Source organism: Engraulis encrasicolus, chromosome 8, assembly GCF_034702125.1.
Source record: "Engraulis encrasicolus isolate BLACKSEA-1 chromosome 8, IST_EnEncr_1.0, whole genome shotgun sequence".
In the NCBI taxonomy this organism is placed as follows: Eukaryota; Metazoa; Chordata; class Actinopteri; order Clupeiformes; family Engraulidae; genus Engraulis; species Engraulis encrasicolus.
In genome coordinates, this window is record NC_085864.1 from 22,305,486 (window position 1) to 22,377,574 (window position 72,089).

The 72,089-nt window shown below is 42.5% G+C and overlaps 3 protein-coding genes and 1 long non-coding RNA gene across 6 annotated transcripts; 2 read left to right on the top strand and 2 right to left on the bottom strand.

Moving 5' to 3' along the window:
- Positions 1–2,297: 2,297 nt before the first annotated feature.
- LOC134454274 (uncharacterized) lies at positions 2,298–9,855 on the bottom strand. Its single transcript, XM_063205187.1, has 4 exons — positions 9,571–9,855; positions 8,802–9,125; positions 8,442–8,579; positions 2,298–2,918 (listed from the first exon to the last, which is right to left on the bottom strand). The coding sequence occupies exons 1-4, from the start codon at positions 9,794–9,796 to the stop codon at positions 2,698–2,700; spliced, it is 909 nt and encodes a 302-aa protein (XP_063061257.1). The 5' UTR covers positions 9,797–9,855; the 3' UTR covers positions 2,298–2,697.
- A 4,840-nt stretch (positions 9,856–14,695) lies between these two features.
- On the top strand, positions 14,696–19,055 carry LOC134454276 (uncharacterized). Of its 3 annotated transcripts, XR_010035819.1 has the most exons (6): positions 14,696–14,783; positions 15,701–15,741; positions 15,867–15,937; positions 16,636–16,701; positions 16,845–16,911; positions 18,250–19,055. It is a non-coding gene; the product is annotated as an uncharacterized LOC134454276 (long non-coding RNA). The 3 variants fall into 3 exon arrangements; XR_010035818.1 differs by lacking the exon at positions 18,250–19,055 and having other exon boundaries at positions 16,845–17,402; XR_010035817.1 differs by lacking the exon at positions 18,250–19,055 and having other exon boundaries at positions 16,636–17,402.
- A 2,457-nt stretch (positions 19,056–21,512) lies between these two features.
- On the top strand, positions 21,513–24,179 carry LOC134454275 (uncharacterized). Its single transcript, XM_063205189.1, has 3 exons — positions 21,513–21,985; positions 22,779–22,857; positions 23,561–24,179. The coding sequence occupies exons 1-3, from the start codon at positions 21,910–21,912 to the stop codon at positions 24,156–24,158; spliced, it is 753 nt and encodes a 250-aa protein (XP_063061259.1). The 5' UTR covers positions 21,513–21,909; the 3' UTR covers positions 24,159–24,179.
- Positions 24,180–25,934: 1,755 nt separating this feature from the next.
- On the bottom strand, positions 25,935–32,602 carry LOC134453801 (leukocyte immunoglobulin-like receptor subfamily A member 2). Its single transcript, XM_063204548.1, has 6 exons — positions 32,581–32,602; positions 30,009–30,233; positions 29,046–29,339; positions 27,593–27,886; positions 26,903–27,196; positions 25,935–26,269 (listed from the first exon to the last, which is right to left on the bottom strand). The coding sequence occupies exons 1-6, from the start codon at positions 32,600–32,602 to the stop codon at positions 25,935–25,937; spliced, it is 1,464 nt and encodes a 487-aa protein (XP_063060618.1).
- Between the last annotated feature and the right edge of the window lie 39,487 nt (positions 32,603–72,089).

Sequence of the window (72,089 nt, forward strand, 5' to 3'; positions counted from 1 at the left end):
TTTTTTGGGCTTTAAATATAGCCTATAACATATGACACAACCCTTGTGTCCGGCTCATTTTTTAAAATGTCCTAGTAGCTCTAAAAAGGAATATACTATATTAAATACAAAAATCCCAAAAACTGGTTTTAAAACCAGTGATTGACTAGTTTTGTCAATTTGGAACCGATGTCTCCACTAGCTGACACTAGTTTCTCCTCATTATCAGTAAGCGTGAAAGCCCATTGGGAAACTCCCAATTGTCATTGTGACACAGCACTCCACAGCACACAAGTGAACACTGCACACTGCACACAACGAAATTGCATTTATGCCTCACCCGGGCAAGGGGGCAGCCCTCAGTGGCACCCAATGGGGAGCAGTGCGGTGGGACGGTACCATGCTCAGGGTACCTCAGTCATGGAGGAGGATGGGGGAGAGCACTGGTTGATTACTCCCCCCACCAACCTGGCGGGTCGAGAGTCGAACCGGCAACCTCTGGGATGCAAGTCTGACGCCCTAACCGCTCATGACTGCCCATAGTAGTACAACGTTATAACATTACAGCATTTCGGGAAAAAAAGCTAATTTCACAACTCCGCTTAAAGGACAAGTGTGCTATTTTTAACATTAAACCCCTTTTCTGAGTTGCCTGCAATGCTTTAGAGCCCCCCTCACCAATTCTTGATGTTTGCTGCTGTCTCCATTATTGGTTAATTTGGGCAGTGGCCGCCTATGGGCTTGTCCAAATATGTTCTTAAGAACACCCTAAACATTCATTTTTGAAAGTATGCATTTTTTATTTGCCATTTTGTGAATGAAGTAATATACTGTATATATATTTGCAAAAAACGGATAGTAAGGGTTTTTTTAAGGCACTCGATGACGGGCGCAGAACATCTGCGGCGGGGGCGTGGTTGCGCACAGACACAGGAAGGAGCATGAATCTAGCTTAACAGAGACAGAAGCAAGTCAACGATGAGTGGGACTCTAAAGCACTGCAGACAACTAAGAAAAGGAGTTCAAAATAGTGCACTTATCCTGTAAGTTCCTCCAGCCACTCTCCTTGTCTGGCAATGCAAAGTCTTTGGTAGCATATGTAATTGAATTGTATGCCTTTAACCCATTGACGCCGGTTGTTGCGTTACGCAACATTGGCCCTGACGCCGGTTGTTGCAAAACGCAACATTATTGATTTGTCAATATTTTCAAGACGCATGAGAGATGCAATGCACAATGTTTTGTTCAAATACACAAGAGGTGGGTGTTCTCGATTTTTTTTAAAGATCATGTAGCCAAAAAAAGTTTGATTCGTCGACAAAAATGTCAAACGCAATCAACCACGCTTGCTTCAGCAGACGTGGGTTGTAGCCATTTCACACAGGTAAAAAAAAAAAAAAGAAGAAGGCTGTGGTTCGCAAGACACGCTGTTACAGCGAACGTGATGTTCAGTTGAAAGGTAATGAAGAAATTTTAATCGAGGAGAGGAAATATGATTGAAGACCCTTTAGCAGGAGTGTGATTTGCCGCGGCCGCATGAAGATGTGGGCGAGTGGCTTCCAAATAGACAGTCTGCTAGATTTCGCCCCCGACGTTACCAAAACTTCACTCCGACACTCGGGGCAATTGGCGAAGGTGCCAATATCTGAGGAAGCACGTCCTTCAGATATATTTCAGAATATTTTCACTGAGGAACTTTAGGATATGGTGATAACCTATTGGTGAGGCAGACAACGGTAGACATGCGAATTGTAGACGCGCGGCCACACATCCAGCTCAAAGTGGAGCCCCGTCTCAAAATAGGATATGAAATTGCTCATCGGTCTCTCTGCATAACGTTTGGAGGAATAAAACGGCCATACTCGCCGGTGGGAGAGCAAGTGGCTGTATCAGACAAATGTCCCCCGATTTATGGCAGAAATGACTGCCTAATAATTATAGGCCTAATAATAATTATTATTATGATTCAGCCTAGTTATAGTCGGCTATTGTAACAGTAGCAATAGTAGCCTAATAGCTTATAATAAATAGCATCAAGCATTATCCTGAAAGCACATGAAACGTTTTTCAATCATTAGACTATGAGATATTTTTTTTTTTAAAGGAATAAGTGTTAGTGTTAATGCTGAATGAACATAATCCCGTGAAAGCAGAGGATTTTACCTTTTAAATGCAATTTGTCCCATGTCCATATGTGTTCCAGAGGCTGAGATATTGAATTTTTCATAGGAGTTTTCAACCAATTTTTCTTATCTCAAAAAACCCTCAGGCATTGGGGACCTTTTCTAAAAACTGGCTCAGGCGCCAATGGGTTAAATGTACTGTACAAACACTCATGCTGCATGTGCACTCATGCTGCATGTGCAGCCATGGCTAGAAGTACAGGACAAACGTAAAACTTAATCATTTAACTCAGGGGTGGGGAACCTTTTTCATTCAAGAGGCCACTTCAAATTCCTCCTAGGGCCGTAAAAGTCCTCCAAGGGCCGTACTTTCAACACAAATCAGGATTTCCTCCCGCACTTTGAGCCTAAATGGAAGGCATACACCTTTAAAACAGACCACACCTTCTCTGGGTCCCCTGAGTATTGTAAAACTTAATTGACTGAAAAAGGTTCCCCACCTCTAGTATAAGTACACTACATCCATATTGCAGAAACAGCCTAAGCAGGAAGCACAAAATTAAGTAAAACAAAATTCACAGATCCCGCCAAGCTCTCAGTTATGGTTCTGATAGATGTCATCCTCCTCATGGTCATTGTCTATGCCAGTTGAAATCTTGAATTTTTCGCTATTTTCATAGTCGTCATCTTCCAAGTCATCTTCTGCGCCTCCGCAATGGCCGCTGTCAGCAAGCTCCATTGTGTTCATGTAGATGTTGTCATCTGCAGGTGTGGCATCTGGCCCGTGCTCAGAGCTATTTCCAGTGCCAGATACGGCTGTGTTGGGGGAAAAAACACAATAGCATTACATTATACTTGGTGAATGCTTTCATCCAAAGTGACTGAGTCTACATGTACTTGAGGTTAGGGTAGAGTCCCAGGATCTACTGTAGGCTGTATAATGGTAGACGACAACTTCAGCCATGAATTAGAGCGCAGGATGCCACCCACATGCAACTGCCTAATTGATGTGAGGAGCACAAGTTCTTACGAGTAAACAGGTATATCCGTGATCTGTGTGTCTCATACTCATGAATGGTGTGACATTTTCCATGTGCGTTACACCCCTTTATGGGGGAAAATAGCCAATGCAAGTCAATTGGTGGTGTTGGGAAAGAATAAACTAAATACAAGGACCTGTAGACAAGCATTGTTCACGCGTAAAATGTGGAAAACGTGTTGTGTTGCCGGCTGTTCAAATAATATGGATGTGGTTTAAGCATGGACTGTATTCATTTAGGCCAGCCGATGTAGCATGTAAGTTAATGAGATATTTAGGGCTGTCCCTAACGATTATTTTTCTATCAACTATTTATTTTTGAATAGTCGATTATCAAACGATTATTTATTTATTTGGAAGGGAAAAACTGTGATATGCCACTTAACTTTGACCTGAAAAATAATAGACAAATAAAGCACAGTTCACCTAGGGCCTATTAGGGCAATGATTTCGAAAAAATATTTTATAAATTAGTCACAGACTATAATAAATACAGGCCTAATATAATATCTATTTGTTTTAGTTCAAATCAAGTAAGCTTATTAGCCTACATTTACTGATATATGAAGAGGCCTAAGTTATACAGTATTAGGAAAGTGGAAAAAAATACGGGCCACTATAGGTTAGGGTAAAGGCTAGCCTACCAGAGATTTTATGAGTAGCCTACGAGGAAAGAACTTTGAGGCTACTCTGTCCACGTCATTCTGTTGACACATCAAAACCCAGCTGGTCCCTATCCCCCTTCTGTTGCTAATATAGACCCAGTTCGTAATTGTACGACATAATTATGAGTATTATTATATTATTAGAATAGTATTACTATTTATTTAGACCTGCAGTCGGCACAAACAGTATTGAATAGTGCGAGGTGCACTTCGTGCACCGGGGAGAAGGGACCTTTCTGAATCAGGCCCATGCATTCCTCTCACTCCACTCCTCCCGCTGTTGGCAGTAATATGCACACTTCTTTTGTCTTCATTTACTTTTTTACTTTACTTTACTTTGTATACAGGCTCTTCTACAAACACCCCGACCACTGTCACCCTAAAGGTGTTGAATATTGGCGTCTATAACAGGCACATTACGATTCATTGCTTTATCTCCCTGTCGTTGCTATGCACGCCGCCAGCATAGCGACAGTATACAAAGCAACATGAAATATTTACCCCGTGTCTCGATCTGATAAACTTCCACTTCCTCAATATATAAGGGCGGAATTCTCCCACCCGCTTAAGTCAAAAAAAGCGCGCAACAGCGCCTCCGAGCTTACTCAAGCCCGTGAGTAAACGGGGCTTACGCGCGATTTCATCACTTGCGCACTTTGGGTGGGGCCAGGCCAAAATCAGGGAGTTCCCCATGTTAATCAATCCTAAGCGGATTCTCCCGTCCACTTAAGCGTGTTTGCCTTTACGCGCATCAAAGGGCTGTCGTAAGGTCGAGCGCCACTATGAGGTAAAATGTAATATTGCATTTGATGCTCGCTTGGCTCGCATTTTGAACATGTTACACGGTATGCTTTGTTGATGTTCCTTACCGTCAGCGTGAGTCCAAATCGTAATTCATTCACAGTTCCACATTTCATCCTACATTAATTGTGACAAAATATGACCAGCTGCTCAAAGCATGTTCTCATATCGATGAACTTACAAACAAAAGCAGGTAATTAATTAATCAGTATGAGGATCATCATGTTGTCTTGACGGTAACCAAAACCAAAAACACCTCGTTGCAGGTTGCACCATGCGCACAAGTAGGCTAAATTGACAAGGCACGTCAGACTAAAGACCGTTGCTCCAGTCGTCCTCACAGCCACCTAAAGTATGCCTATTCAAAAACAACCTTCACCATTTTTACTATGTTGTAGCCACGACGTTAAGTAAAGGGTTTTTATTTCAACTCCTCCACTTTTGTGATTTATTGGAACTCGTGCATATGTGCATGTAACCTATTAAACTTTCTGAACTGATGCCCGACATACAAAACCACCACATACTGAGGTATTTTACAGGTTGTCCTATCTGTTTTTGTAAGGCAAAAAATATTTCCTGAATGTCATTACAGCTAAACGTAAAAGGTAGGCCTACTTATCAGAGCATGTCTTTGGCATTTCGCTTCTGGTCTCGATTACACCCCATCAGCTGCGCGTTTAAGTCCTGGCGTGGCATTGCATGCCCATGTCCAATTAATTCCCATGTCTGCGACAGAATATAAAGTCTCCGTTTTTTCATGACGATCGATTTCCTTGTTTATTCTTCAGCATGCATGTAGCCTAAGTGTAATATGCTGACGGACAGCTGAGATCCACATATTTCCAATTATTTTAATGCCACGTTGCTGTACAGAGAAGCGGAGAAACACTTTTAAAAGTCAGCAAATAGGCCTACTATGTGTTTGTTTAACTGTGGGAATGATCAGCATTTTAAATCACTTTTTGATTTCCGGAATTGTCCAGGCAACACGCAAACTCCATTTTTAACAAAACGTTTAATCATGTTTATTATTTCAATCAACCTGTTGCGCACCAAAACGCTCAGCTGAGTTCCCGCCAAAGGGACACATCGCGTTTCCATCTCATTATCCCACCTCCAATACTTGCCTTATGTGTTTGTGAAAAGGAGCGGAGGTTAGGTTTTGGAACGCTTTTGCAAGAGGACTTTTGGCACGTGGTTTTAAATTCAAAGTTAAAGTTCAGTGTTGGATCTCAATGGACTGCCGAGGTTTTCACATGGTTGATCAGAAAATCCATGCTCCATAGTTTCTTTGTAGCCACAACTGATGAACTTGGCAGAGACTCATCCCCCCATTTAGCATACAGTTGAGGACGATATTATTAGCCCCCCTCCTGAAATTAGACATTTCTCTTGATTTCTCAGTAAGAATGACCATTATTAACCGTTTATGTTATTCTGGAAACAAATACACTGATGGAGATAATGTCCAATGAGTTGAATTTGGATTTTTCTATTGTTACGATGAGTTTAAACAAAAAAGGGCAAAAATGACAAGGACACAATTATTAGCCCCCTGATCATTAATAGTCAATATGGCGGCATTTATGAACCAAAACTGACAACAGGCTCTGATAAGTTGCTACCTAGGTTGGCACATGCCCCACTATGGATTTTGGCCCATTTCTTCACTGCAAAGTGTTCTAGCTGGTCCAAATCGCATGGATGCTGAGCATAGACATTAACCACAGACTCTCAGTGGGATTGAGGACTGGACTATGAGCGGGTGATTCCAATATCATGGTTTTAGTGTCCTTGAAGAACCTCTGAACTAATCTAAATGTATGCTTTGGGTTACAATGTTGTTGGAAGACCCAGCAATCCAGATTCAGACCCAGACTCCCTGTGTCTGAGGCTGAATAACAGACTAAACTTGATGCCCCACCACTGTGTGTAACTGTAGAAACTGCTTGGCCTCATTAGACCAAAGAAGCATTGGACACCTGCCTAGATGATTGTTATTGACCTGGCCTCACCTGGAGTTTTTTCCCCCACCAAGAAAGACAGTTGTTAGGGCTTGTCATCATATTGGGCTTTGGGGCCATCATCACAGAAGAACCCCTTTACTAAAGGCAGTGCATATCAGAGTGTTACTGAGCTTTGCCTGTGAACATTTGAAAGTCAAAAATGAGTTTTGAACATCTCTGCTTTCATCTGATGATATTCAATTGCACCTGCTTTGATGCATGAATTCTGCTTCTGTCAGGTGAAGAAAGGGATAGGCCTTGAATCGTAATAAGATGGTTTCCACAATTAAACATGGTGGCGGATGCATCATTCTGTGGCAGCCTCAGCCACAGGAAACCTTGTTTGGGTGTACGGCACCATAAAAACTGAAAATTATGATAGAATGTGGAAAGTGACCTTGCAAAAATATGCTCATAGAGGGAGCTAAGATCTTCACTGGATCTTTCAATAAGATAATAACCCAAAACTTGCATCCAAAATAGTTCAAATGTTCCTCAAGGATACTAAAACCATGGTCATGGAGTGGTTCAGACCTCAATCCTTTAGATAGTATTTGAAGAGTGCTGAAAATGAATGTCCATCCTCAACATCCATGCCATTTGGACCAGCTTAACTATTTGCCATGAAAAAAATGGGCCAAAATCCCTGGTAGGACATGTGCCAACATAGTTAACAACTAATCAAAGTGCCTGGTGTCAATTTTTGTTCATAAATGGCACTGTATTAACTATTAATGATAAGGGGGCTAATAATTTTGTCCTTGCTATTTTTACACTTTTTTGCTTAAACTCATTGTGAAAATGGAAAAGTCCAAATGTAACTTATTGGATACTATCTCCATGGTGTATTTGTTTCCAGAATAACACACATTTATTAATAATGATCATTCTCAATGATCAATGAAGAGATATGTCTAATTTCAGGAGGGGGGCTAGTAATATCGTCCTCAACTGTATATCACGCCCATGTTGGGCTACGCGCTGTTTTTCGGAGTTAAGCGCGAGGGGTGTGGCGACGTTCCAGAGGGGAGAATACGCGCAAGATAAGACCGCGTAAAAAATGCGTGCGTAAAACCGACTTAAGTGGAGACGGGAGAATTCTGCCCCAAGTCTCCAACAGAAACACGACCAAGTCTTGTGCCTTGTCTTTAAAATATCGCCACACTTTAGATGTCTTTGTCCATTTATTGGGTTGATTAGTGGTGCCACTGCTACCTTCATCTTCGTCTGACACTGACACCATCGGATGTTCAGCCTCTGCCATTTTCTCCGCTTCTGTTTAGCACGTCTCCCTCGCGACTCGCGCAAATCACTTTTTTTTGCGCAAATCACGTAATCGACGGTATGTTGAACACTTCGACTTATTTACGCAATCGACATAATCGATTACGTTGAATAGTCGGGACAGCCCTAGAGATATTCGGTTTGATTTCCCCCATAAAGGGGCGTAACGCACATTTACGTGCAAAAATCTCAATTTTGATTTGATTGATCACGATCCTCCATCCAAAAAATAAAAACAACAAAAATCAATTTTGATATGCTTGCAATTTGTAATTTGCAGTTAATAAAATCCTAACACAATGATGACACTCTCATAAAGTGCACAATTAGAATACAATAATGTAAAGAATAAAAGTGAAGACAACAATACAAGTAAGTAAACATTACTTTGATACTCATAGTTAACATCCTCACTACAAAACCATCTGCACCATTTCTCCACTTTGACAGATTCGAGACGATCTTGTACTCGATATCACGATTCATGATTTATATCGTCATATCGCCCACCCCTACACTGAGGGGATCATTTCTGACTCACCAGGAGCAAACGTTGCCATAGGCAGGCTCTCCTCATTGGCCTCGTCCTTCCTCTTGGCCAGGTAGATGACAGCAGAGGTCGTGATGAGTAGGAATAATCCACAGACTAATACAGAGGAAATGATTGGGGCCAGGAAAACTGAAATCATAAGCAAGTTGGAGAGGTTTTTTAACAAAACTGTTCTATACTCTTATCTATATCCTTATATTCTTATTCTGTGTTTCATTCTCTATTCTATGTAGACTTAACTGTCTTAATCATGGGCAATTGGAACAAGGTAGGAGAACAGTTTCTTTAACTAACGTCCACAGCTACTGAACAAAACAATATATTCTCCATAAAGTAAGATCTTCCACCCACCTCTTACAGTGAGAGTTAGTGGTTCGGACTGTGTTGAGTTGAAGGTGCGGCTGGACACTGTGACCTGGTAGACACAGCTGTAGTTGCCCTGGTGGGAGTGCTCTATCTCAGGGATGTGGAAGGAGGCTGAGTGGTTGAGGGCGCTCTGAGTCCTGGTGCTGTTGGAGGCGTCCAAGAGGAGGTGGAAGGAGCCTCCTGGGTATTGGGCTTCAGTAGAGCAGAGGATGGAGAGGCTGTGGCCCCTGGTCACCTCTGGCCCCTGAGGCCCCCAGAACAGCCCTCCATCTGGGGCAACTACAGAGATGTTGGGCTGCACCAGAGACACTGAGGGGGGAATGGGGGGCAGGATAATAATGGCTCATCAACTCATCAAAAAAGTCCAAACTCAAGATGGCCACATGGACATCAGAATCAAAACTCACTTAGCACAGAATTTTCATTTTTGGAAATAAGCTTATTTTACACCTTCCCTTGAGTTAAATAGTAGGGCTTTACCATTCTCCTGTCCTTTCAACCGTTCTCTGAGTACGGCAGTACAAATTTTACCTCCAAATAGCAGTTAACATGGACTCCTATGAGACCAGTTAGGTGTCATGGGACTCAATGTTAACTGCTAGCATGGATGTAAAATGTGCTATTTAACTCATGGGAAGGTGTAAAATAAGCTTATTTCCAAAAATGGGACAGTATCACTTTAAACTTCAAGTAAATGTGTAAGTTGTGTGTGAAGTTGTCCTACATATGACACCATATTTTTCCATCATCTCACCTGTCACCGCAAAGCTGACGGTATTACTCTGAGGGGATGTGAAGTCTCTGCTAGACACTTGTGTTTGATACTGGCAGTAGTAGGCTCCTTCATGGATGAAGTCCACCTGAGGAATGGAGAAGATGGCCGAGCGTGTCGAGGATCTCTTTGTGTCTCTGACTGAGCCAGAGCGCTGCTGCAGGGTGAACGTCCCACCCAGGTGCTGTGTGGAGATGGAGCAGCTCATCTGGACAGACTGACCCCAGATCAGAGATGCACCAGACTCCAGTGAGAGACTGGGAGTTGGCAGACTCTCTAGGATAGAAATGTAGATAGAGGCCCTTCAAATCAACTTTAACAGAAAACCCATGTAAAAGCTTACAGGTGCGCACCGTTCTGCCAGTGGAATGTTGTACTAGTCACTGAAATGCAGGCAGTGGCGCTGGAGGCATATTACTCTGGTTATCTGCCGTATGCAAGTCAGTGTGCAAGACACAGATTTTTGTTGATTATTTCCTTTTTTGAATGGGTGGATGAACTTCGACCAGATCTCATATACTAATAGAAGGTGCATGAACTAATTAACTTCTGGAGTTAAGTTCCAGCCGTTTTTATTTATTAATTCCAAATTATTACTTTTCTAATATGTGATACATGACCAAACAAACTAAGTAAGATATGGTCAAAATTCATCATCTCACCTGTCACAGAAATGCTGATAGTATTACTCTGAGGGGATGTGAAGTCTCGTCCAGACACTCGTGTTTGATACTGGCAGTAGTAGGCTCCTTCATGGATGAAGTCCACCTGAGGAATGGAGAAGGTGGCAGAGCGTGTCGAGGTGCTCTTGGTGTTTCTGAATGAGCCAGAGCGCTGCTGCAGGGTGAACGTCCCACCCAGGTGCTGTGCGGAGATGGAGCAGCTCATCTGGACAGACTGACCCCAGATCAGAGATGCACCAGGCTGCAGTGACAGACTGGGAGTTGGCAGATTCACTAGGATAGAAATATAGTTTGAGACGCTTCAAATCAGCTATTCACACAAACCCATGTAAACAAAACTTCAAGGTGCACTGTTCTGCCAGTGGAACACTGTAATAGTCACTGAAATTAACGCAGTGGCAGTAGAGCATACTTCTCCGGTCATCGGCCATATGCAAGTCTGCGTGCAAATCACAGAATTAGTTTGAGAGATACCTTTTGAATGGGTGAACTGCCTTTGACCAGATCTTATGGGCTAATACAAGGTGCATGAACTGATTTACTTATTGAGGCCTATGCTTTCAAGATGGCTACAGATCCATCAGTCAACACTTTGGCACCAAGTTCTAGGCGTTCTTAATCAATTCCTATTTATTACTTTTCTAATATGCGATACATGGCAGAACACAAACTTAGATATGGTAAAATTCAACATCTCACCTGATACAGTAATGTTGATGGTATTACTCCAAGGGGATGTGAAGTCTCTGCCAGACACTCGTGTTTGATACTGGCAGTAGTAGGCTCCTTCATGGATGAAGTCCACCTGAGGAATGGAGAAGGTGGCAGAGCGTGTCGAGGTGCTCTTGGTGTCTCTGAATGAGCCAGATGGCTGCTGCAGGGTGAATACCCCACCTAGGTGCTTTGTGGAGATGGAGCAGTTCATCTGGACAGACTGACCCCAGATCAGAGATGCATCAGACTCCAGTGACAGACTGGGAGTCGGCAGGTCCACTAGAATAGAAATGTAGAGTGAGATGCTTCCAATCAGTTATTCACACAAAAACCAAACTCTTCCGATCATCGGCCGTAAGCGAGTCTGCGTGCAAGTCACAGAATTAGTTTGAGAGATACCTTTTGAATGGGTGAACTGCCTTTGACCAGATCTTATGGGCTAATACAAGGTGCATGAACTGATTTACTTATTGAGATACAAGGTGCATGAACTGATTTACTTATTGAGGCCTACGCTTTCAAGATGGCTGACTTACAAGATGGCTACTGATCCATCAGTCAACACAAAGAAAATGGATCTAACAAGAAGCGTCATTTTTAGGGGTGGGCATAGATTAATTTTTTTAATCTGGATTAATCTCACTGTAATTATGAAATTAATCTAGATTAATCCATATCAAAATGGCTCATTCAGAATAGGCACACTAGCGAAATAATGACGAAAAAAATCTAAGGGGTTTCTTAAGATGGCGCATTAGACCAGAGCTCATCTCTTTTTTCCTAAATGCATCTCATCATCAAAAAAATGGTTGATATTTGGTGATGAAAACAAAAATCACTGCAATATTTGAAAAGTGTTTCGAGTATGTTAGGAAGCATTTACAGTCATAATATACTGACATTTCAAAATGAACAGTGCTATAAATTGTAGAGGCAAATACAGATACATCTATCAAACATTTAGACTATTTAAACAAAATGACCTCAACAATTCAGCATTTCTAATGGGCAGAGAGAGAGAGAGAGAGAGAGAGAGAGAGAGAGAGAGAGAGAGAGAGAGAGAGAGAGAGAGAGAGAGAGAATGAATCTGCCACTGACTGTTAAAAAGGGCAGCGGCTCCTTTAGAGAGGGAGGAGCTGCGCAGCAGGTACAGCAAAGTCAGAGCCAGGCTACTAGATTTCTAGAGCTAGTTCTAGACCCTAAAGCACTGGCCCACATCGATTTGGCCTAAACCTGACAGTTGTTCTCTGCGTTAGAATGCCAGCGGAGTTACAACTCCAAATTAATTCAGTTTGAATTTGGTTTTTTTTAAGTCAAGCGCGACAACCGCGAGGTTGGCTATATCAAGCGCAACAACCGCGAGGTGTATTACCGTCTGACATGAGTCGCAAATGCGCGATCATAACACAAACATTCAGCGAGAGTAGATATTGACCATTTCAGTTTTGCAATTATGGCACAGGCAAGATTTCTGGAACAGGACTGTTGTTTGTGTTCTATGCAATGCGTGAGGCTATGTTGGGCTGGTACACAATAATGTCTTCTTCACCTCAAACAATAACGTCTCTCTCCTCCAGTGTTAGTTTTGACAGGAATTTTTAATTTAGTTTTAGTTTTAGTCTCTTGACGAAAATGTAATTTTAGTTTTAGTCACAATTTAGTCATCTAAATCATTTTTGTTTTAGTCTAGTTTTAGTCGACTAAAATTCATACAATTTTAGTCGACGAAATCTAAATTAATTTTAGTCGACTAAAATAGGCTATTACATTATTTCCTCTTGTCTACACTTCTCTATAAAATTGGCAAACTAAAATACCATTTGGGGAAATCAATGATTAAAATAACATATTGTAGGCTAATAAGAAAATATTGTAAAAAACTGCCAGAGCGTCTTATAAGCCAGTGCGTCCAATGTGCGTTTTAATATGTGACCTTGCCTCCTCCACTTGCCTCCTCCACTTGCTTCTCGTCATGATGACATCACTGACAACAGCATTATATTTCAATATCTTGCAAAAGCTCAATTGTTAAGTCTTTTTCTCATTTGCAATTGGGATGGTGAATGAAAAACAGTCCCTCAAAAGTTGTTGTGGCGAGGATGACAGCTGGGAAACTTTAACGTTTTCTCCACGGAGGAGGGGCCAGGAGGCGGGACGAGGAGACAAGCACAACTGAAGGAGGCAAGGTCACATATTGGGATGCACACTCTGTGTAAAAAAATCATGGCCGCGACACTCATGGATCTCTTTCGATATTTTAGAACGCCTTCGGGGGAAAACGGGACTGCACGTTATGAAAAAATAGCCTACTTGTGGGTATACCAGTAATCAAGAGCGTCGCGGGGTACAGTGGTGCATGCAGGCGTTACAATGGCACGGCACCTGTTGGAAGACGTCTCTCTCTCTCTCTCTCTCTCTCTCTCTCTCTCTCTCTCTCTCGTGCGCGTATTGCAAGCTGTTGCATATTATTTGCTTGATGCAAAGTTGTGATGGCACGTGATACGCGCTCTCGTTGACATGGTTGTGTCCATGGTTGCATGCATTCGCAAGACATTATTGCAATAACTCATTTGAAAGCGTGGAAGGGTCGTTCACTTCCTATTACAGTGTCCTTGACTGAAACAAGTCGCAAAACTCCACACTTCCGAATCCTTTGCGATCGGCACTAAAGTGATTCTTATCAGAAGGCTTTTGCCTACGCATAGACCCTTAAATTAGCCTGCGAACATTGAAAAAAGATCAAACAACGACCGTCGGGTAGCAGGTTCATGAAAGCGCAGGGAGTGGAGAAGTTCCACAAAAATGCAGAGAAAGATGTTTGCTACTGTGCGACAGCACCACCACCTATTTCATGACTGCTTAAACTTCTTCGTCATGGATAAATGGGCAACAATATTTTTTCAGCCAGGATTGCACTGAAAAGTAGGCTACTGCTGTTAAAAAAAGGGTCACGGCCACTGCCTGTCACTGTGCCTGCTGCGTGTGTGTGTGAGGGAGGGAGGAGATGCGAAGCAGATGAGGGTCGCGCCTTGCGAAAGAGCAGGCAATTCTTTTCCAATGTTTCAGTGACATATTAACAAAAATGCTTCCTATTGGTTTTCGTCTCGGGTGGTATTGTAGTCACATTTTAATTTTTTTGACGAAAATATTAATCAATATCGTTATATTTTTCGTACAAACGCATGCTGTTTTTTTTTCGTCATCGTTGTATTGTCATCAGGGGAAAAACAATCGTTACGAATATTTATGACGAAAATATTTCATCACGAAATTAACACTGCTCTAGTATACCACATATGAAAAAGCACTAAAGCAACACCTACCACGGCAGAGAGATGAATGTTTACAGCATGCAAGCATTGTTCATATTTAGTAGGTCTGCTGAGCAACAGGTGGAGAGGCGAAGCGACTGGAGGGCAGTCTGAAAGCGCCTGTCAATCGAACGCTACACTGAAAAAAGAGGGAATGGCGGGTCTTTGAATTAACCTATATAAAGTAAATAGATGCAAAACGATTCATTAACATTCCTTGAGTAAACATGATTTCATCAAATAAGGATAATGTGTTCTTGGAGACTGCTGAATTTGCATGTTTCTAATGCTTTGAATGAACATGATTAAGTTGTGTCTGGGGTGGCCTCCAGTCCTGAGGTGGCGCTAGTGCACCACTTTCTAAGACAAGAAGAAGCCGGAAAGTTTCAGAGCCAGATAGCCGTTCGCCTCAGCCAGCTCGGTCCTACTCTTCAGTCTCATCTCGCTGGAATAGTGTTGTCATGTGTGAAGATCTACACGAAATTGAGTAAGTAACTGAATTACTTTCAGTTATTGTGGGCGATGTAGAACTGCTCTTGTGTCTTTTGTGTGTGCAAGCTGAGCCAAAGGTGAAGTTAGACTCTACTACATTTACCCATGCAGTGCTCTTTGCTTAGTAACAGGTGCACTGCAAACACATGAAGTTGGCTATGCATCATGTTAATTTAGAAAAGAATGGAAAATATGTACATTTAGGATATTCAAAGGATGTAGTAAAAACTGCTACTGTACAACAATCTAGCTGGTCATCTTCAGTTAATAGCTATATTTGCGCGGGAGGGTCTGATCCGTTAATGGGGGAGGGGTGGTGGGGGTGCACAGCGAACTAGAACTTCATCGAACACGTTGCATGCTCACGAGAACAGAGGGCTGGCGTCGTTTCGGTGTGTTCATTTTAAGCCAAGTATATTTTTAAAGTTTTTTTGTTTTTTGACCCAACCCAGGTGTTTAATGCACACATGCACTTGTGGTCTTAACCGAAGATTAATCAAATGTAAGCTTTCCTGCACACGAAGTCAAAGAACAACCGACCTAGATAGAGTGCATATAACCTGAATTTAAACTTTGCACAGGGAATTGGATGAAACATGTATAATAGTATCCTATTTATTGAAGTGCATACTATGCATACTATGCACTTCAATAAATAGGATACTATTCCCACATGTTTCATCCAATTCCCTGTGCAAACTGCATAGCACTTTTTTTTACTTGCACTTATGGTGCAATGCAAAGCATGCACTGCCTTGTTATCTCGTTTTACTTAGCCTATATCTTCCTCTTTTAAGTGGAGCATTGTTTACAAGTAGCCTAGTTTACAGAATGCATGCTCCTCATTCACGAATCCTGTGCTGTTTATAAATGTTTAACCTCACCAATTCCTTCTTTCTTTCTTTCTTTAAGGACTTCTGGCACAGTGGCCTGCACTGTTCGAAGTCTGTAAGGTAAGACATTCAATGCTGATTGTCTTTAAGGTTTTTATATTGTGTGTGTGTGTGTGTGTGTGTGTGTGTGGCTTTCCCTAATGTTTATGATTTGTCAATCCTTTGGGCTCTTTATGTCTTTTCAGATCAGTGCTGAATTCAAAATAATCACCACAGTTCCCCTGCAATCCAAGCAACTGTTGCTGAATTGGCTGATGTAAGTTTCTGTCTTTTTCGCCTGTCTACTTGATGGTTCCTGAGCAGAAAGCCTTTAACTATTGAGTTACACCCCTGCATGTTAAAACCCCATAGAGAGGATCATGATCTGCCTTAGTAGTCATGGTACCAGTACATTCATATGCATGTTTCTTTTGGTGGCAGTCAGCTTCCCAATGTTGATGCCATTCATAGAATCCCAAAACAAATCAGTACCACCACCATTTTTGACCGTAAACATGGGACTGTTTTCTTTATACTTCTCCCTTGGCTACTATCACACATGCTTGAAACAATCTAAAGCAAATGTGTTCATCATGGTTTCATCAGAGACAAACAGACTTCAGATATGGATTGCTGGAACCATGTCCTCTGGTCTGATGACACCAACATGAACACATTTTTTCGGATGGTGTCAAGCATGTGTGGTGTTAACCAAGTGAGTAGTACAAAGTAAACTGTCCCATGCTCATGGTCAAGTAGTGGTAGTGGGACAGACATGGTTTTAGGCTGGATGCATGGCGTCAATATTGGAAATCTGAATTTCACCAACATGTACCATGACAATTGAAGCAGATCATGATACAGTCTGCGATTTTAAAGGTGCAGAGAGTGATTTTTTAAGTAGTTTATTTCCAGAACTCATGCTGCACAGGTTACAAATGTTCTCCTTTTTCTTTCTTTCTTTCTTTCTTTAAGTTGTACAAGATGCACCATTTCTGAGGACTTCTGGCACAGTGGCCTGCACTGTTCAAAGTTCGCAAGGTAAGACATTCAATTCGGATTGTCTTTAATGTTTTTATTTGTGAATTACAGCGTTTTATCTCCTTTCTTGAATGTGTGTGTGGCTTTCTCCTAATGTTAATGATTTGATCGTTAAATCCTTTGGGCTCTTTATGTCTTTTCAGATCAGTGCTGAATTGAAAAGAATCACCAGTCCCACTGCAATGGCCAGCACTGTTCGAAGTCCACAAGGTAAAGCATTCACTTTGGCCACAACCCTACCCAGTGCACCTTAACAACTTGACTCCTGCTTTAAATTAGCTGTTATCTGAATGGGGGTGACTAAATATTCCAGTGGTATAAGGAGCTGCTTCTCAAATTTTTTTATTTAAATGTTGTCGTACTCTGACCAGTGAATATTAGATTATTGCTTAGTACTAGAATTGGAGTTATCTGAGACAAGATGATCTGATCTGAGAAGTGTTGATGACTACCTCCCTGGTGTTCCCACTCTCAGTGTGGAGTGTGACACTATTTGTATGCATTGTGCTATGCTCAACATGACATTGAGAGGCTTCAGTTGAAAGTGAGCAAGCTATCTCACGGTTTCCTTATTTCAATACACTTGCTACACAATTCATGTGCAGCTAAACAAAAAGAAATATTAATATCTTCTATGTAGAAACAAAATGAGCACTACAATGAAGGGTATAATATCTGAGAGCACTTTGTTGACACATGTTTTTCACTCTGATGGGGGGGGGAGATCAGAGTCGACAGAGTGCACCAGCTGTGTTACGCTTTTCATTATATTGCCCGTTGTATGTCTGCCTAGAATATTGCATGTTTTATTTTTAATCATAAGTTATCAATGAAACTTATTGAGATGGGGAAAACTGTAAGAACTTCTTATTTCAGCCCCTTGACAGACAAGCCCTGCATGCCATATTACTGCACGCATGCACAAAGAGCAATGCAGTAGACTTTTCCTTCAAAGTCTCCTCGCAAGGAACAGTATATACCGTACCTGTATAATGAAACTTGTTCTTCTCTTAATTGAGACGAGCTGACCCTTACATCTCTGTGCTCTGAAACATCTTAAACAGAGGATTGGCATCACTGGTTGTCTACTACAAGCTCCTTGTAGGTCCCAGCCAAGGAGACACAGTAGACCTGGGGTGTTGTTCCATATGAGAGTGAGCTTTTTCATTGACCTGGGCCCACTGGTATTCCTATGACACACCAAGTTTCATGTCAAAGTCTTGTCATGCTATGCAATGATCTTGCACGCCACATAAAATTACTTCATGGGTCTCAATTGGCCCTGGGTTTGAGTTTGACATCCCTGCAGAATGAAGGCAACTACACAGCTTTGGCTCTGGTATTTGACGACTTCAGGCCAATTCACACCAGCGTTAAATCATCATCCAGGTCCCACATCAGAATTAGAACTGAGGAAATCTTGACAGTGGAACAGAGGACATGCTTTGGACTTTGCAGTAACCTACTGCCCAGCTTAATGTTGATTTATTTGTTAATTCAAATGGCTTGGTTAATTTTTGTTTATTTACTTTTGTCTCTTTTGAATAGGTCATGGATGAAGTTGCCGTAGACGAAGGAATTGAAGACATCACAATTGGAATCTGCTCTGACAGAAGATTGGGCATCCCACCCTTTGGACATTGTCAGTTTTAGTGTATGTCTGTCACACACGTGACACCCAATCGGAAAGGACTCTTTTTTTTCAGCAACTAAAAAACAGCAGTTATTTTTGTTTCTTTAAGTGAAATGTACCTTTTTTCTAGAGATCTATTTGCTTGTATGCACTTCCAGCTCCTTGCTGGTTTAAGAATAGCACTTGAGTGTGCATATGTTTTGTACGTACTGTGTTGATTTTGACCCAAACTAAAGACAAACAAAATACCAAAACTAGACTTAAATAAGACTGGGTAATGACACAAATGTGGTCACCAAAGAGGACAACCAAATGAATGGTGGACTGCCAGATGCACGCGCACATGCATACATTATACGTGCACATGCATACAGTATACGCGCATGAACGCACACCTACAAGTGTGGACTAATGCACTTAGTCAATGAGCTAAAATAACTGTATGTAGAGTGAATTTTATTTGTGCCCGATGTGTTCACATGAATGCTAATCCAGCCAGAGAGCACTTTTTCACAGCAACCAAACAAATTATTTTCTTAAAGGTGCACTGTGTAGGATGGTGACCAGAGTAGGCAACTATGCTGCACATTGAAACGGTGCTGCCTATTACCAACTGTGTCCTTTTCATGAATATTTACTTAGTAATAAACGAAAATGTATAAATGTATTACGAAAATGTTTACTAAAAATCTGTATTTCTAGAAATTCAAAATGACAGTCAGTGGAGAAGATCCCCCTTTTCATGTATGGAAAGAGCAATTTCCCCAGTCATAACGACAACTTAAAGTTTGGTGGTGGTAAATATTCATGAAAAATGCAACATTTGTGCATGGGCAGCATGAAATCTCAAAATAAACTACTGAAAATAATACACAGTGCACCTTTAAAGCGAATTGGACTTTCTTTTTGTTCACAGACCCTGCTCGTTGATTGGTCTAAGAGTAGCAGTTATTTGTGACTGTGCTTATGTTTTGTATATCTGTGTGCATTTTACATGCGTACAGTGAAAGTCAATACATTTCATCACAGACTTCTGACTCTTTTTGTTGTTTTTGTTTGCACATGCATATACATCAAATTGTGATCTGCAATGCATTTGTATAGCCTAGACCTAATATGTTTACTATATGTTTTTTTTTGTTTTGTTTTTTTATATTTGGGGGGGGGGCGGGGGTGGATGGATTGAGACTAAAGAATCATGTTACTGAAATGTAGCTATATGCATGATTTAGGTGATTCCATCACCTTTTAATAAACATGAAAAAAATACTTTCAAACTATGTCAAAGTTTTGTGTTTTTCCAACATATTTTCTGTTTAATGGAATACTAATTAATTGTTTAGGATTAAAGTGATTTCATCACCTCTGATTTAGGTGAAAAAAACATTTTGTGACTATTTAAAAAAATCACATAGTTCCAACACATTTTTATGATGCTGGAACATGAATAAGTTGTGTTAGGTTGAGGTGATCCTATCACCTCCGTTTAAGGTGATAAAATCACTTAAACCTTACACAATAAAAATAGGGGAAGAAATCATGTTGACCTTACACAATTGGATTGTGTGGGACCGATGTACACATTAAAATCATGTAAATCCAACGAATATTTTCTTTCAGTGTATGGTGACGCGCATCCCCGATCCCCAAATCCATATTTTGAGAATAGATTAACGTGTGATATGTTCTTTGTCGCGCGATAAGAGTCTCACATTATCGCAGCACGTTAACGCCAATAACGGCCCACCACCTTTCCGGTATCCACTTTATGTCGGGTGAACGCCCCTTTAGGAGACCTTGGTTAGGAGACCTTCGGAGTCCTGAGGTTGAGAATCAATGAAGTCCCCTTAGCGCTGTAGATGGCGGTAGCGCACGTCTTGCGCAAACACCTCAAAAAGAGAAGAAGAAGTGGGGGACAACGCCCCCTTAGGAGACCCAAATTGAGCACACGCTTTTGCATTGAGTGGCCGTGTTTTGCGATATCTTGGGCTTATTCAGTATTTTTGGTCAACACTTTGGCACCATGTTCCAGCCGTTCATATTTGTTAATTTCTAATTATTATTTTTCGAATATTCGATACATGGCAGAACACAAATAGCCTGGGAGTACCCATGCTGCCTTGCGCATTCTTTTCGAATTGCTGGACAGCCTGGGGACCAAGGCAGAAATCTTTACATCGAAACGGGGGCCAATCACAGAGCGAGGAGGCACGAAAGACGATGACGCATACTACTCGACAAACGGAAGTTAGTTGCTACAAAGAAAATGGAATCTTGTACAAGAACGACAACTAGCTGGTGTGGCCAGGAGTGGCACTGCAGCTATGTTATCGCAGCCAAGTAAATAATGAATGGGTGCCAATGGGGCTGTACGCTTCTCTTAGAACTATCTGCCCGTGTGATTTTTTCCCTGGAAACAATGAAGTCGCGTTCGATAGATATGAGTAAGTGAAAGCATTTGCCGACACGTTTGCATCTTGTCAAGTGTTAGATTCGTGAAAATGACCCTTATTTCAACTATAGCAATGACATAACACGTGACAATCGACTTTACGGCATACGCCATTTGTTTTGTAGTTTTAAGTCTGACTTCAGATGTCGATGTGTTTAAAGTTATGTTAGGATTGTTGCGGACACCTGTTATTTATTGCATTTAAGGTGGTGGAAAAGCGGCATGTGTACATGGGGTAAAGGAAATGACTGCGCTCATCCTTAAGAATTTGGGCACCTTCAATTAACATGTTGGACGGTGGTGGGGGTTGAGGTGTGTGACCGTAGATGTCTCTGCTAGGAGGATCAGTCAGAGTACGTCTCTCGTCAGCTCTGGTCGTGAATAGTCGCAGAGATTCCTCAGCCAGCAGGTATTAGCCGAATGCTAGCGTGTTGCAGGACAAAACTAACACGTCTTTGGGAGAACAAAGCCATGTCAGGAACCTTTAACTTCACTTCTAATACAACTTCCATGATAAGGTACAGAATGTGCACACATCTTTACAAACCAGAGAACAGAATCGTCACAAATCCCTGCTGAGCCATTTAGCCCAATAGGCTCCCATTCATCTTTTACTTGGCTGCGTGCGCCAACGGGGCTATAATGGGAGCCAATGAGAGACGGCTATCTCATAGCTTAGAACATTTCTGGTTGCTAGTAGTTTTTTCGCGAATCCATCATGGCGGCAGCCGAAGCGAAGCAATCTTTCGGAGAAGCTCTGGACAGTGTTTTGAATAGTTTGGAACGTAATTTCGCTTTGAAAAACGAACAGCGCTTAGCGTTAGAGTCGTTTGTCAGCGGAAAGGAAGTTGTGTTAGCCTTACTACCGACTGGATTTGGTAAAAGTCTGATTTACCAACTCGCTCCGTTGGTTACTTAGGTAATGGGGGTTTGCGAGACCCCGGTCGTTGCTGTGGTTTCGCCATTAATAGCTTTGGTGGAGGACCAAATAAAGGACGCAGTCGACCTTGGAATATTTGCAACACAGCTGGGTCAAGACGATGAAACGGCGATTGAGAGATGATGCCGTTATAAGATTCTGTTTGGCAGTCCCGAGGCCTGGCTGAGCGCGAAGTGGGAGGACATGCTAGCCACCGATGTATACAAGACCAACCTGATCGGCGTAGTTGTCGATGAAGTCCATCTTACTTATATAAATGGTAAGTGTTATTTCTTGATATCATTGTCCTTATGTCTGTACCTACTGTGGTTGTCACAATGTCACATTATGGGTTCATTTTCGATATCAATTTAATGTTACAGTGAGTAAAGGCTTAAGTAGCACAGCTTTAGTCGTTTGGGTAGGGTGCGCAAATCCAAAAACTCCTTGCAGTTGAAGAAGCTAAGGCTGCACGGGATTCAGACGTATAGCCCCATGGGCTCCCCCTGATTATATTTCACGTGTTCTTATCATATGCACTCCCCCCTGATTATATTTCACGTATTCTTATCAAAACATGCCCAGGATCTTCATCGGGGATATAACTTAGGTGAGAGACAGAGAGAGAGCTTCCATGCTTAACCTAACTACCCCCTAACTAGGCCCTAAGTGTAATGTAATGTTTTGCCTTTTGTATGAATAGGCACAGGTCAAGACACCAGTCTGTCTAATTGACTGACACCTTTTGGTGCCCTGCCTGGACGGGTGTAAAATAAGGTCACCTGATAAGTTATAGGCCACAGCTCCTTCCTGTTACCCATATGCCTGATTAAGATCCAGGGTGATCGAAATATTGTTTTAATTAATACAGTTTATTTTTGGAGCATATCCAGCAGTGTGCAGACTTGAGTAGCACAGCTCTCGGTTGTGTGCACAAGTATCATCAGCCTACCTGAGAAAAATACGTTTTTGCTACATTTGTTAAGCAGGCCTAACTTCAGAAGGGCAATCATTTTCCACTGCAAATGACTAACATCTCTACACTTTACTTGTGGTTTTCTTTTCTCAAACAGGAGGAAGGCTGAGAAAGGACGGAAGGCTTTTAGGGAAAGCTTTGCGAGGTTGGGGAACTGAGAGCTATCGTGAAACCAGGTGGGTAATATTAACACCTTTTTCAGATCATTCTAACCTTACCTACCTAAGACATTTTATTTCACTGAAAACTTTAACTCACTCAACTCATTAATCTTTTGAAGAGCAGTTTTCTAATCATGGTATTGCTACTGTGATATCACACCTCTCACCCCATTGATTATGCAGTGTTCTAAACTTTCTGACATTTTGACATTACAAAAATTACATGCAATAATCAAGTAACGCTTTGATGCTTTGGCATTGCTCTTTTCATAGTACAGTTAAAATATCATGCAATGTATTCAGTGTATGAAAAAGTAGGCCTAAGCGGAGTGTTCTGACGTAGTGTCCTGGCAGGGTGTATCTCACAGGCCAATGCACAGCTCGAGAAAAGAAAGTTCTGTTGCTGGTGCCTGTTGATCTGTCCACCAAGTCAGGGGACAGGAGCGGTGTCCCCAAGTGTACAGGCAGAGTAGTCGGGGGAGTGGAGGTGGTTGAGGTGGGGGGGGGGGGGGGGGGGGGGGGGGGTGGGGGGTGGGGTGGCAGGTAACCCACGACAACAACCGGGGGGATGGGCTGACAGGTAAGAAGTAGTGGAGACACCAGAGAATAGGACTGTTGATAACCCATAAGCTCTGAAGCCACAATTCTGAACAGCTATGACTGTAATGCAAATGATTTCCATGTTGTGATGTTGTTCTTGTATTCTCTTATTTTGTAGAAACACCGGTACTGCGGAATTGCACTCAAGAGAAATTGTCAGGAGACCGCTCCAACTCCAAAACCCAGTTGACATCATTGCCAGCCCCAATCGACCCAACATCAGACTCTCCATAAGACGACTTTCGAGTGAGTCACTGGACTGTTTCGACTGGCTCGTGAAGGACTTGAAAGAGAAAGGAGTGGAGATGTCACCAGTCAACATATACTGCTGGACAATAAACACGAGGGAGAAAACGATGCTTAAAGAAAGTCTAAATGGCTGCTTTAGGAAGGCCCTGTATGTACATTTTGAGCCTCACGTGTCCAGTGTGGAGCCTGGCCTTTCCTGCTGCACCTATTGCCACTCATTATGCAAGTGTAACTCTGACTGTTGCTCTGTGCCAAAACCCAACTTTGAAATACCCAAACAAATCCTGTCACCTGTCAAATGCAGAAATGTCACATTGGAAGAGCAGGGACTGGTCAGACAGCTTTTGGAGGAGTATAGGGATAGCCTGATTGCACCAGGTGAACACCTTTACACAAATGCCTCATTCTGCACTGGTTTCAGCAATGTACTAATTTACTCAGTTTTGGAAAGTCTTTGTGATATTTGACATGACTTATGTCATGCAGAATCTCCCTGTATTAAAACATGGCCAGGACATCCTACGCATTGTTCACAAAGTATTTAAAGATTTTGATGTGTGTGAATTCCCTGACATTCCTGAAAAACCATACCTGTCACCAGACATGGACTTTCCAGTGTATTTTGATGTTGAGGATGAGGATGCTGAAACCTCTCTAAGCAGCATCGAGTCAGGCTTATCCATGCTTCCATTATCAGATTAAGTACAGAGCCACTGTAAATAATTGTAAATAACTGCACACTTGTATATATTGTAAATATCATTCTGAATAAATACTTTTTACATTTTTAAACTACATGTTGTAATGTGTTCCCTGAAAACTAATGAAGAGACAGCTTGGTAAAGGAAATGATTTTAATGAAGGACAATGACTTAGAATAACAAACTATTTCAAAGCAAGAAAATAGAAAAGTAATTAAGTAAAACTTATTTTAATAATTTTGGCATTCACCTTTTTGAAGACGCCGTACCAACATTGACGGTCGCCTGTAAGGCAGCATGGGTGTTACCTGGCTAGACAAACAGTACAAATAACTCAAAGGACACTGCACCATTCATTCAGTTTGCTGCTCATCCACGTCCACAGTGCCTTGTGATCGAGCTTTGCCAACAAGTCATTTCGGAAGCCAGGGAATGCAGTAGATGTGCGACCTGGTTTCTGTTTAAAAAGTTCTGCCTCTTGCAGTGTGTCCACCAAGGTGAGGATGTCTTGTCATGTCCACATGGTGAGCTCCACTTGGTCTTGTTATGCCCAGCTCCTTGTCAGTGCCTGCCATCATCTGTTTAAAGAAATAAGTGGATACCAAGGCTTAGGCTATTAAAAACAGAATATGTTCAGATAATCTAGGCCCATTATTACAGTACACATTATGGTAAATTAATACAGTAAGGGGGAGGGTTGGAGTGAGGGTCTTGTCAGTGAGTGTAGGGGGACTGTGAAATGCTCTCCCCTCTATCGATTGACTGGGACAACTACCAAACCGTGCTCATTTTCTGGACTTTTTAAATGACTAGTTAATGGCAGTTCAGTAAGAAACCCTAAACAAGAACTGTTACGTTGTCTATGAAGAGATTATAATGTAATAGTGAGCGAGCATTGAATTTAAGGAGCTGGAGCTACCAGTTGGAGCGATTGAACAAAGTAAACTGGATACCTGAGTTGGCACTTGGAGTCGGTGGGTTTGGCAATGTCTTTTTCAAATCCCTCGGTGTCGTCGATGGCGTTGGCTCGCGTGGCCTTTTGGAGACGTTGCCGTCTTTGAATTCTTCCTCCCATTGCCTGAATATTAGGTGAATCCTTTCCGAGTCTGTTTATGACTGAGGCGCAACGCGAACAACATCTCCTTGACTGTCCCGACACGGAGGATACAATCAAGCCTAGGAACGCCAGCCTGTTCGAAATAGTTGTTTCTTTTTTCACTGCGAATATGTCAGTTGAATGTCCATATGTAGATGGTGGTCCTTCTCATTTGTCTTGCACAAACGGCAAAAATCGTCTGGCACCATTGTTGATTTCTAGACTGTTTTAGCTTCTTCAATTTCTGTGGCTTCTTGCAGATAATTTCCTCGTCGCGATATACACACGTCATCGCGCGCAAGGCAGCATGGGTTCTCTCTGGCGAGTGATAGACACTCGTGCCGTCCAATCAACGGCTACGGAAACCACACCTCCCTACGAGATAATGTACAGTTGGTCCCCAGACTCGATCACACTTGTGATTGAGTATGGCGTTTGCCGCCAGACTAGAACACAAACTTAGACATGGTAAAATTCAGTATCTCACCCACTACAGTGATGTTGACTGTATTACTCAAAGGGGATGTGAAGTTTCGGACAGACACTCGTGTTTGGTACTGGCAGTAGTAGGCTCCTTCATGGATGAAGTCCACCTCAGGAATGGAGAGGATGGCCGAGGATGTCGAGGTGCTCTTGGTGTCTCTGAATGAGCCAGAGCGCTGCTGCAGGGTGAATGTCCCTCCCAGGTGCTGAGTGGAGATGGAGCAGCTCATCTGGACAGACTGACCCCAGATCAGAGATGCACCAGACTCCAGTGACAGACTGGGAGTTGGCAGATTCACTGGGATAGAAATGTAAAAAATAGAGTTTGAGACGCTTCAAATCAGCTATTCACACAAAACCCATGTAAAAAAAACCTTCAAGGTGCACTGTTCTGCCAGTGGAACACTGTAATAGTCACTGAAATTAATACAGTGGCAGTGGAGCATACTTCTCCGGTCATCGGCCGGGGAGCGTTTCTATGTTCCCACAGCTCATTGGTGGGAAAAACATGTGGGAACATGGAGTCGTGGAACATATGGCCTATATTTAAATAATTTCTTAAAAATGTGGGAACATGGAGCAGCAAGAATAAGCTGTGGGACCAGTGGGCTGTGGGACCAATGGGCTGTGGGAACATAGAGCTGACCCCATCGGCCGTATGCAAGTCTGCGTGCAAGTCACAGATTTAGTTTGAGACATAACTTTTGAATGGGTGAACTGCCTTTGACCAGATCTTATGGGCTAATACAAGGTGCATGAGCTGATTTACTTTTGGAGTCCTATGCTTTCAAGATGGCTACTGATCCATCAGTCAACACTTTGGCACCAAGTTCCCGCCGTTCATATTCATCAATTCCTAATTATTACTTTTCGAAAATATTTGATACATGGCACAACACAAACTTCGACATGGTCAAATTCAACATCTCACCTGATACAGTAATGTTGATGGTATTACTCCAAGGGGATGTGAAGTTTCGGCCAGACACTCGTGTTTGATACTGGCAGTAGTAGGCTCCTTCATGGATGAAGTCCACCTGAGGAATGGAGAAGGTGGCAGAGCGTGTCGAGGTGCTCTTTGTGTCTCTGAATGAGCCAGAGCGCTGCTGCAGGGTGAACGTCCCACCCAGGTGCTGAGTGGAGATGGAGCAGCTCATCTGGACAGACTGACCCCAGATCAGAGATGCACCAGGCTCCAGTGACAGACTGGGAGTCGGCAGATTCACTAGGATAGAAATGTAGAGTGAGGTGCTTCAAATCAGCTATTCACACAAAGCCCATGTAAAAAGCTTTATGGTACACCGTTGTATCAGTGGAACACGGTAGTAGTAACTGAAAAGACTTAACCACTGCACTACACTACTACTACTACGCCATTACACAATCTTCAGTAATAGTCCTCCTCAGCCTAACACTTGGTGTCGGCCATTCTGATAACTTCAAATGTATAACCTGAGACTTGTCTTAAGAGCTTAAATCACCATCATATTTGGAATGAAATGCAAACGCTTTGGCACCAAGTTGCAGCCGTTCTTATTTATTAATACCTAATTATTACTTTTATAATATGTGATACATGACCAAACACAAACTTAGATATGGTCAAAATTCATCATCTCACCTGTCACAGAAATGCTGATAGTATTACTCCGAGGGGATGTGAAATCTCGTCCAGAAACTCGTGTTTGATACTGGCAGTAGTAGGCTCCTTCATGGATGAAGTCCACCTGAGGAATGGAGAAGATGGCAGAGCGTGTCGAGGATCTCTTGGTGTCTCTGAATGAGCCAGAGCGCTGCTGCAGGGTGAACGTCCCACCCAGGTGCTGTGTGGAGATGGAGCAGCTCATCTGGACAGACTGACCCCAGATCAGAGATGCACCAGACTCCAGTGAGAGACTGGGAGTCGGCAGGTCCACTGGAATAGAAATGAGTGAGACGCTTTAAATCAGCTATTCAAAGAGAGTCCATGTAAAAAAAAAACTTCAGGGTGCACTGTTCTGCCAGTGGAAGGCTGTACTAGTCACTGAAATGAATGCAGTGGCAATGGAGTCTACTCCGATCATCGGCCTTATGCAAGTCTGCACTCAAGACAGATTTTTGTTTGAGCGATATTTTTTTGAATGGGTGGAGAGTTTGGCCAGATGTTATGTCCTAATACAAGATGCATGAACTGATTTACTTTTGGGGGCATACGTGTACTTTGTACATGTTTAGAATGGCTCACTTTCAATATGGCTGCTGATCCATCCATACCTGTCAACTTTGAGCTCCCAAAATCCGGGAAAATGCCCATATTTAAGCCAAAATCCGGGAAATTTTCTGAAGGCCAAATTTTGACAGTCTACGGGATGACAGAGACAGATGGGACGGTGCGTTCTAACAGCGCGCGTGCAAAGACAGATCCTGTCTAAAATCCCTCGGCACACGTTACAGCGTGGAGAAACAATGCAATGAAAACAAAACAATGAAATGAGCGCAATGAGTTTCTTGTTGTTGTTTTGTCGCACACGTTGTCTGTTCGTGCAAAACTTTGTGCTGGTACAGGTTGTGATTAGGTTAATCGCATGATTCGCTGTTCCGAGGCTGTTTTATGCGTTGCATGAACTGACGGTTTCTGAGGAAAAGAGTGGGCGCACAAGCGCTACGGAGCTTGAGGTTGACAGCTCGTATTTTCAAGGAACTTCAATTCTTGGTGGTATCTGGCATACCGTAGCTGGAAGGTAGCTTTATAAGCAAGACCCTCTGTCTCTCTCTCTTCAAGAGGGGGTGTGGCTCGTCGGACAGGGCCGTGGGTAGCCAATAAATAGCCTACTGGACCGACAGTGTTTTTTGATAATGTGAAAAATCCGGGATATTTCCGGGGAAATCGGGGGAAATCGGTTAATGAGTCAAAATTAGGGAGTTTCCCGGGAAATTAGGGATGGTTGACGGGTATGGATCCATCAGAGTCACCGCATTGGCACCAAGTTCCAGCTGTTCTTATTTTCTTCTTATTCATTTCTAATTATTACTTTTCTAATATGCGATATGTGGCCAAACACCAAACTTCGATATGGTAAAAATCCTAATCTCACCTGTCACAGCAAAGCTGACGGTATTACTCAAAGGGGATGTGAAGTCTCGGCCAGACACTTGTGTTCGATACTGGCAGTAGTAGGCTCCTTCATGGATGAAGTCCACCTGAGGAATGGAGAAGGTGGCAGAGCGTGTCGAGGTGCTCTTGGTGTCTCTGAATGAGCCAGTGCGCTGCTGCAGGGTGAATGTCCCTCCCAGGTGCTGAGTGGAGATAGAGCAGCTCATCTGGACAGACTGACCCCAGATCAGAGATGCACCAGACTCCAGTGACAGACTGAGAGTTGGCAGATTCACTAGGATTGTACGAGAATGTCATATGGGAGTAGTTACGGTATGTTGGATGAGTGAAACTGTCTATACTAATAAACATGTAATATCTTTTTGGTTTTCCCACATATTGTGATATTCAAAGGAATACATGCACTTATTTATAGCTGTTTAGGTCTAAACCGACTAAGCATTAGACTCTCTGGGAGTCTTTGCTGTTATGTGTACTCACCTACAGTAATGCTTATGGAATTACTGTGTGTGGAGGAAGATGGGATGGCACATGTGTAGCTGCCCTGGTCAGATGAACTCCCAATATTAATATTGAAGGTCACATAGTTCTGCCCGCTGATAGACTTTGTACTTATGGATACACCATTTCTGTATAAATTGATGTAGTTTGTGTTGCAGATTTTACTTCTTTGAGAACATTGAAGTTGAAGAATCTCTCCTGGCGAGACTGTTGAGTATGAGGAGACGAGAGAGAGGGAGGTCGCTGCAGAGAAGGGAGTCATGGTGTAAGAGATTAATTTAATCTGTTGACATTTGACAGATGGCATTTTCCTTTCGATTTTATTTACAAAAGATGATGAACATAGATGTTTACTTACGTTCAAGGTTACATCTGACCCCTGCATCTTCACCACAGTTATGGTTGCTGTTGTATGAGCAGCTTGTCAGAGAACACTCAGTACCTGAACAGCTGACATCATCCATCACAATCTTCCCGCTCCCCTGACCATAAGAGGCTCCTCCTGGGGCACTGATTGCACTGCCACACCCCAGCTGTCTGCACACCACTGCAGCATCATCCATGCCCCAGTCATCATCACACACAGTTCCCCACTGTGAAGAGTGATACACCTCCACTCTACCTTCACACTGATGAGAGCCACCCACCAGCCTGATCTGGCCACTGGCTACAGAGAGATGAGAACCACAAGACAACAAGAGAGAGAAAAGTTGATACTGACAAACACACACACACACACACACACACACACACACACACACATGGGTGGTTGACGTTTAAGGGCGTAACACAAAAAAAAGGTATTTCCAATTCCTGAACAAAATTATGGGAAAAATTGGGAAAAAAAAATGAAAAAAATTAAGCTCATAGTGGTCCGTGGAATTTCGCCTAATTTTTGCCATTTTTGGGAAAATGTGGCCTGCGGTGTGACATCCTTGGTGTGACATTTCTGTAAGATACAATAAAATTATTAATATTCTGCACAAACATATCCCCCATGCTCTTTGTACTATTGTTCCTTTAACCCCCACCCCCCACACACACTACTACCCACCTGCACCCCCACACCCACCCCCACACGCCTATGCATTGTACAGGCAGATTACTGTGATTTCACTGCATGGTTTCACTGTATTACTTGTAATAATTGTGTGAATGTGACAAAAAAAATCTCCTGGTGTCCTTATATCCTTGCATGATACATGAAAAACAAGTAAGGATTGAGTAACACATTGCATAAGCATGTCACACCGCATGACATGAAGTCACACCACAGGAAATTCACTGCATTGTGGCCATTTTAATCCTTTTGTATACATGACTGACCTCTGAGATCATGCTAACTAGATAATGATAGTGTTTAAACTTAATATGCATTTCATTTATAAAAAAAAACTTTTTTCCCCTTCTATAAGAGCAGTCACACCACAGGACACCATAAAATGAACCTAAGCATTGCGTGACAGAAACATTGCAATATGTAGACATATTAAGAGGTGAAGAGTCACCTTAAACTTCCAGACCACTCTCCAATAGCTGAGGTACAGACTGGTTAGGAGGCTGTCTTTAAGACCCTTGTAGTTGGCCTTGCAGTTGCCCGTTCACCAACATTGACATACATGTCACCCCACAGGACACAATTTGTGTTATGAAATGGAACTTGTAGTTAATATTACTGTCTTGAATTTTTTTCACATTCACATATCTTAATATCAAGTTAATATTTATGCAATCACGCCAAATGCTTCATACATTATTCAAAATGCTGTTAATTTATATACATATATTATATTCCAGGTTTCATTAATGTTACAGTCACACCGCAGGATATTTGACATATAAACCTTTACATGAATCTTAACAAAAATGTTTCTTCTCATCTAAGACTAATATGAAACATAATGTACCACATCTTCTTTATTGACATTTGTTTTTAAGAGGAAAAATAACAGTTTTGGAGGTTTTTAACGAGACGAAACAAGGCGTCACGTCTCCCACCCATATACATACAGGGGTTGGACAAAATAACTGAGACACCTGTCATTTTAGTGTTGGAAGTTTAATGGCTCAAGTGGACCAGCCTGTTGGCCAATCTTCATTAATGGCGCATTGCAACAATAAAGTGAAGTGTGAAGGTTCAATTAGCATGGTGAGCACAGTTTTGCTCAAATTTTTGCAATGCACACAACATAATGGGTGACATGTCAGAGTTCAAAAAGGATAAATTCTTGGTACGTGTGTAACTGTTGCATCTTTGACCGAGACAGGAAGTCTTTGTGATGTATCAGGAGCCACAGTATCCAAGGTGATGTCTGCATACCACCAAGAAGGATGAACTGTGGACACAAGAGGCCCTGTGTGTGTGTGTGTGTGTGTGACCGGGTCTGGAGTTTAGCTCCAACGAAAGCTAAGACCTGAACCATCTTCAGCCCCTGGGTAACTGTCCGTTGTAGCTTATCAAGGTACCTGCCAGTAGATTTTATGCCAGTCACTCTCGAGCTCTGTAGGCGTGTGTGCGGCCATTCTCTGCCTCAGAAACAGTCAGTTCATACAACGCTGTATATGGTAAACAGCCTCGGAACAGCGAATCATGCGATAAGCCTAATCACAACCTGCACCAGTACGAAGTTTGGACAAGTACCAGACAACATTACCGGCAAAACAACAACGCTGTATATGCTCATTTAAAGTGCGCGCTGGGGGATTTTTTTTTTAGACAGGACTGACTCGGACGCGGACTGTTGTGAAAAGCAGAGTAGAACGCACCGTCCGATCCCTCTCTGTTGTCCCTTTTCCCGAATTTTGGTAGCTCAAAGTTGACAGGTATGGCGGCAACGCATCCTGTAATGTGGCAACAGGGGAACGCCCATTGTTGTGGTTTAGCTCGTGGTAGTTATCAGTGCTATTGTTAGCAGGGGTCAGTGAGAGATTCTCGTCACTGTTTTCACATTCCTTTTTTGAATTTTTAGATTCAACCATGGTGAATACTTGTGTTTGTGTTGGGTGTAGCCTACCAACTGGAGTGTGACTGGACATTGTGTCCATCGCTCTCTGAGCAAGAAAAGCCAAACTACATCAACACCTAGATACATGGGTTCTAGCTGTTTTGTGCACAGGAGAGTGTACACGCAGCCAGGGATTCCAACATGCTAGGCGGGTACGTGTTTATCATTGGAAGTCCTATTAGAGCCCTGTACAGTAGGCTTTATGACTGGCGGTTTTATCCAGTTGCTCGTGCACTGTTCAGTCGATGACACTGTTTAGAAGAACATACTATCATGTCGCTGGTAATGCTTTGGCAGGCTCCCTAAATAACGCTTTATTTGGGGGGGNGGGATAAATGGCCTAAAAATCAAAATTTTGGAAAATGATTACGCCCACTTCAGGGATGGTGCATTGGGTCATTTGAGAGATATTTTGTATTGGAAGTTGGTACCCATCATGAAATAAACCCCCCACCCCACCCAAAAAACTGAATCGGACATGTTTTTTGCCCTGTTTTACCCCTTTTAGCATTAAAGATACATATACATATCTTGAGAGTATAGTTTGGTTCACCTGTCAGATGTTGCAATGTTCTAATGTGATAAGGTACATTTGCAAATTACATTGTGGCTGCTGGTTGACTGCAAGCAAACCATTGAAATCCCCAAGCAGACAGCCATTTTCTACAAGTATCAGTGAGGCGAGCTCAGCTGTGATTGAAGTAGGCAACACTATGTTTGGACGTTGGAAAAGTGCTGGGGAATCTGATAAGGTCTTTGACAAGGATACTGTCGTAGTTTTGCCAACATTTCTTCATTAATATTTACAATTATTTATTGGAAATTAACACAATATCTTCACATGAAGAATATCTTCATTTCAGAGGTTTTGCTCTCAAATGTGCTTCTCTGCCAGCAATACACTTTTAGAGACATTCTGTGGGTCCACCAAAGACAGCTGCTGTCGTAAACTGAGCTACAGAGGTGTCGATTGTCACACAGCCACTTGGGCTGGACTTAGTCAGTTGGAGGCTGAACTGACCATATTTGTGAATGTATTCTTGTACTGAGGCACTGATGCTTTGACCATATTACATGATGCAATACACTTGTGGGGTTTAAATACTGTTCTCAGATGCAGTTCAGTAGAACGGTTGGGACAGGATAGGTTAGCGTTCTGAGCAGGGCCTCGTGCTCTGTCTCAGAACAAGACCGTTCTCACACTTAGAGAAGAGCTGGGGAAAGAGCCTTGGGGATAGGGTGCTTGCTGGCACACTGGGGCCCTTTGCCCTGGTGCTAGCAGGTCGCTATGCTATGCTATTGGGACACATGGGGCATTTGGCCACCATGGTTAGGAACTTGGGTTATGCTATGGGTAACTGTAATAACTTAGTTACTATGCTCTCTCACTTGCAATGTACAATAAATTGGTAATCTTGATGGCAATGGCATTCGTCTTCTCCTGTGATTTCCTGGCTTCTGGTTTCTTCACTGTTCTCCTGCACAAAGATGGGTAATGTATGCTTATGGCTGATTGGGTCCAATTAACTAAATAATAACTAAGTATGTAATAGTGATAACAATAATATAAATACTTGGGTATTAATTGGTAAATGGTAAACATACTTGGAGTCAGATAGCAGAAAATGGTTATCCATTGCGCAACAGGCAATAGCCCAGATTAAGTCTTATTAATTAAATTGGGTTATGGACTATTTTATTGGCCCAGCTAATAATCTTAATTAGCAATGTGGGTTAATGAAAAAGTCACCACAATACTACAAGGATATACAGTGCCATATACTAGAACAGGGGTGGAGAACCTATGTCTTGAGGCCGTTTTATGCGGCCCCCAACATAATTTCAATATTATGCAGCTTCATATGAACTGTGACATATTTTGTAAAGGAATCTTAGAAATTCCATTTGCAACACAATTCAGATATATTCAGGGGACCTAGAGAAGGTGGGGTCTGTTGTAAAGGTGGCTACAATATAGGCCTTAAGTGCAGGGGGAAATCCTGGTTTGCGTTCATAGTTACGGCCCTTGGAGGACTTTTACGGCCCTTGGAGCAATTCGAAGTGGCAATTTGAATGAAAAAGGTTCCCCACCCCTTTACAGGCAGCATAAGGCCAGCTCTACAGGTAATTGAGTCCTTAAGTCTGTCTCTAATTGTGGAAAAGCTTCAGGTGCATCATACGAATTCTGGTTTACTGGTATGCGAATCAACATATGCTGGTGAAATGTGGAAATATCCTATCTACTCCTTTCTGTGTAGGCAATGGAGTTAGACAAAGGGGACTCCTATCTCCAGCCTTGTTCAACCAATACATGGACAACCTCTCCAAACAACTGGGGAGGTGTAAGACAGCATGTCTGATAGGAAACACTGTTTTAAACCATTTGATATATGCAGATGATCTGGTTTATGTCCCCCAGCACTGTTGGGTTTCAGCAACTCCTGAATGTGTGCTCTGAGCATGGGGTTGAGTTTGATGTACAGTATAATGCAAAAATAGTGCTGTGTTGATATATAAAGCCAAGGAAGATTATAAAGTTCTAACGTTTTATCTGCCAGGGCAATCAATATGTGTATCAAGCAGTACAAAATATCTTGGGCACATTATCACTGAGCAGTTGGGATATGATGCTATAGCCAGAGATGAGTGTTGCATGTCCAAGCAAATATGTTAGTAAGGTAAGTTAGTTCTGATGATGTGAAAGTAAACTTCCTTACTGTACTCCTATGTATGCAGTCCCATTATGGGTCAGCTACAAAAAAGACCCTGCGTAAATTCCAAGTAGCATAATGAAGTAACTTAGTATAATGATTGCTTGACTATATTGCTGAAAAACCCTAGAAGTTGCAGTGCTAGTTAAATAATTTGTGACTCAGGACTAAGTACTTCACAGGCTCTCTTTAAGAAATTGATGTTTAAGTTCATTCGTCGTCTGGAAAGCTGTCTCAAAACTGTATTATAAGGATTCTCACAAGCCCCAGATGCAGCTCTGTCAGATATCAATCATGTATGTGGAAGCATTGGAATGGCTGCCTCTTAAGACTGTCATGACTGATGGTATTTTGTACATGCTTATGCAAGATTTCTCCCCCCTCTCTCCTTCTTTTGATGTCTATTTTCATGTATGGAGAATTCAGGGCAATTGGGCCACTTTTTTGCAAGTGAATGGCCCAAAGTCGCCCAATTTACCTGAATTCACCAATGTTGTATGTCCTCTTATTGGGCCTAGAGCCTGCAATATATATTGGCAGACTGTAAGTATAGTGAATGCATACAAAGGGCAGAACAGCTTAAAAACTCTGTTTTTGTGTTCTTTTTTCATTTTAAAGAGGGGGTGGGGGGTTATTTTTAAGATACAGAGTCACCTTGAGGTGTACCATTTCTTCTATTAATAGTGTTAATTAAAAATCAAATGGATTTGAAAGCATTTATGCAACGGTATATAAGCAAACAGTAAAAATAGCTTATGCATACCAGGCGGAATGGGCAGAAAATGCCACTTTTGGGTTCTTTTTTTCATTTTCAAGGGGTGGGGGGTTATTTTCAAGATACAGAGTTACTTTTGGTGTCAAAGTTCTTGTATTTATAGTGTTAATCATGTCCCAAATGGGCGTGTTGAAATTTTGAACTTGATGATTATCCCCCCCCCCCCCAATATATTGTGTTGCGAAGCGTTAGCCACTGTTGACAAGGCAGGGTTTCGCGATTGGATTGTTTGGAAGCTGCTGTCACTCAAACATTGCCCTCATGTGTGATTGGTGTGATACAATAATACAACTTAATTTACAAAGCACATGAATTGATTCTGATGTACTCACATTAAGATATGTTCTCCCAGAATGGAGTTGGTAGGAGTACAGAAACCACAGAAACCGCTACAACATCCAGCCGACTAGAAAACAGGTTCTAACCACGCACTACACTGGTCCAATGGAACTTCCAATGTTAAACACCTAGCCATATAGCATTTTGCACAGCCAGGAAGAATCAAAACAGACGAACCCATATATACCATTCCTACAATTATGACCGCCTGGGAGAAAGAGCAGAAGAGAAGAGAAAATCCGAGAGCTAAAAGACATTGATGGTGGACTGGTCCTCTCTGGTGATTGCAGGTACGTAGTTGTATGTACTGTAGTTTTCCACTATTTTACAATACTTTTGTCCAGAATAGCCTTCATCCTGAATGTTGGCCTTTAAACAAAAGCGTACTCACATGCCATAAACCGTAACAACAGAGCTAGTGTGGAGCTAAAGCGTACTCACACACATCCCCTCATCTTTGCCCACGGCCCGGTGTGGAACATCACGCCATCGAGGAAACAAATGAGTCGGCGTCAGGTAGCTACAGCTTCATGGAATTCCTGATGTATTCATTTATCGGCTTTGATGTAACATCATAGCAATTGTTTACAACAATCCTACGTCTGCATTTAATCACAGGGGAAGTGTTCGCGTAGGCCTACTTGGCCCAGCACAGTCATCACGCTGTCGAAGGAGTAGCACGTTAAGACGCCAACGTACCAGGTAGCTCCCATTGTTTTGCTGTCCCTAGCCCTGTACATTGTGTCGAGTGACTGTAGCGAGTTATTACAAATGCTCATGTTCTGGCATGTCTACAGGTATATTTAAAAACAGGGAAGGGGTTTGCGTGGTGTGAGCTGCTGTGCTTTACATCCACCAGAGTGTACTTCTAATAACAGGTACCCCATGCTTAATTGTCTCATGTCTACTAGTCGCCCTATAAGGGGCAAAACATACCAAAGCCAAACGGAACGGTCGCGGGACGAACGCGGTCTTTCTGCTTAGTTTCGGCCGGTGTGTTTTTCTCTGCCTTTCACACTGACAGCGTCGGCGTGCGCGGCCAGTCCTGTTCAAAAACCCCCCACAGCCAAAGCTAGCGTGCTACTTTGCCATTCATTTGAATGAGACACCGCCGGTCGCCGGCGTGAAAAATACGCTCGAGTTCTATTTTCCAAATGCAGCGCGGCACGGAGCCAGCTCCCGTGCCGCTGACGCCCGACTACCGCCGGTTGCTGTAAGGACAGATATGTTTCAATGTATTTTCACAGACGCCGGTAAAAAAACGTACCCGTTCCGCGACGCTTTACCGCCCTAGTGTGTAACGGTGCCCATCCACTAGTCAGTTTAACGCAAGCCGTACCAACGCATTCAATTCATTTTCAATGAAATGCGGCATATCGTCGTTACCGGACTCGCAATGCATGTTGGGATTCCGGCACGGCGAGCGTGGCTCCGGTGGCACGTCAAAAAGTTGAGCTCTCCTGAAAGTTATGCAAATTAGCAGCGGCTGACGAACTGCGTTACCCAATGACTGTTGATTACATGAAGATGTCCCATGATACCTGTGGTCATCATGAAGGTGCATTTCCCTCGGTAAAAGTAGATTTTTGACATCTGTCGAACTTTTGGATGTACAAAATATAGACTACAAGCATGTATGTTGCATGTGCTTATGATGCCTGGGTTCAAATGATTATGTTCGATTTCGACCATAAGCATAACAACACGAGGCCAAGCTGTGTGTGAAAAAAACACATGTGCCGAGTTCGGTAAGAGCATTTTGAACTGTAATTTAGGGGCAGTTGGTTTGCTATATGGATACAAACGGCTAGAAATGTAGATTGATATACTTCCTGTATATAACTCCCGGGCCACGCGAGCTGTAGTAGCAGTGCGTCGACACTGGGACATCCAGTACGTCGAGCTGCGATAACGTAACGCTATAATGGATCTCCGGCCTGAGACCCCTAACCTTGCCAAATGCGTTATTTGAATAGATTCTTCACTCTGGGTGAATATGTTCATGTACATGGTAATAAAAGAAAAGCTATATAATAGCTATGGGAAAGTAAGAAGGGAGTGGTGTGGGGACAAATGTATGTTTTATAGATGTGTTGGTTTGTTGCAATGACACACCAGTACCTACTTGAGTGTTTGTGCCGCTTTCTCCCCTCTGTAAATGGTAAACACCTCCAAGCCATTGGGTTTCAGACTGAGTTTTGTGGCAAAGCTTATTTCCATGTTTGGTTTTTTGGTTTTTCTGTTTAACTGAGGCTTTGGGTAACATTTATAGCATACTTCCACCTTTCAATCGTACCTACAGCACGGGTCCAATTGCTTGTCATCACAAAGCATTGACGTGTGTATAAAGTGAACGATTTAACGATTTTGCCAAAAAAAAATAAATAATAATAAAAAAATATATATATATATATATAATATATATATATATATTTTTACATTTTTCCAAAAACAAATGCAGTAAAGCACTGACTACGAACCACCAAGAAGGCCAATAAATCTGAATACAAGTTCCTGTTTGCTTATTTATTGTTTAATGCCACTTATAGGCTATCCTATTGCACAGCAATAAAAGCAGGGTGCACAGCAATAGGCCTATGTTATGCGGGGAGGAAACAGGAAGAGGATTGTGCTTTGTGACTAACACCTCGAGTAAAGTGTAATCACTTACACGGATTAAATCTTCCAACCCAAAGTACCATTTTTACTCACAATACCTGTGTAATAAATCCATTTGACATTGTCTTGAAATTATAGCTTTAGTATTTGTCTTAACAGTTTGAAAACACACATGAACTGATTAAAATAGCTACTAATGGAGTAAAAATGACCTAGTATCTGCCGGGGATGCATAGTTTTCCAAGTAAGGAACCTGTTTGAATGAATCGCTTCCTGACCACTGCTTCTCCTGGAGACGCGCAATTAGTAACTCCTTAAAGTTCCTAGTCTTTGTGTAAATTATGCTCTCTGCATTTTTATCTAATCATTTTAACGTAGATATTATTCATCAGTTGAAACATTTTGAAATGTATTGGTTAGCTTACATATAAGGAATGTTCATTAAAATGTGAATAAAAAAAACACTGTAACTAGTGTTTAAAAATCGGTATGGTGCTCTTAAAATAATTGTTCAAGAAGACGCTTTTGCACACCTCTGTAGGTGGGCAGGTGCATAGGATATTATCCCAGTGGGGTTGTCATTCAAGTGTAAAGAAATCCTGCACACTGTCCATTCCACTAACAAACTTTAATACAACATGAAGAGGGCGGATGACCGAAACAATGTATTAAAGTTTGTTGGTGGAATGGACAGTGTGCAGGATTTCTTTGCTCTTAGAAAAAATTAATTCTTAGACAAAACCTCAGCAGGTGAACTGAAAAAATTCTTCCTCTGGGGCTAAGCCCCCCCTGTCTCTTAAACCTAGTGACAGGCCTGCTTTGGTTTGTAGCAGCAGTTGACTTGGTTTGTAGCTGCAGTCCACCTAGGGTACTGTAGTAGTGGGGCACACGTATGATCCAGCTTGTTACCCATAGATCATCAAAATATATGTACTGTATATATACTCTATATATTTCTACCTGGCTCGAAATCACTTGATCTTTGGATCATTTCTTGTTTTAAACCCTACACAGAAACTTTTGATGAACAAAACACCTTCACCATATTACACATATTTTCCTTTTAATTCACATTTTATTGACAAAAGATGATGGAATACATCCACTAACCTGGAAAGCGACACCTGACCCCTGCATCTTCACCATGTCCACAGTTATGGTTCCTGTTGTATGTGCAGCTTGTCAGAGAACACTCAGTACCTGAGCAGCTGACATCATCCATCACAATCGCTCCGCTCCCCTGACCAAAATGGGCTTCTGTAGGGGCACTGAGTGCACTGCCACACCCCAGCTGTCTGCACACCACTGCAGCATCATTTATGCCCCAGTCATCATCACACACAGTTCCCCACTGCCCAGAGAGATACACCTCCACTCTACCTTCACACTGATGAGAGCCACCCACCAGCCTGATCTGGCCACTGGCTACAGAGAGATGAGAGAAACACACAGGACAATAACAATAGGCACAAGAGGCTTGCATGCAGGTGGTATTTTCTACAACTGTGCAATGATATATAGGCCATTGTAACTTTATGGAACAATAGAAGTGAATGTTAAAAACATGTCTCCCATAGGTGTGAAAGTCGGTAAAAATAGCCGGTATGGGTTACAGGTGGAGCATGTAATTTGAGTCATTTATTTTCAAAATATGCACTGCCTATTCACAATATGATCTTTTCATAAATGTTAATTAAAGGGACACTGTGCAGGAAATGGTCAAAAAAGGTACTGCAACTATTAGTCCATGAGCCAGACCACCGATCGCAATCGAAAGGGTGGGCAAAGTCTTGTTGGTATTTTATTATTGCTATATATGTCTAGTTTATGAATTGGTATGATAACCTTTGCAGAACAGTAGCTTTATCATATTTATCATGCATTTCTTATTTGAACCATTTTACACTAAAAACGCCTAGTCTAATTTGCTAATATCTTGATAAATTGAACATAAAAATGACTGTGAGATAAATATATTTATAGGAAAAGATGTTATACAAAATTCTTGGATAGTTCAAAGGGCACATTACACATATTTCTCACTTAATTTAGTTCAGTCCCCCATTTTCACTGACTTTTCGTTTAAAAATGAGGGTTTATTTCTCAAGAGTGAAAATACTGGTAGATTGGGTAAGAAAAATAAATCTTCTATGCCTCACCACACAATTTTGCCAGTACATTACAATACAGGTGGGTTGTATTACAAGTTTTCTTAAAAATGTCCTTAAAAAAGTTTCATTATCCAAACAAAGTGTACTGTACTTAAATATAAACTAATTTAGAGACACACTCGAATTTGATATGTAGACAAAGACCTATTTGATGAAGCAGAGACTTCACTTTTTACATCAACTAAGGGTGTTTGGAGAGGATAAAGTAACTTTTTTTTACCATGCTGTTGTTGAGAGTGTACTACACTATACAATCCAGTGGCATGCACAGACATTTTTGGGGGCAGGTGCTCAAGGTGGGGGCGGGGGGCGTGTGGAACTTCCAGTTGCCTTGCTAGGTTAGAGCAGGAGTGGGGAGCCGTTTTCATTCGTGGGCCACTTCAAATTTTATAAAAGGCTGCACTATGAACACAGATCAGGATTTCCCCCGGCAGTTTAGGCCTATATTGAAGGTGGGCACCTTCACAACAGACCCCACCTCCACTAGGTCCCCTAATTGTATTGCAAATTAAATTTCTAAGAGTTCTTTACAAAGCATGTCAAATTCCATGTGAAACTGCATAAGATTAAAATTACATCAGGGGCCGTAAACGGCCCTTGAGACATAAGTTATTCACCCTTTTATTATAAACTATATTATATCAGGGGGAATTGTCACATGCTTTTGATCTCAAGAATTTCTACCGTAGATGATCATGCCAATATGGAACACATTGTGACAAAATAAAAATGGAACGTTCAAAAAGGGCCTTTTTTTCGTCCAATACTGCGAAGGGGCAGGTGCTTTAGCACCACAAAGTCCGTTCCTATATCTGTGCATGCCTATGATACAATCACTGGGGTTTGGAAATCTAACCATAAAAGTAAAGTCCCAAATCAACAGACTGACCCGCTCTGTACTGAAAGCAGTGGGGGTGAGGGATCACCCCACCTTCAAAGCAACATACTGTATGAAGAGTCCAGAGAGCAGGCCAGTAACAGGGAATAACAGATTACATGTTTGACGATTATTAACAATAAAAAAATTGAAGAGTTGCATTCCCTTACAGTTACTGCTTCAGTGTCTGGTAATGAAAGTACATTTACTATGTGAAAATAAGTGGTGGTTTCTAGATTCATATGTTATGCTATTCTCAAATTTTGATCATTCCACACATAACCCAGAGAAAACACATAATGTGCATGCGTGTTGGTGTGGCAGTGGTTGTGTGTCTGTGCCTGACAGATGGAGTTGACTCTATGAGCTTTATCTGCTTGCATTTGTCTCCTTCTGCTCAAATATCTACCTTCATCTGGCTGTCCCTGCTGGTAACTCTTATAATATCGTCTTCGGCTGAGTTTCCCAAAAACACTTAAGTAGTAATAAGTAGTACTTAAGTATGAGGCACTCTTTAGACAATATCAGAGATAGACATCAATTCAAGTACAATACCTTTTCTTGTACATGCATGCTTAAACATAACACATATGTGAGGAAAAGGCCTATACACTTTTAGTGGCGATGTGTATATTCCTGATATACTGACAAGGGGCCACCTCATACTTAAGTTCTATAACCTCCAGCAATTGCATTTGCTCAAATTACTGTAATTGAGTACTTTGATGTGTAACTTGTAGTTTCCAAGGTAGTTATTAAAATGGGTGATTTTATTTTTACTCAAATTACAATTTGGCCCAAGTATTTTACTTACATCTACCTTGAGTACTGAGGAAGGCAAAATTGAAATAAAGGGGAAAATCTGTCAGACATGAAGGGAAATTGTGTGTTATTACCATTTACCATAAATTATCTATTTTGGACTAAGTTAATCTATTGGATTACTATCTAGGGCCCGCCGGCCCCATACCATTAGTCCGACAGCCCACAGACGGTGGGACACAATAGAGTTGCAAGCGACTGGCTGAGAATAGTAGAGCACACACCAGGGACTAGATCTGTATAGCAACGCAGCCTGAAAGCCTTTTTTAGAAGATATACAAGACTTACCTGTATTATTTATTAACAAAACTTATTCATGAATGTAATCCCACAACAGGGAATTAAATGAAATGCATCAGACTATTTCCTTTGGTAGGCGTCCCAGCCTTTGAAATGGAAGGTCCCAGATCCAAACACAATGAAATCCAGACCCCTAAATTCAGAGTAATGGGCTATTGTATCAATGAGCTGACCCTAGGCCTGCAATTTTGCCACACCAGGGCACACAGAATTTTGCTGTCACGATTGCCAGGTTATTGGAAGATGACTTGTGTAGAGATAGACAGAGGTCACGAAGGGTGCTATTTAAGGAAAGCAATAGACAGACAAACTGAAAACTAACTTTTCCTCAAATTACATTTTTTTTTGTATTTTTTAACTTTCTCAAGTAGATTTTTAAAGAGGTAATTTTACTTCTACTTTGAGTAGAATTTGAACCAAGTATGGTAATTCTTTCCACCTCTGATAGCCTCCTACTGCAAATGGGCCTGGCGACAGGCCAATTCACTCTTGGCTGAAAACGCTCAACTACATTATAACAACATTGCTAACAATGCAGGAAGTCTTAGGTAACCGATTGAGACTTGGCCATCACCATTTGGTGACAATAAGGTTATAACAGAGGGACTGCGTTACGACGTTAAAGCCAGCCGGCTGGAGTGCACCACCTGACAGCCGGGGTACACTACGACAGTTTTCTTGAACTACTTTGTACCCAGTGCGAGTACCACCGAGCCACCAGGTTATTTGATAGGGAATATCTTAACATGAAATACACATTATCTAATGTAAGGGGGAAGAGGCTAGGGCTACAATAGAAAAATAATGTAAAGTAAATACAAAAAATAATCATAAAAACACAAAAGGACAGTGCAGGCCGTGGAAAGCTCAGAGCCCTAAAGCTCACGATGAGATCAGAGCTCTTTCAAGCAGTTTTTCATAAGCTGGGACAGAACTTGGAGCTGTCCATGAAGCATTTAGGTGCCAATTCTACATAACATCGACAAATACGTAGAACATAAATACAACCTGCTACCAGTTTTTCTGCACTCAGCATGGAGAGTGTGAATCAAGACAACTTCCACCATGTGAGGACTGCCTCCTCATGCATGCTATGTTTGCCAACTATCAGGCTGGCATCTTGAGAGCAAGTATTCAGCAGCATCCACAAATCCCAAGCCCACTTGACCATGGCTGCGCCAACTATGAAAATGACCAGCTCACTATACAGTGGATGTGGCAATCTCCAGCCCCTGAGGCAGTGCTACAACTGATGTCTTGCAAGTGCAGCCATCAATGTAAACTGTCGGATTGACAATGTCTGAGAAGTAGCTCAAAATGCTCACAACCCTCTAAAAACTTCAGACATGCGTATATCAGCATGAAGAGGATAATCATGTTGACATATTTCCAGATGCTTACTGGACTCAGTCAGATCTTGAGGACTGAAATAATGCTCTTTAGTTTATTTTAATATGGTTAATGTGTCTTTGTTCATGGTGTTTGTTCATGTTATTCTTGCTGTTGCAGGACAAGTTTAATTAAAAACAAAAACAAAAACAAAAGTTTTAATATGTTGTCATTTTTATCACATTTTGTCATTCATATATTGCTTAGGTGACTCTATTAGGTCTGGTATGGTCTAACAACCATTTTAGGGTCTTGATTGAAGGGAAAGCATCCCTGAGGAAATTTAAGCACCCTGTGGTCAACAAACTGCATAATAACAAAGAACAACAATACAGTTTTCACATTTCCGTTTTACTGGTCCACCATTTCAACGCATGATCTTTCACTAACTACCTCTTTGCAATGGTTATCATGCCATATTAATGTACATGGTTGTCACATGTTAGTATGTGTTAATTAGGGGCCAAGCAGCGAAGCTGGCGAAGGCCCCTATAGAGTTAGTAGGTTTTCTTCATTAGGGGCCAAGCAGCGAAGCTGGCGAAGGCCCCTATAGAGTTAGTAGGTTTTCTTCATTAGGGGCCAAGCAGCGAAGCTGGCGAAGGCCCCTACTGTTTTAGCTGGTATTCTTATTATGTCACCATTCCTATCCCTCTGCAAGTCTATGGCAGCCCATAGAACCGTAGGCAGGAAAATGCTGTAAATTAACACACACATTCGGGGCAGTCTCAGCATTACCCACAGCAATTTATAGGACCCCAGCCCCAACGCTCTAGCGCCACCAGCAGGTCAAAGTTGCAGGTACATTTCTGCTTGTAACTTTTGAACCGCTGGGCCAATTTTCATAAACTTGGTATCCCTGGAATCCTTGAGTCAAGACGAATCCAACGCACCATATGACGTCATTTTCCGCCAGGATAGTTTTCCCGCCATTTTGAATTTTGTAAAATTCAATAAAAATGTTAATTTTCCCGCAATTTTTGACCAATTCTCCTAAAACTCAATATATAGTATCTCTGTACTGAGCTACACATGGGGTCTTCAGGAATATTGGATATCTTTTATCGTTTAGCCGTGACAGCCAATCAAAATTGTCGTAAACGTGGCGAAACAGGAAGTGAGGTCATATCTCAGCAACCGTTTGTCGAATCAGGCTGGGATTTTGTACACACATAGTAGTCCATCCCATGACCTACCACAAAAAAAATCAGATCCCCAGCTCAAACTCTGTAGCGCCACCAGCAGGTCAAAATTTTAGCTACATTTTTGCCTGTAGCTTTTGAACCGTACTCCCAATTTTCAAAATATTGGTACACAGGTCATCTTCACACTATGCTGCACCCAGGTATGGATTTTCGTAACAATTGGAAAAACTATCAGCTCTCAGCAGCCATTCAAAATTGTGGAAAGAATGGAGGGATTTTTCTCATCTCTCTGTCCCCTTACCAACGGCACCTGCGCACGTTCACTGACACCATTCTCGGCAGGGGGTCTCTGGACACACCGAGAGCTTAGGTGTGTGCGTAGTCTGCTATTGCTCTAGTGTCAACCAAAGCCCCACTGCCCCAGCCCCTGCACATACCCCCCCCACCCCCAACCCACACACACAGACAGAGGGAGAGGGAGAGGGAGGGGGAGAGGGAGAGGGAGAGAGAGGGAAGGAGGGAGGGAGAGAGAGAGAGAGAGAGAGAGAGAGAGAGCGAGCATTGTTGTTCTCTTGGTTCCTCTGTCTGTCTCACACACACACACACACACACACACACACACACACACACACACACACACACACACACACACACACACACACAAGTTACTTCTATGTACACCAATTCCTCAGACCAGTCTCTCAAAAGGCTGGCCAACATTACATTGCAGCCTATAGGATTCTTATGTTTAGGATTTCAAGGACATATCTATTTTCAGTAGGCTCCCGGTTTTTTTCCCATAATATTGTATGTCATATAAACAATTTTACTAAATAGAATGATCACAGAGGATTATAATTGCTGTCCAAAAAGCAAGCCTCTCAAGTATAGAAATGACTTGCTGATATTTTATAGACTAATTTGAGAGGGAATGGAAATGTGTTACTCAATATAAATCAAGGGCAGCACAGGCTCTGCTGTGGCCAACCGGTAGGGCACTCGTCTATCATGCGGCTGACCCGGGTTTGATTCCTAGCCCAGGTTCTTTGCCTACCCTCCCCGTCTCTCTCCCCATTTTCCCCTCCAAGGAATGCACCCCAACATTGGCGAGATTTGGGCCAAAGGGGGCGCTGCAGTTCCTTCTGTTGCCGTGGCGACTTTGGCAAGTTTACTGCTTGGCCCCGCATTGCTGCTTGCAGCTATATTTCATTATGTTTTTTGGTGTTGCTTTGCTGTTGGGGGAAAAGTAAAAAAGTCAAAAAAAAAATAATAATAAAAAAAAAATAACGGATTTCATAGGTTATCCTTTTTATCACATTTTGTCCTTCACAAATTGCTGAGGTGATTCTATTAGGCCTCTTAGTGTGGTCTAACAACCCCTGTAGGGTCTTAATAGAAGGGAAAGCATCCCTGAGGTAATTCAAGCACCTTGTGTGGTCAACAAACTACATAATAGCAAAGAACCACAATACCGATTTTCACATTTTCATTTTACTGGTCCACCATTTCAACGCATGATAACTACCAAAAAGCTACCTATTTGCAATGGTTATCATACCAAACTGTTTACTTGAGATGTCCAAGAAGTTTAAAAAAAAAACAGATTAGAAATTTCCCACACGTTTGATTGCGAGAGGTTCATTTTTGGGTCCTGGCTCAAGACCTAATGGTGCTCATTGAAACTGGGCTGCCTACTGCCAAATGTGATGTTTACATGAAAGTTTACAAAGTAATAAACAAATATTTTCTAGTATGGTCCAAGCACAGTCATTTTTGCAGCTAAAAATGGCTATTTTTGGAAATTCAAAATAGCGGACCATAGAGAAGATCCCCCTTTTCATGTATGAAAAGTGTGATTTTTCCATTCATAATGAATACTTAGAATTTGATGCTGGTGGTAAGTGTTCATGAACATTTGTGAATGGGCAGCATGAATTCTGGAAATAAACAACTGAAAATCTCACACAGTGTCCCTTTAAGGGTCATTCCATGTCAATTCACACACCCTCCCCAGGTGACCATCTCCGATTTGCCTGATACAGGTACATTTTGATGTCAATTGAAAGAATCCAAAGTATTACCATCCTTCGTCCAACAGTTGTGGAGATGAAGCTCTCCAAAGTTTGGGTGCCACAGCCCCTTTTCAAGCCTTTGAATTGCACACAAAATTTATGAGCAGATTTTGACACCTCTGGTTTTAGTTTCAAGGAAGATAGAGGCCTAAAAATCCCCATGCCCCCTCAATATGACCCTGCCTATCAGATGATGTACCTAGTAACCTTGATTATTCGTGGTTATATTAAGCCTTGAAAACTGAATTTGTGAAAAGGGTAAAGAAGAGTCTTGCCATTTTGGGGTTCTAGATCTTAGAAACTATGTATGCTTTGAGAGTTATAATTGATTTAACATCATATTTGGGAACAGTGTATTCCAAAAGTTTTAGGGCACTCAAACTTTAAATGACAGAATAGGAGGGACTCAAAAAAAGCTTTGGGACAAAATGACCCTAGGGTATCCCTTACGGTACATGCACACAGGGACGGCACGTTTCCTTAACGTCTACGTGAGCAGTGCAAGTCTTACGGTACATGCACACAGGGACGGCACGTTTCCTTAACGTCTCCGTGAGCAGTGCGAGTCCGAGAGGTTAGCGGGCTGCCTTGCACACTGCACAATCAACGTCCACGTTCTATCCGCGGGCAGCAGCCATTCAGTTTCAATGGAGCCTGCACATTGAACGCAGACGTCCGCGCAGGAAAATAGACTCAAGTTCTATTTTCAAGGAGCAACGCGGAGATGTCAGGGCGGGACGGACATGCGCCGCGCTTACACCGCGCTCCTGTGTGCAAGGCATGAGTTGATTTTGATGTATTCTAACAGTTTCGGACTGATAACAGACACGTTCTGTGGACGTACTGTGGATGTCCGCGCCGTTGGTGTGAATGCAGCGTGAGAGGTTTGCGGGTTGTCTTTCACACCGCACAGTCAACGTCCACGTTCTATCCGCGGGCAGCAGCCAGTGCTTAATTTGAGCCGGAACATGCCGGAACCTCGTAAATATGAATATGCCGGAACAGGATCCCCCACCTCGTAATGTTGATCCCCCTGTGTTCCGGGACTTATTTTGGCTGATCCGGCGCCTCTCGTGAATGAATAAAAAATATATAGGTCTATACTATATTGCAACGGACTACCTCTGCCTCCTCAGGAGTGAGATCGCAGTATTATCCCGTGTTCACTACATTTCCCATCTCACCGCGCAGCCTAGTTGGGGTTGAGACTGACAACCACGAGCTGAGTGAGCAAGCCAGAAGAACCATGAAGTGTGCGCGCCGAGAAGATCACCATTTCTGACTCGCTAAAGCCAAACACTGATGTGCCCTGTTCCAAATTGAGACCGAGCGCGCAAGTCTGCAAACAAGAGTTTGCAAAAGTGCACTACTAACAAAAAGAAAAAAGATGTTTGTTGTGTTGATCTAAGTTATTTCTTATGTGTTGGTCAGTGGTTTTTTATTCATATTTGGAAAGGTGACGAAGGCTAAACCAACGAACACCGACTGAAAAAAATATCGACATCATATTTTATCGTCTCGACGCACGGACATGCAACAATTATAATTCGACATATTGGATTTCCAATGGAAACAACCCATCTCACAAACATAGTGTATGAGAGTGTGTTTGTTTGAGTGAAAGGGAGAGGATTCTGAAGTGCGTTTGAGGAGGCCAAGTTAAAAATTTAGCAACATTCCAATGAAGACGAAAGTCGCGACCACCCCACTTATTGCAGTCCAGCGTTTGGCTATTTTGGTGAGGGAAGCACAATTGATAGCCTACTGCTTGTCCCATACAAATCATAACTATTTATGGATCTACTACATTTCCATCCCGAGTATCTGATTAAATGTAGGCTACGTGAAGTTGCCCCTCCCTCGTTGTTTGTTCATATGCGCGGATGAGATGGAAAGCCTGGCTGTACCAAACATTGTTTAAAAGTTTCATCAAATTTTGGTCGGCACACAAGGTTTTGGACATTTTTTTTTTTTCAAGGTTTTGGACATACTAATTTCTAGTGGCACATGGGCTACGGTTGGTGCATTGATCAGTCATGTAGCAAAAAAGAGAGATAGCCGAGGTGAGAGGATGAGATCTTCCTCGACTGGCGAGTGCGCCGCATGTGTGTGCGTGCGCGTTTCCTTCCCTCCCAAGACCGTTGCCGACAGTTGCTTACAAGTCAATTTGAGCACGAAAACAGCAACGACAAGGTGATATTTCATTCAAATAGGGCCTACACGCTCCAAATAAAACATTGGCTGGAGGGATTTCCAACCGGACCGCAGCGCGAGCAGACAGTCAGTGTGAAAAGCCAAGTCTACCGGGAAAATTGCCGTCTTTGCTGCCGCTCGCTTACCATCAGTGCACGAGCCATTGAAATAGTGAAGTGGCATATCGCAAGCAACAGCACGGATTAGCCAAATTATATGCAACAAAGTCGCCAACAAAGCGTGGATTTAACGTTTAATAGGCATATGCCGACGTTTTGTGAATACGGGGAAAGGATAACAATTGGAAAGACACTGTCCTTTCCCTAGGACTAGGTCAGGGCTATTCAATTAGAATTTCATCTGGGCCACATTTCGAAACAAAGAACTTAAGTCGGGCCACACATTTTCAGACATCAATAACATAGTAATGACACTTCAAATCAGTAGTACATTTTTAAACAAGTTCTCTAACCTCAAACCTAACCACATTGAACAAGACAAGCAGAATATACATCATGTGTTGTTTGGCAGTATCAAAACTGAAATGCAGACTGCTACAGTTGGAGGTCACATCTGGGCCGCATGTGAACTGCGTCTGGGCCGCATGTGGCCCTCGGGCCGCCAATTGAATAGGCCTGGACTAGGTAGAAGACCGCTTCGGTTTCGTTTCACCACATGGGGAAAACATAATTTCCATGCACTGCATTTGCTGAAACTGCTAAGCATAAAGTTAGCGTTCGAACTAAAAATATTGGTTGTTATAACAGCATTTAATAGGCTACTGCTGTTGTTTAAAATAGCCATTGGATTGCCAACCGTCCCTTGTATTAAGAAACAGAAGTATGGTTCCATATGAGCTGACATGGGACTCAATGTCGTTAAAATGCAGGGAATTGCATCTAACATTTTTTTCCCCCTTTTTATTCGTTTGCATAATTGTAGCCTAGTTTGGTCTTCAGGGACCTCTGTCCAACTCATCATCGCTGTGATGTCATGTGTTTTGCGTTCTGGTACCTTGTGATTTACAAATTAAGCACTGGCAGAAGCCATTCATTTTCAATGGGGGCCGCGCATTGAACGCAGACGTAGGAAAATCGACTCAAGATCTATTTTCAAGGAGCAACGCGGACATGTCCGGTCAGGACGGACATCCGCCGTGCTTACACCGCGTTCCTGTGTGCAAGGCATGATTTGTTTTCATGCATTCTAAACGTTTCGGACTGATAACGGACACGTTCTGTGGACGTACTGTGGATGTTGGTGTGCATGTACCGTTACTTCAGGCCTCAAATTAACCATGTGGGCACTTGATGACTAAAACGCCCTCTTAACCCCATGTACAGCAGCACTGTATCAAACATTCAAGTTTGAAAAAACTTTTCAGAGTTAGAATATTAATTGAGGCCTTCAAAATACTGTAGCCTATATGTATCCGTCTATATTTATCACAGTGTCTGCAGAGCCGTATATAGAGAGAGTCTGGCCAACTATGGGTTTGAACGTTCGCGCTATCCCGCTATCTTGATTGGATCTGGGCTGTTCACATGTTTTATGGACGCCATTTTCGTTCCCCACGCTCCCATTAATGAGCATTATCAGATATAAAAAATAACGCTTCACTATAATATTATTACATTATTATTATGACAAACTGTTGTGCATATGGCTGTAGTGCAGGGCCGGGTCAGGAGAAAAAACAGCATTGTTTAACTCCTGACAGAAACGGAGGATTTGGGACATACACGGATATAAACTCCCTTTATGGAATATAAAGGTCAGAATTAATAACAAAATTATTTTTCCCCCTTCGACTTTTGTTAACAATTTCTTTTGAAAGAAATAGTCATGATGATGGCATGCTCTCAAAAACTCCTGTCCGCACTTTGAAAATGAATGAAGTTAGGTTTCTATCATAACTTGAAATTAGCTTGTCAAATCTTAATTGCCACCTGTAAGTATGCTATACTGTGAAAATATAACTTTGCCCACCAAGTTATTATTTCTGTCGCGCTAATAAGGTCCTTTCCCCCTGCGATTTTTAACTCACGTCCAGTCTCATACTATGAATATATCCAGACTCAACCTACGAGCATCCAGACTCATCCTACAGTTCTACTGTCTGCAATCGCGATTATGCACTGCTGAGCACATCGTTATTTTTAAACTACTAAATCTCGACACAACGTGAAACTTTGGCGCAAGTATCACCAGGGTCCCTGTACATGAACTTGACCATCGTTGTGAATATTATTTCTGTACATTACTTAAATATCGACTTTGACGTTGGCTCTACCTAGGCAACAACAACACAGAAGTAACGCTTGAATGCACTGCTGAGCACATCAAAACTATGCTGACAAATCCCTCTTTTAAGCAAACCCCTTCTATACGAACGAACTTGTTAAAGTTTGTTTTCATATGTTGGGATCTTGATAATACTACAACCCAAGTTAGATGGTCTATGAAGCCTTATTTGTATTTTAAATCTAACGATTTTTACTGTATGCTGCCCATAGGGTTACACTGTAGAATCCTCGCCGTGGGGAGCGAAAATGGTGTCCATGATTCGAGTTGGCCAGACTCTCTATATGGCCCGATTCGAAACGGGGAAGGCAGCTGTCCTTCCAGTGAGCTAACTGGACATCGAGTCATGAAGTGTGGATCGAATAGAAAAATTGCTTTATTTCCTCTCTCGGCAGTTGACTGCATTTGTGGGCGTAACGAGGATATTTCAAGGATACATCAGATGCTGACTTCGCTTCCTTGGTACCCAACATGCTGTGCGCCACCTCCCTCTCAACCGGAAACCTGAAAAACAAACATGGCTACTACCCAAGCTACTACCTTATCATACTCTTTATTCTGACAGTTATGTATGTAGATATTGAAAATCGAATGCATAAATCAACATTGTAGTATCTAAATATGCTGTCGCTAGATCTATTTATAGCCTATTTTACGATTCCGCCGTCTGACGATCATTCACCGTTCAAATAGCATGCGTAAGCTAAGCGCTAACGTGATGAACGTAACTCCCCCCATAGAATCGCAAGAATCGCCGTAACATCAAATGCGCAAGACGGCGCACTCGTTAGTGCCGTTCGTAACGGCTGCCTCATCAGCTGACTTCGCCTCTCTGATCAGTGACCTGTTTATGTAGGAGGAGAGTCATCGAGTCACTGCCTCCCGTTTCGAATTCAGCCTATATACGGCTCTGAGTGTCTGTTTTTTCTTCTGCCATCTGCTGGTCAAAAAAGTAACAACAGTGTGCTGGGCTGTTGTTACTTTTTTGACCAGCAGATGGCAGCAGAAAAAAATAGACAATGTGATAATAAAGTACATAGACAAGAACATATGTTTTGAAGGCCTCGATTCTTGATTCAAAATCTACTTGTAAATTTTGTGTACAATTCACAGGCATGAAAAGTGGGTGTAGCACCTAAACTTTGGAGGGCTTCATCTCCATAACCGTTGGACATAGGATGCTAATACTTTGGATTATTTCAATTAACATCAAAATGTACCTTATGTGAGATATCGGGGAGATTCTAGGGAATCGTGCGAATTGACATGGAATGAATAATATTTACTGGCCTGGCCAAAATACATTAAAGTGTACCTCCGGGATTTTGGACACCAGACCTCATTTCCGAGTCAGCCAGGGTGTAAACAATGTGTCCAGAACGTTTTTTTCACATTCCATGCAGTCCTTGTGAATTCTCATATCCATGTTGCTAAGCTAGCGCAAGTGAATGGAAATGGGTAGCCTGCCCCCAAAAATAGTCTTATCCCGTTTAAACAACATTCAAAACAAAACCATTATTATGCCATACTGCAAGTGTAAATGTTTGTCTTAGTAGAATGAAGTTTGAAATTAAACCAACCTTGCACTGCGTGGATTTTGCCATGTTGAGAGACTATTTTCTCGGAGTCGGCGGAATTTTACTTTGCTCTCTTCAGTTGTGATGTAGGCTGTTACAATGTATGGGTTTCACCCGGTGGGATTTGAGGGGTGCACCAGGATGTTTACATTATTCTGAAGTTACCCGGTAAAATGACTGAACGGCAACTCTGTGTGTGCGTCTTCATTTAATAAGATATCTAACATTAAAACATGGTGGCAGCGGTAAATCCGAACACAACAACGCTTACGAATGTCAGATGAAGAAGTTGAGGTGAAGGAGGAAGCCGAAGACAGCATTTTACAACGAAAAAGAACGATGGATGCATTCGGTTTGAAACCTCCCGCCACATTGGACTGGAATTCTACTTGCCTGGCGAAAACATGGAAGACGTGGAAAGATGAGTTTTCACTGTATGTGGACATAACGTTAGCAGATTCTGACGACAAGACAAAGGTAAAAGTGTTCAAATACTTGATTGGAGAAACAGGCAGAGAATTGGGGAAAACATTGTGGACTACACTTAAACCAGAGGAGCAACTAGTGGAAACGCTAGACAAATTACTAACTCTGTTCGACAAACACTGCAATCCTAAACCAAACGAAACTGTTGAGAGATACAGATTTTTCTCCAGAAACCAGAATGTTAGCGAAACGATTGACAAGTACGTCACTGACCTACGAGTGCTCGCAGACACATGCAATTTCGGGACTGCAAAAGAATCCTTGATTAGGGATAGAATTGTATGCGGGATCCATGATTCGCATGTGAGAGAGCGTTTGCTGCGCGAGACAGATCTAACGTTGGAAAAAAGCATCCAAATATGCAGAGCAGCAGATCTCTCGAAGGAAAATGTGAAAACAATCGAGGGGCAAGTAGGTGAAGAGGTGCATGCAGTTAAAAGAGTGTCTGAAGCAAAGGGGGCAAGACCGAAAGAAATAAAGAACTGCAAGTACTGTGGGAAACACCATGAGTGGAAAAAAGAGAGCTGCCCAGCTTATGGGAAAGTCTGCAGCAAATGTAACAAATACAATCACTTTGCGTCCAAATGCAAAACTTCAGATTCACAGATCAAACGAATACACAGTGTAGCAGAGACAGAGGATGAGTATCAGGAAATATTAAGCCTTCACTCAGACGGGCAGGAAAAAACACAGGAGAGACAACTGTTCGCGACAATGTTGCTGGGGGAGAGGCCAGTGAAATTTCAGCTAGACTGTGGAGCAAGCTGCAATATTATCCCAATACACCTACTGAACCCAGACACAAAACTGGAGCAGACACAGCAAGTCCTTGTCATGTACAACAAAAGCACTCTGAAGCCTTTGGGCAAATGCAGGATAAAAATAAGGAATCCGAGAAACAGGAAATTGTATAGGCTTGAATTCATGGTGATTGATGGCCAGTCATCTGTGCCATTACTTGGCAATAAAGCAGTACAGGGCATGGATCTAGTGAGAATTCAAAGAGAAAATATCATGGCCATTGATGAGATTGTCCAACACACAGGCAGTGAGGAAAATACTCCGGAGAAAGAACAGATCAGAGAACGATATCCACAGGTGTTTGAAGGAGATGGCTGCCTGTCAGGGACATATGATCTGGAAGTGGATCACAGCGTAGCTCCAGTAAAGTTACCTAAGCGAAGAGTTCCGGTGGCACTGATGAATCCACTTAGAGAGGAACTGAGCAGTCTGGTGGAAAGAGGAATCATCACACCAGTCGAAAAGAGCACAGATTGGATCAGTAGCATGGTCGTGGTTAAGAAACCATCTGGAAAATTGAGAATCTGCATTGATCCTAAACCCCTAAACAAAGCCTTAAAGAGACAACATTTCCCACTGCCAACAATCGATGATGTCCTACCAGACCTAGCAAATGCAAGAATATTCACAGTGTGTGATGTAAAGAATGGATTCTGGCATGTGAAGTTGACAGAGCAGTCCAGCTACATGACAACATTTGCCACCCCTTTCGGAAGGTACAGATGGATGAGAATGCCGATGGGGATCAGCCCGGCTCCTGAGGTGTTTCAGCACAGGCTTACGCAGGCGCTTGATGGGTTACCAGGGGTGCGCATTATAGCTGACGATATCTTGATCATCGGTGAAGGAGAAAATCAGGAAATGGCAGTGAGAGATCATGACGAAAAACTGAAAAAACTCCTTGAGAGATGCGAAACATGCAACATTAAACTGAATTTTGACAAACTGAGGCTGAAGCAGAAGGAGGTGCCGTACATAGGTCACAGACTAACATCGGAGGGCTTGAAAATTGACCCTGAAAAGGTACGCGCAGTACAGGAAATGCCTAGACCCGCCGACATCAAGGGCCTTCAGAGATTGCTTGGAATGGTTAACTACCTTGCAAAATTTTGCCCACACCTGTCAGATAGCTGTGAGGTCCTGAGGCAACTGACTCACAAGGATGTGATATGGGAGTGGACTGACATACAGGAAACTGCCTTTGTGAAAATTAAAGAAATGATAGCCTCAGCACCAGTACTGAAGTACTACAACCCAACGGAGGACCTCACTCTCCAATGTGATTCATCAGAAACCGGACTGGGTGCAGCGCTCTTGCAGGTAGGCCAGCCGATAGCATATGCCAGCAGGGCACTCACCTCCACTGAGAGAGGATATGCACAAATAGAAAAAGAGTGCTTGGCTATATTATTTGGGATGGAAAAGTTTCACCAATACACGTATGGTAGAAAGGTGGTTGTGCACTCTGACCATAAACCTCTGGAAACAATCACAAAGAAACCACTGCTTAGCGCCCCAAAGCGTTTACAAAGAATGCTGTTGAGACTTCAAAAGTATGACATAGAAGTAGTGTTTGTTCCAGGCAGATTTATGCTGGTAGCTGATACACTGAGCAGAGCGTACCTGCCTGAATGTGCAACTGAGGGGTCAGTGGAAGCTGAAATTGAAACTGTTAACATGATTCATTATTTGCCCATTTCAGAGGAGAGACGGCAGAGAATCCAAACTGAGACAGAACGGGACCAGGCCCTTCAGGTGCTGAAACGAAGAATACTGCAGGGGTGGCCAGATGATAAAGGGCAGGTCGAGGATGAGGTGAGGCCGTATTTTGATATGCGGGATGAGCTAAGCGTACAGGACAATGTCATCTTTAGAGGACAGAGGGCAGTCATCCCGACGGCTCTAAGAAAAGAAATGAAGGAAAAGATCCATGCATCACATTTAGGGATAGAAAACTGCCTGAGGAGAGCGAGAGAATGTGTGTACTGGCCGGGTATGCATGAACAGCTAAAAACGTACATGGGAAACTGCCAAGTTTGCAGAGAAAAAGACACACGGCAACAGAAAGAACCATTACAGAGCCATGACTTCCCACTAAGGCCATGGGCAAAAGTGGGCACAGATATATTCACCTTCAATAACAAAGAGTACTTAGTGACAGTGGACTATTTTTCCAATTTTTGGGAAGTTGATTATCTACCTGATACCAGGTCCACCACGGTTATCCATAAGCTGAAAGCACATTTCGCTCGCCATGGTGTGCCTGACGTGGTGTTCTCTGATAACGGCCCACAATATAGCTCACAGGAATTCAAAAGATTTAGCCAGGCCTGGGAATTCGAACACGTTACATCTTCACCTACCTATCCTCAAAGCAATGGAAAAGCAGAGTCTGCTGTCAAGACTGCTAAAAGGCTGATGGGGAAAGCACTGCAGGCAAAGTCAGACCCCTACTTGGCCATACTTGCTCACAGAAACACCCCAGCACAAGGCTTTCAGGCCAGTCCAGCTCAGAGACTAATGAGCCGTCGGACAAAGACATTGTTACCAATGTGTGAGAATCTACTGAAACCTGCTGTAGTGGACACTGACTCAGCTGTGCGAGAAAACCAACTCAGGCAGGCTCGCTACTACAACAGAGGGGCAAAGCCCCTGAGACCACTTCAGAATGGAGAACGGGTGCGAGTGCAGTCACAGGTGGCCGGACACACATACTGGGCACCTGCATCAGTGGTGCGACAGGACCGGAATAGGTCCTATGCAGTAAAAATGGAGAATGGGACTGTGCTGAGACGCAACCGTAGACACCTGAGACCATCGCCAGGGGTGTCACCAACATCAGAGTCAACTGGCAGGAACCCGCCCACCCCAACTCCGGGTGGGGTCACACCACAACCATGCTCACCTGACTACGTCACACCACAATCCTGCTCACCAGCTGAGCCGGACCCTCAGACGACACAAGCTGGTGTCACCACCAGATTCGGCAGGGTTGTTAGGAGGCCTGCACACCTCCGGGACTTTGTTTAAGGAGCTAAATGTGTTTCACTGTCGTGTTTAGTTAAAGCACGGTTGTGCTGTTCTTCCCTCATAGGTCCTTTGTTTACAATTGGGTGGGACTGTTGTTTTTTTTTTTCTCTGTTGTTTTTTTTTGTTTTTTGTTTTTTTAAAGGGGAGATGTTACAATGTATGGGTTTCACCCGGTGGGATTTGAGGGGTGCACCAGGATGTTTACATTATTCTGAAGTTACCCGGTAAAATGACTGAACGGCAACTCTGTGTGTGCGTCTTCATTTAATAAGATATCTAACATTAAAACATAGCCAACCCACCCACTGCAGGGACCCGCAAGAGACATTGCAAATCAAGGCTAGTTCTACAACTGCTTTCGGATCGAATAGTGGATTAAAACCCAACGACATCGCACCATGGTACATCAGTGTGTATATACCAACTGCAATAATAAAGCCCACAGATGGGTATCGGCAAGTTTCCATTGGTTTCCAGTGAAAGATGTTGAAAGAACCAAACTCTGGCTCCTGGCTGCAGGGCTGCTACATCAACACACCGATGGAGACGCCCCGTAAGCTACCCCGATGCTTTGCAGTGACCATTTCAGTCCCGACGACTTCACAAAGTCCTTCTCGAAGTCTAATACCTACACGGAAAACTCTAAAAGTGTCCGCGGTGCCAACCGCATTCCCAGATCTACATTTTGTGGCACGCACCAACAGTCTCCGAAGAACAGGTTTGTTGCTATGCTTTCTGCTTCTATGATGGTAGCCCAGTGGTATAATGGCTTCGCCTACGTTAGCCAAAACTTGGGCTAGAAGTTACCCTTTTGGATTGGCATGTTGTAATGCTTTACTGTTATTTTGTGTAATTGCTGTGACAAATGGCATTAGACATGACTTGCCGTATTCCTATGGATTCATAAGTTACGCAACGCTATGTGATCTGGCTTGACATTGTGGAATATGTCACTCGTAACTCTAGTTGTTATTACAGGGAATGTTTTTTGAGACGAGATGGAATGGAAGGATGAAAGGGATTTAGAAGAGATGGGTGCACTGTTCTGTTCGCCAACATCTAATGCTCTGTAGACACGGGTCATCTAGTAACAACTATTTGTTTGTGTACATTGTCATGGCATATTCAATGTTACGAAAGGTTGACAAAGTCGGACAGAAAGCATTACTCTTGGTGTTTGCGAGCGAGGTCAGGGAGAGGGGAATAACGTTCACTTTTGCAAACTTTTTGGATTTGCATGTTGTAATGCTTTACTGTTATTTTGTGTAATTGCTATAACAAATGGCATTAGAAATGATTTGCCGTATCGACTCATACGTTACGCAACGCTATGTGATCTGGCTTGACATTGTGAAATATGTCACTCGTAGCTCTAGTTATTATTACATGGAATGTTTTTTTGAGACGGGATGGAATGGGAGGATGAAAGGGAGAAGAGTGTGCGTTCTGTTCGCCAACATGCTGTGTCATCTAGTAACAACCAAACATTGTTATTAGTCTAGGCAATGGGTGATAAAATCGCTCGCAAGGTGATAAAAGCATGAAACTTGGCACAAGTGTTCATTAGGACATGCTTATCGATTTCAGGGGTGGAGCCACCCAGAATTCAATGTTGCATAGCAACGGTTGCTAGGCAAAGCATTTTCCTTAGCAACCAACATCACTGATAGAGTTACTTAGCACTTTTGTGGTGTCATGATGTCTCCACTCCTTCTCTGGAGCCTCTGGAGCCTCTGGAGCCACAGAGAATTCAAGGTTGCATAGCAACGGTTACTAGGCAAAGCATTTTCCTTAGCAACCAGCATCACTGATAGAGTTTCTTAGCACTTTTGTGGTGTCATGATGTATCCACTCCTTCTCTGTCTCTCTGCAGCCTCTGGAGCCACAGAGAATTCAAGGTTGCATAGCAACTGTTGCTAGGCAAAGCATTTTCCTTAGCAACCAGCATCACTGATAGCGTTTCTTAGCACTTTTGTGGTGTCATGATGTCTGAGTCTTGAGTCCTTGTTCATCAGGACATGTTTATCAGTTTCAGGGATGGAGCCACTCAGAATTCAATGTTGCATAGCAACGGTTGCTATGCAAATCATTTTCATTGGCAACCAGCATCACTGATAGTTTCTTAGCACTTTTGTGGTGTCATGATGTCTGAATCGTGAGTAATTGCCCTAATATTACTGCAATGATGGTTCAAGAGTTTATATACCATCAATATCTGAGATAATGTCCTCTTTGTTATTCTTGCCAGTCTAACTCATTCTCGTAAAGTGCTTATCTAATAATAATAATTATGATACATAAGTTTTATATAGCGCTCATGTAGCCCATAGCCAATTGTGTCAGTTACTGTAACAAACTGAAAGTTTCCATTTGTAAAGTACTGTAATACACGCCATCATCTTTCCATCCCTCCAACACTCTCTGATTGCCCCCCAAGATCTAGTTGCCTCGCTGAGGGATAGAAACCACACTTTCCAAGTTTTTCAGACTGACTGATTGTGCAAAGCAACATGTGATATCCCAGGCTAAGACAACACAACTGATACGGTGTAAGCAGCAGTGGCTTAAGCACTCATTCAAACCCAGATGTGTCTCTTTTTGTCTAGATTCTGCCCATTAAGGTTAATGTTAAGTAAGGATAAGGTTAATAAGAGTGTTTTCCACACCTTCACATATGGCTGAAGAGAGTTTGAGCCCCAAGAACTGTCATCAACTGGCACAGAAAGCTGACTGTAACAATGCAAGGCCTAGGCACTTGGCAGTGAAATTGTATATTCTGTACACATTGCAATAATCAGGTTAATGATAGAGTGGTACGTCAGTAGGTTTTTGGATAGAGAAACATTACAGCTTTGTAAAAGCTTCTATTCCATTTGATTGAAGTTCAGTGTAAATACTGTAAGAGTTAAGATAAGACAGGGATGTGAAACTCAGGCCAGGGGACCAAATGTGGCCCATGGAACCACTTCGCCCATTAGGCCTGCGAGATCTTTGCAAATTTGTATTACAGTTTGCCCACATACACCATCAATATAGACGATGTGACTTTTACTAAATTCAGTCAGTCCGAGTTAGAGCACTTTTGTAAATCCCCAAAGCAAAACAAGAATTATGAGTGTTTTCATAGTGTAACAGCACATACATAGTTTGTTAGTTTTAAATATGGATATTTGGAATATAAAAAAGTAATTATATATTAATACACTAATAGTCAAACTGTACCCATGATTGTAACCAACTGATAACCAGTTATTGGTTAAGAGAAAAACATTTATTTGCATTTAAAGACTATAATCTGCTGTTATTAAATAATTTTAGACAGATTACATTTATTTTGAAAGCACGTTACAGTTGTCTAAATGATATGCAATATGTAATACATTTAGTATTTTATACTTAGTTCCTGGGTACGCATGTCAACAATCACTTTGTCATTTGACACAACACAGACACATGATGTTGTTCATGTAGGCATCTTTCTTTCCAAATTGTAATTTTGTGCTCTGAATGAGCAGTATGCAGTGCTAAGCACATGTAAAATACAGTGAAGGCCTGACTTGAAGTGACACTTAAAGCCCCTCATTACTTCAAATGTGTTCAAGAACTGAGAATATTAGTCACATAATTGCAATGCTTTGTGGTGTCTAGAATGACACCAACGGAGTCACAATGGCAAGTTTCTATATAACCCTTTAATGTATTAATACAGTGATATAGCTAGATGTTTGTTGCTCAGGAAAGTTAATTGCCTGGCAACAATGGGCAAGAATAAGATCAAAGGGGCAAGAATAAGATCAAATCATGCATATTGCATACATATTATTATTTGAAGCATTATGATGCATTGTTTTAGTGATATTTGGACAAGGAGTCAATATTTAGACATAACAATAAAATTGCTGGGAACTGTATTACTGATGCTGGTTGCTAAGGAAGATGCTTTACCTAGCAACCGTTGCCAGGCAACATTGACTTTTGAGTGGCTCCATCCCTGATATTAGGGCAAGGAGTTAGTATTTACACATAACACCACAAAATTGCTGGGAACTGTATTACTGATTCTAGTTGCTAAGGAAGATGCTTTACCTAGCAACCGTTGCTAGGCAGTATTACATTTTGAGTGGCTCCACCCCTGATATTCAGTAATATTAGGGCAAGGAGTCAATATTTAGATATCATAACAAAACTGCTGGAAACAGTATTACTGATTCTGGTTGCTAAGGAAGATGCTTCACCTATTAACTGTTGCTAGGCAACGTTAAATTATTAGTGGCTCCACCCCTGATATTTAGCGATATTAGGGCAAGGAGTTAATTTCAACACATCATAACATCACAAAATTGCCGGGAACTGTATTACTGATGCTGGTTGCTAAGGAAGATGCTTTACCTAGCATCTGTTGCTAGGCAACATTCAATTCTGAGCGTCTCCACCCCTGATATTTTGTAATATTAGGGCAAGGAGTCAATATTTAGACATTATAACACCACAACATTGCTGGGAACTGTATTACTGATGCTGGTTGCTAAGGAAGATGCTTCACCTAGCAACCGTTGCTAGGCAACGCTGAATTCTGAGTGGCTCCACCCCTGAAATGAATAAGCATGTCCTAATGAACATTTGTGCCAAGTTTTATGCTTTTATCACCTTCCGAGCGATTCTCCCAGTATATAGCACCCATTGCCTAGACTATATGGCATATGTTTCAGTCGGACAGAAAGCATTACTCTTGATGTTTGCGAGCGAGGTCAGGGAGAGGGGAAAACCGTTCAGTTTTACAAACTTCAAAGATGTTGGAGTTCGCTCTATGGAAAAGTTATGGATGTGTCAAACGAAGCTAGGATTTGTACTAGGAATATCACTCCGCGGCTGTCAAGCTTTCAAACCGGAACACAAATTGCTGATGGTGATCAAACATGATTGCAATGTTGGTTTAATTTCAAACTTCATTCTACTAAGACAAGTATTTTCACTTGCAGTCTGGCATAATAATGGGGTTGTTTTGAATGTTGTTGCAACTGGATAAGACTATTTTTGGGGGCAGGCTACCCCTTCCCGTTCACTTGCGCTAGCTTAGCAACATGGATATGAGAATTCACAAGGACTGCATGGAATGTGAAAAAAACGTTCTGGACACATTGTTTACACCCTGGCTGAAATGAGGTCTGGTGTCCAAAATCCCGGAGGTACACTTTAACTTTTACAGCCAAAGATGTCTAGAACAGAAAATTGCAGACATGGAAGGGATCCTCCTTTTAATGTATGAAAAATGCAAATTTCCAAGTTATAATGAAGACTTAGAAATTGATATAGACAGGTCATCAGCTGGGAAAATTAGGCCTTTCGTCCTACCGCACTTTTCTCTGTGGATTACTGACCAGAAGCCCTATTGGAAGAAATTAAAACATGGGGCCACGTCAATTTTTGCTCAGAATTCAATATGGCCGCCATTTTTCAAAATGACTTGTTTTCATGCATTATTACATTGTACTATAAGGTGATATTCATGAATGATTAACTACTTTCAGCACTATTCTGTCCTATTTCCTTACATACATGTTTACAAAGGTTGACTAAACTAAAACAAATGAAAATAAAGTTGGCCACCTTGCAATATCCAAAGGAAAGTGCTGAAAATAATGATTGAAATGCACATAGAGTGTCCATGGTTAGGAAAATTAGGTGTATTGTCCTGCCAAAGCTCTCGCAGTGGATTACAGACCGGAAGGCCTATTGGAAGAGATTCAACAGCTGGTTGCCATCTCAAATGTGCTCCAAAATTCAAAATGAATGGCAGACTTTCATACATTTTTCTCAATACTGTAAGACCATAATTATCAATAAAGACAACCTATTTTCAGTGAAATTCTGTCCTATCTCCTATCTACAGATGTGAGTGAAGGTTGGCAACAGAAAGATGTAAATATATATCTTGCCCCTTTGAAATATCCTAAGGATTGTTGTCAGAAAATGATTGAATTACACATACACAGTTGACTGCTGAAAAAAGGCTATTGACCTGCCAAACTTTTCATATTAGATTACTGACCAAAAGTTTTTCAGGCCTACATTTTTTGCATAAAGCAAGGGTGAGTGTGCGTGCGTGTGTGACCGCGCTTATCCCCCACTCATCTTTCCCCTGCTCTACAGTGTCTTTCCCCCCCACACTATTCTGCCTCCCCCACCCCCTCACTCATCTCCCCCCAACCCCCTCACTCATCCCCCCCATGCTACTCTGCCCCCCGACCCCTCACTCACCCCCCCACTATTTTGCCCCCCACGCTCACCCCCCTAAATCATTCTCCCCCCACCCCCCACAAAATACTCGCCCACCCCCCATCCAATGTGAAAAGTTTGGCAGGTCAACCCCCCCCCCTACTCAACTTAACCCCCCCCACACACTATTCTGCCCCCCTGAACCCCCCACGCTATTCCCCCCACCACTTCACTCATCCCCCCACACACTATTCTGCCCCCCACCCCCTAATTCAACCCCGACTCATTACCCCCACCCCCCACTCTGCCACCCTACCCCCGCTCACCCCCTCATTCATCCCACCGCTCCTCCACATCATTCGGTCCCCCCTACCCCCCCCACCTTACACCTAGGGGGGCAGAGTGGGGGGTGGGGGGAAATGAGTCAGGGTTGAATTAGGAGGTGGGGGGGCAGAATAGTGTGTGTGTGGGGGGTGTTAAGTTGAGTCGGTGGGGGGGGGGGGGGGGGGGGGTTTTGACTTGCCAAACTTTTCACATTGGATGGGGGGTGGGGGGAGAATGAGTTATGGGGGGGCGAGCGTGGGTGGCAGAATAGTGGGGGGTGAGTGAGGGGTCGGGGGGCAGAGTAGCATGGGGGGGGGTGAGTGAGGGGGTGGGGGAGGCAGAATAGTGTGTGGGGGAAAGACACTGTAGAGCAGGGGAAAGATGAGCGGGGGATACGCGCGGGCAAAAATGTAGGCCTGAAAAATGTTTGGTCAGTAATCTAATGTGAAAAGTTTGGCAGGTCAATAGCCCTTTTTCAGCAGTCAACTGTGTATGTGTAATTCAGTCATTTTCTGACAACAATGCTTAGGATATTTCAAAGGGGCAAGATATATATTTACATCATTCTGTTGCCAACCTTTGATAATCATGGTCTTACAGTATTGAGAAAAATATATATGAAAGTCTGCCATTCTGAAAAACAGAGAACATTTTGGATTTTGGAGCACATTTGAGATGGCAACCAGCTGGTGAATCTTTTTCAATAGGCCTTCTGGTCTGTAATCCACTGTGGAAACCCTGACAGGACAATAGGCCTAATTTTTGCAGCCATAGACTCTGTATGTGCATTTCAATCATTATTTTCAGCACTTTCCTTTGGATATTGCAAGGTGGCCAACTTTATTTTCATTTGTTTTAGTTTAGTCAACCTTTGTAAACATGTATGTAAGGAAATAGGACAGAATAGTGCTGAAAGTAGTTAATCATTCATGAATATCACCTTATAGTACAATGTAATAATGCATGAAAACAAGTAATTCTAGAAAATGGTGGCCATATTGAATTCTGAGCAAAAATTGACGTGGCCCCATGTTTTAATTTCTTCCAATAGGGCTTCTGGTCAGTAATCCACAGAGAAAAGTGCGGTAGGACGAAAGGCCTAATTTTCCCAGCTGATGACCTGTCTAATAGTGGTAGTAAATATAAATGAAAAAGGCAACATTTGTGAATGGGCAGTGTAGATTCTGGAAATTAACTTCAAGGAGAAAGACAAAAACAAACTTACCTGGAGAACTCGCATTGAGAGACAGAAGTACTGAAAAAAAAGACCAGGTGGTTAATATGCAGTGAACTGTAAGAAGATAAAACTTCTACAGCGTTTGGGATCACTGGCGATGCTATTCATTATTGTGACATGCTAAATGGGGTGTTGATTACCTGTTTATAGATGCACACCTATAAAGTAGTCCCACTATTAGGTCACTTTTCTGACCGCATAACTCTATAGTCGAGTACATCTATGGCCAAAATACACCAAACCTCAAAAAGATTGATACGAAACGTTTTTCAGATTTCAACACATCCAGCTGTCCTTACTAACATACTAAAAATCTAGGAAAATAAAGGTTACTACATGGTAATTACATTAGCATGAATTAACATGTTTTCAGGATCTGTTTGTTTGGAGTGCTGTTTGGGTGGATAAAGACACTACTGCTATGGTAATATCCATGTGCTGTTTGTCAGGGCACATCATCAGTGATGAATCATGGTGTCACTAGGTATTTTGGGTCTTTCAGCAGCTGAACTGAATAGACAGGAGCCACTACATGTGTAAGTAGAGGGCAAGGTGAAACGGTTGGTACTGGAGACAGACAATGGCCCAATTCGAAACAGGGAAGGCAGCTGTCCTTCAGTGAGCTTACTGGACATCGAGTCATGAAGTGTGGATCGAAACAAAAAATCCTCTCTCGGCAGTTGACTGCATTTGTGGGCGTAACGAGGATACATCAGATGCTGACTTCGCTGCCTTGGTACCCAACATGCTGTGCGCCACCTCCCTCTCAACCAGAAACCTGAAAAACAAACATGGCTACTACCCAAGCTACTACCTTATCATACTCTTTATTCTGACACTTATGTATGTAGATATTGAAAATCGAATGCATAAATCAACATTGTAGTATCTAAATATGCTGTCGCTAGATCTATTTATAGCCTATTTTACGATTCCGCCGTCTGACGATCATTCACCGTTTGTTACGACCCCCTGTGCTCCCCCTCTAGGCTACTCCCTGCCAGTGCACGGGTAGGGATAGGTGTGGCTCTCCTGCAGGTCTCCTCTGCCAGTGCACAGGTGGGGTGGGGCCTGATTAGTCTAATTGAGTGCACCTGGGCTCTGGTGGTGGGTATTTAAGAAGCTAGCTTCAGTTCTTTTGTTAGGCACTTTTGGGTAGGGACTGGAGGCTTTTGGTTGGCCTTGGTTAGGTTTGGTTTATTTAGGTTTTGGATAGGCACATAGGGTTTTCTTACAGGTTTCTCTGAATCTCTCTCTTTCTTTTGCTCTTTATTTCTCTCACTCTCCTGTTCTGTCTGTTGCTCTCTCTGTTCTATTGTTTTTAGGAACTGACTGACTGATTACTGACACATACTTTGCATGCACACACGCTTGACATCATCCAACCCCTAGACATTTGGCCATTGATGACATTTGAAAATAAATATCTGAAAACTGTATTTTGGTTGTCGTGTCCCTCTTTTATGTTTCAACCCTTGTAACGAGCCAGGGTCGTAACATAAATTGGGATCTCGTCCGGCACACTTAATTAAGTGAAATTTGGGACCTTAAGCGTTGAAATCCAGGTGAGAATTTTTCTGGCTGTATTTTGTAATTTCAAGACTGTCTCTGGTTAGGAAGAGTGTTTCAGCTGGGGTCACACCCTTCCAACGAAGCCCTGTTTGTTGTTTTGCTTTTTATTGTTTTGGAGGGTAATCCTGGGTGGGAACCTTGTGTTCCTGTTGGGGGTACGCTTTCGTGCAGTAAACCCAAATCACTGCAACGAAGTTCATGCGTTTCAAGTCGCCCCGAGCCCGGCAAGCCCTTGAAGACTAGCCAGGTTTAGCTAGCTTTTTGGTTAGGTGAACAGGCCCAGAGTACAGTCTAGTTTAGCAATTTCACTTCCTAAACGCCAAGTGACATTCTCATCTGGATCTCAAATGTAGAATTAACTGTGTGTGCTGGTGAGTAATCATTTTTGGTATAGTCAGTCAGTAGCATTTTTGTTTTTCTCTTCGGTGTAGCTCAGGATACTGCTGATATCTTGGCTACCTTTCCTAATTGGTTAATTAGGTAGTTAATTTAAGCAATTAAGCCTGAGATTTTGAACTGTAATTGGTGCCTCTTTCTGAAGTTCAAGTTTTGTTGGCTTTGTTGGTTAAGAGAGAGTAACCTGTTTTTTTTGTGCCTCGTTTTTTTGTTTGTGCCTCTTTTTTTTATTTTGGTGGGGTATTGCTTGCTAAGCAGAGTAGTGCATTGGGAGTGGGTTGCTCTTAGCTACTCTAGCTTGTGAACTGTCTACTCGTTAGGCCAACTGGTCACACCTGAGCTTGAGCATGGCATCTCCAGCTACTGATGAGTTTATTGCTGACCCTTCGGAGGAGTTGCTAGCAGCACTAAACAAAGAGCAACTCTGGGAAGTGGCCGAGCATTATGAATTGCTATTAACTGCTCAGGAAGGAAATGTAAAATAAACTCTTTATTTAGCCATTAAAAACATACTGTGTGAAAAAGGTGTGTTTGGTGGAAGTGAGCCTGGTGAAGACAAAAAGCTGCAAGTGGAGAGGTTAAGGACTGAACATGCTAAAGTAGCTTTAATGGAGAAAGAAGGACAACTTGAAATTCGTAAGCTTGAAATGCAGGTTGAGTTGAAAAGACTTGAGTTGGAGAATGCCCGTGATGAACGTGCATTCATTCTCAGAAGGCTTGAACTCGAGTCTGGTGCTAAAGAAATTTCTTCCATTCCATCTCCTTCCTCTACTCCATCTCCGTCTTTAGACCCTCCAGCCTCATCGCAGAGTAGCCAGTGCTTAGATTTTGATGTCTATCGTAATTTCCGCCTTGTTCCACCTTTTGCAGAGAAAGATGTCGACAAATATTTTGCACATTTTGAAAGGGTAGCAACCACACTGAAGTGGCCTAAAGAGGTGTGGCCTCTGATGCTTCAGTGTGTGTTTACTGGAAGGGCCAGAGATGTTCTGATTTCCCTTAGCTTGGAACAAGGCAGTAAGTATGATGTAGTGAAGAAGGCCATCCTACATGCTTATGAACTTGTTCCTGAGGCGTACCGCCAACGGTTTCGAGACTGCCGGAAACTTGATGAACAAACATACATGGAGTTTGCCAGACAGAAGACCTTGCTTTTTGGTAGGTGGTGTTCTGCTCAACAAGTGTCTTCAGTAGAGGGACTACAACAACTAATCCTTCTAGAGGATTTCATAAATTGCCTCCCTGAGTCAGTAGCCACTTACCTAAATGAACGGCAGGTTAGAGAGCTAGATAAAGCTGCTGTCCTGGCAGATGAGTATGTCCTAACTCATCGTGTGTTCAAATCTGGTTGGGGTTTTGCTAATGGGAATGGTCAACACACTTCTTGTACACCTCCGCTTTCTCCTCCTGTTAGGTCTGCACAACCCAGAATGTACAAAAGCCTAATTTGCTTTTACTGTGACAAGGCTGGTCACAAGGTGAAGCAGTGCCCGCTCTTGAGAGACAGAGACGAAGAAGTAAGGTCTGCATGTTTGGTAACATGTGCTGAACAGCAGGGTCAGACTGCTGCAAGTGTCATACCTGCTCATTACTCCCCTTTTGTTAGTGAAGGAATGGTCTCTCTTCCAAGTCAACAAAACGAGGTGTCTGTGAGTATCCTCAGAGACACAGGAGCAACACAATCACTTCTGTTAGAAGGTATGTTGCCACTGTCGGACAAAACGGCAACAGGGCAGCAGGTTTTGTTAAAAGGGTTTGAGAATACTACTACTCCTGTTCCACTTCACCAGATCAACCTGAAATCCAAGATGGCGAGTGGCAAGGTTGTGGTAGGTGTGAGGAAGTCACTTCCTGTACCTGGAATTTCTCTAATTCTTGGAAATGACCTGGCTGGTGAAAAGGTTTTTGGAGACTGTGACAAGTTAAAATCTTCAAATGGTGAGAGAGATATACCTGTGGACTCTGAGGTGCTTGAAAATCTCAGAAGTACGCCTATTGTTAATGAGTACCAGAAAAACAGATTGGATAATGTGACGAGCAGTTTCATGTTATGTTTACCCTCTGTAATGATCTTACTTGTCTTAAGTGTTTTGTGTATCTTTGCAGTGCATGGAGTTTACCCTGGGATGGCGTCACCCAGCCAGAACCCATGTAGGGATGGTATAGGTACAGTACTCTTCACTGGTTTCCCTACCCAGAAATTTAGTCAACTGTACCATGGAAATGGTTTTCCTTATGCGAGCCATGTCAGACTAGTTGGGCCCTACTGGCATGGTCTCTATGGATAATGGGGGATGTAGTTATTCCTATTTTGATGTTGATGACTTTTGGAATTGTGAATTTCTAAGTGTTTCTTGTTTGGGTGGTCTTAAATCTCTTACCTCTAATCCTAGGTACCAGGGTAGACGGTGAGATGGGGATCATGGACCACAGTGGCTCTTGATTTGTTTTTTTTTTGTGAGATGTAATTTGATGTTTTCTGTTAGTAAACATCTTTTTATGGGGGGAGGTGTTACGACCCCCTGTGCTCCCCCTCTAGGCTACTCCCTGCCAGTGCACGGGTAGGGATAGGTGTGGCTCTCCTGCAGGTCTCCTCTGCCAGTGCACAGGTGGGGTGGGGCCTGATTAGTCTAATTGAGTGCACCTGGGCTCTGGTGGTGGGTATTTAAGAAGCTAGCTTCAGTTCTTTTGTTAGGCACTTTTGGGTAGGGACTGGAGGCTTTTGGTTGGCCTTGGTTAGGTTTGGTTTATTTAGGTTTTGGATAGGCACATAGGGTTTTCTTACAGGTTTCTCTGAATCTCTCTCTTTCTTTTGCTCTTCATTTTTCTCACTCTCCTGCTCTTTCTGTTGCTCTCTCTGCTCTGTTGTTTTTAGGAACTGACTGACTGATTACTGACACATACTTTGCATGCACACACGCTTGACATCATCCAACCCCTAGACATTTGGCCATTGATGACATTTGAAAATAAATATTTGAAAACTGTATTTTGGTTGTCGTGTCCCTCTTTTATGTTTCAACCCTTGTAACGAGCCAGGGTCGTAACACCGTTCAAATAGCATGCGTAAGCTAAGCGCTAACGTGATGAACGTAACTCGCGCAATAGAATCGCCGTAACATCAAATGCGCAAGGCGGCGCACTCGTTAGTGCCGTTCGTAACGGCTGCCTCATCAGCTAACTTGACCTATCTGATCAGTGACATGTTTATGTAGGAGGAGAGTCATCGAGTCACTACCTCCCGTTTCGAATTGGGCCATTGTCCTGAAAGGACATAGGGCTTTAGCATAGCTTGTAGGACCTGTTGTAGCTTTAAAGGCAAGGGTCAGGGCCTTGTATTCAATTAGGGCATGAAAAAGAGGAGTGGCATGCAGTGACATTTGCAAAGGGCTTATTGCACAAGCTAGAAGACCAGTCAGGAGCAGGCACGTGCGCTCCAATACTCCAATTTTCGAGCATCTGCACCATAAGTACCATTTGTGCAGTATTTAAACAGTTTCGATCATTTTCAGTCATTTTTGTGGCCAAAATTGTAATATTTGCCCATTTCATGTCAAATTGCTCCGAATACGCTGAATTTGGGGCAGCTCCAAGGTTGCCTCACCCAGGATTGCGCAATCCCTCGTTAACAAGCTTGAGCGCATGCCCCATTTTGATCCTTCTGTGTATGCAACCAGGTAATATTGTATTAAACGTTTTTATACACTTAATAGAAATGTGTATGGTGTGTTTTTTTTTACTATTTTCTACGTGTGATTATAATTTCTTTACTCTGAACGCTTTGGCATAATGCCCATTGAAAGATACAGTGGTGCGGCGAGCAGCAGCCTGGCCGCAGCCTCATTCTGGCGTTGAGAGTCTTGCTGGCAGTTACGTCATAGCGAATCTGAAGTCAGTTGGTGTCATTAGTGTTGGCTAGCTTGTTCACTTTGACTGCTACCATGGAAGTGGATTTCATAACTAAACTAAGAGCATTCTCAAAGTTGGATTTCCAAGGGGGAAAAAAGATGTGATAAAGAATGGAGGACCGACAGAGCTGAAGGGTTTCCTGCTGCAGGTGACAGATCAGAAGATTAGAATGACCCGATCATTTCAAAGTGACTGGTATAACAGAAATGTTTTGTTACCCCTGTCTCTTATTTGCAACCGGCGAGAATGTGTGGAA

Excerpts from the sequence above, each read along its gene's own strand:
- LOC134454274 (XM_063205187.1), bottom strand. The coding sequence starts at position 9,796 with ATGAGCTGCTCCATCTCCACACAGCACCTGGGTGGGACGTTCACCCTG. Across the intron at positions 8,580-8,801 it reads ACTAACTCTCACTGTAAGAG|TTTTCCTGGCCCCAATCATT; the intron begins GTGGGTGGAAGA and ends TTATGATTTCAG. Across the intron at positions 2,919-8,441 it reads TATGGCAACGTTTGCTCCTG|CCGTATCTGGCACTGGAAAT; the intron begins GTGAGTCAGAAA and ends CCCCCAACACAG.
- LOC134454275 (XM_063205189.1), top strand. The coding sequence starts at position 21,910 with ATGCTAGCCACCGATGTATACAAGACCAACCTGATCGGCGTAGTTGTC. Across the intron at positions 21,986-22,778 it reads CCATCTTACTTATATAAATG|GAGGAAGGCTGAGAAAGGAC; the intron begins GTAAGTGTTATT and ends TTTCTCAAACAG. Across the intron at positions 22,858-23,560 it reads GAGAGCTATCGTGAAACCAG|AAACACCGGTACTGCGGAAT; the intron begins GTGGGTAATATT and ends CTTATTTTGTAG.
- LOC134453801 (XM_063204548.1), bottom strand. The coding sequence starts at position 32,602 with ATGTCCAGTCACACTCCAGTTG. Across the intron at positions 30,234-32,580 it reads GTCCAGTCACACTCCAGTTG|CCAGTGGCCAGATCAGGCTG; the intron begins GTAGGCTACACC and ends ATCTCTCTGTAG. Across the intron at positions 26,270-26,902 it reads CATCAACATTACTGTATCAG|TGAATCTGCCAACTCCCAGT; the intron begins GTGAGATGTTGA and ends TTTCTATCCCAG.